This window comes from Callionymus lyra, chromosome 10 (assembly GCF_982586985.1).
Source record: "Callionymus lyra chromosome 10, fCalLyr1.hap1.1, whole genome shotgun sequence".
NCBI lineage: Eukaryota > Metazoa > Chordata > Actinopteri > Syngnathiformes > Callionymidae > Callionymus > Callionymus lyra.
The window spans coordinates 7,641,022-7,701,969 of NC_141827.1; the positions used below are offsets into that span (position 1 = coordinate 7,641,022).

The window sequence follows — 60,948 nt, forward strand, 5'->3', positions numbered from 1 at the left end:
ACACACACACACACGCACACACACACACACAAACATACACACACACACACACACACATACACACACACACACACACATAAACATACACACACACATACACACACATAAACATACACACACACACACACACATAAACATACACACACACACACATACACACACACACGCACACACACACACACATACACACCAAAGACTTGGCTGAACTTTTGACCCGAGGTGAGGATGATGAGGATGAAGGTCAATATCTGGAGGCTAAAGGACTAAACCTGCAGAGCTCTGGGTCCAACTGATCTTCCGTGAAATGAAGCGAATTGGAAGACTGACGGATTAGACCCGAAATCCTCCTAGAGCGGACCAGTCGAACTGGGACTGAACTCTCCTGGTTTTACCTCTGAGTCTCGAACTCCATGGACTTCCTGCTGGACTCTCCACTGGTGGTCTTTCAGTTTTAGAACACTGTCCTTATGGTGTCACAGTTTTACCTCAGAAGACCCGTGAGGACCTGGACCTACACAGGAGCTGTCAATGGAGCTACACAAACCACATGATGGTCCCGTCCTCTGTCCTCCAGGTGTCGCTCTCAAAGGTCATCTTCTACTGTGAGAACAGGAACAAAGACCATAAAGAGTTTTCAACTTCACAACATTATGAAATGTGATCAGACACGAGTAATCAATCTGAGATGATGAATCTGAAATAAATAATTCCAGTTACAAAAGCACTGAGCTCTGGTTCTGTTGTCAGGTGTGAACACACCTAAATTCCTCGGGCTATTAAATTGTACAATTCTGAGTTCGGGGGCAGGAGTGGAGTAAAAGTATCTTGACATTCTGTTCCATGTTAATCTTTGTATCCTTTGTCTTTGTTAGTTTTCTTTGATCTATGTTCTTTATCTTTATCTTAAGACTTAGATTGTATCATCTTGTTCTTTCTCTTTATTTCTCTCTGTTCTTGTTCTTCTTTTATTTTGATTATTTTTTATGAAAAACTGCTGTATTTGCTGTGGATAATTTGGAAAAAAAAAAAACAGTTTCCCGAAGGAAACCTCCTGAGGGATCAATAAAGTTCTAACTAACCTAATCTAACAAACGCCAGAGCAGTCGAAATAAAGGTCAATAAAAGTACTTGTTGTTGAAAATGATCTTGTCTGTTGAACTGTCATGATTTGTGTATTAAAACAATTACATTGATGTTTTGTTTTGTTTTAATCATTTTAAGAGACATGTTTTAATTTATTTTTTTACCTTGTAAAAAATAACAGATGTTGTCCTGATGGTTGTTCACAACCAACTTGACTTTTGTGTGTTACTGTGTCAGTGATGTGTGTGTTACTCTGTCAGTGATGTGTGTGTTACTGTGTCAGTGATGTGTGTTACTGTGTCGGTGATGTGTGTGTTACTGTGTCAGTGATGTGTGTGTTACTGTGTCAGTGATGTGTGTTACTGTGTCAGTGATGTGTGTGTTACTGTGTCAGTGATGTGTGTTACTGTGTCGGTGATGTGTGTGTTACTGTGTCAGTGATGTGTGTTACTGTGTCGGTGATGTGTGTGTTACTGTGTCAGTGATGTGTCTGTTACTGTGACAATGATGTGTGTTACTGTGTCAGTGATGTGTGTTACTGTGTCAGTGATGTGTGTTACTGTGTCAGTGATGTGTGTTACTGTGTCGGTGATGTGTGTGTTACTGTGTCAGTGATGTGTGTGTTAATGTGTCAGTGATGTATGTGTTATTGTATCAGTGATGTGTGTTACTGTGTCAGTGATGCGTGTCTTACTGTTGTCAGTAATGTGTATGTGTTACCTGTGTCAGTGATGTGTGTGTGTTACCTGTGTCAGTGATGTGTGTGTTACTGTGTCAGTGATGTGTGTGGTACTGTGTCAGTGATGTGTGTTAATGTGTCAGTGTTGTGTGTTACTGTGTCAGTGATGTGTGTGTTACTGTGTCAGTGATGTGTGTTACTGTGTCAGTGATGTGTGTGTTACTGTGTCAGTGATGTGTGTGTTACTGTGTCAGTGATGTGTGTGTTAATGTGTCAGTGATGTATGTGTTATTGTATCAGTGATGTGTGTTACTGTGTCAGTGATGCGTGTCTTACTGTTGTCAGTAATGTGTATGTGTTACCTGTGTCAGTGATGTGTGTGTGTTACCTGTGTCAGTGATGTGTGTGTTACTGTGTCAGTGATGTGTGTTACTGTGTCAGTGATGTGTGTGTTACTGTGTCAGTGATGTGTGTTACTGTGTCAGTGATGTGTGTGTTACTGTGTCAGTGATGTGTGTGTTACTGTGTCAGTGATGTGTGTGTTAATGTGTCAGTGATGTATGTGTTATTGTATCAGTGATGTGTGTTACTGTGTCAGTGATGCGTGTCTTACTGTTGTCAGTAATGTGTATGTGTTACCTGTGTCAGTGATGTGTGTGTGTTACCTGTGTCAGTGATGTGTGTGTTACTGTGTCAGTGATGTGTGTTACTGTGTCAGTGATGTGTGTGTTACTGTGTCAGTGATGTGTGTCTGTTACCTGTGTCAGTGATGTGTGTGTTACTGTGTCAGTGATGTGTGTGTTACTGTGTCAGTGATGTGCGTTACTGTGTCAGTGATGTATGTGTCAGTTACCTGTTGTCTTCTCTCCACCTGAGTCCCAGTCACTTCCTGTCTGCTCGTGTTCATCTGCATCACTTCCTGTGTCTCTGATTTTAGGTCAAAAGTAGGATCTACTCACACACTTCTGTATCATCATCACATTGTTTTACTTCAATTCTTAGAGTTTTCTGGACATGGCGTGTTGGACCTGGTGTGGAGACTCATGAGGTGATGTGAGGAAGAACATGTCATTCTTCTCCAAGGAAAAAAACTCTGAAGTGACTTCGCTGTGAAATCTGCAGCTCACAACATGGACAGGAAGTGAGGAGGACGAGCAGCGGCGTCGGATCTTCAAAGAGCCAGAGATCCGATAGGATTCTGGTGATGAGCTGCTTCGGATTTCAGCCCATGTTTGTCTTCGGGCCGTCACTGCAATTGGACCCACTGGAGCAGAGCTGAGCCAAACCTCGTTCAAGTGTTGTGTACGAGATATTTTAGTGAGTCTGTGTGCGTCTGTGTGCGTCTGCTTCAGAGCTGAAGTTTGTGTTGCAGATGAGAACATCAACAGACGGACAACAGCGTTCTCTCCGTCAGGATCGTGAGCTCCGTGGGTTCGTGGCTCCCAGGGTTCTGCTCAGATTGCTGCCAGTCCTTCCACCGTGGCCGGGCGCTCGCGGGTCAAAGGTCGACAGCTGGCACAGATTCACGTCTCACTCAGGCGAGGGAAGATGAAAGTAGCGCGTGCTAGCATGCTAACCGTCTCCAGCTGTCCGCCGCGTCGATGACGACGACTCTTCTTCGTCGTCATCGTCGGTTCGTGTGCGCGACAGATTCACGAACCTGCTCAGGGTTAGTCCTGATGAACGCTGAAGACTCGTGTCACTCTTGTGTCACTCTTGTGTCACTCTTGTGTCACTCTCGTCGTCTGCATTTAATCCTTTACTTCTGTTCAACGCTCTGATCTGAAATAAAATATCTGAACCATGACGAGTGACAACTGCGAGTCACTGAGAGTGACAAAAAGAGTGAAAGGAAAACTATAGGGTGAACAATAAAATAGCCTAATAAAGAGTGGAGAAGTAAGTGAGAAGTACAGCGTAAATATAAGAGTTTACTAGAGTGAACTAAAAAGTGAACCAAATACTGAACTAAAAGGTCTATTGAGGAATGACACTCGAGTAAAGTATCTGTAAGTAAGTAAGTAATGGCTACTTCTAAAGCGCCTTCTAGACCAGGGTCACAAAGCGCTTTAATAATAAGGTCAACAAAAGAGTGAACCAAAGAGTGAACTACTGTAAATACCTAGAAAAGAGTGACACAAAAGAGTGATCTAAGAAAGCTTAATGTTGAATTGAACGTCAAAAATGCAACACAAAGAGTGGATTTAAGATGGAAGTCTAAGGAGTCACACTCTAGTGCGTTGTACAGTCTACAAAAGAGTGAACAAAATAGTTAATGAAAGAGTGAATTCAGAAGTGAAGATAGTAGACCTTTGCTGAAAATGATGAAAACAAGAGTGAACTGAAGAAATAATTACATGACTAAAAAGGTGAATCAAAGTTTGAACTAAAGTGAATGTAAGAGTCAAGGTAAGATTAGAGTAAAGAGTGGATTCAAGAGGGAATAAACTGGAGAGACACACTTGAATAAAGTTATTGCTAATGACCAGAAAAGAGTGAACCAAAAAGTGAACTGAATAATGAATTAGAGTCAAGAAAAATGGGGGAAATTGTGATTGAAACTAATGAGAGTGACATTAAGAGAACAGAGAAGTAAGCTATAGCAGAAACTGAAAGAGTGAACTTAAAAGTGAACTGAAGAATGAAGTAAGGGCCAAGAAAAGAGTGAACCAAAGAGTGAACTTAAAGGTGAACTGAAGAATAAATTAAGGGCCAAGAAAAGAGTGAACCAAAGAGTGAACTTTAAAGTGAACTGTAGAATGAAGTAAGGGTCAAGAAAAGAGTGAACCAAAGAGTGAACTTAAAGGTGAACTGAAGAATGAAGTAAGGGTCAAGAAAAGAGTGAACCAAAGAGTGAACTTAAAGGTGAACTGAAGAATGAATTAAGGGTCAAGAAAGTGGATTTAAGATGGGAAAGCAAGTCTTCTGATGTTTAAAGTGACTCTGACCCTCACAAGGACTTCACCAGTTATATCTTGGACATCTTCTCACTGACTCGCTCACTCTTCAAGTCTGGAGACCAAAGGAACTGAAGGACGTGAGAGAGACGACCCGGAGTGTCAGAGTGAGACACTGAAGTCATCCATTGAAGACAAACATCTGTCGTGTCACAGCAGCAGAAGCAGAAATCCGACTAAAAAAATCTAAATTGACTCATTTATTTCCTCGTTCACTCAGACTCACTAAATCAATGGGATATTTCCAGTTTAACTTTTTATATCACGAGAATATCTTTTTATCGTAAAATGTCTTTTATGAGACGTGGAGCGGCGCAGAAGGACCCTCACCTCTTCCCCGAATCGTTTGAACGTCCACTTTTACGATAGTCGAGGAGCCGTAAACGATTCATCGGGATTTCGTTTAGCCGGCGTGCGTCGAGCGGCGCAGTAAAGAACGTCCGCGGCGAGCGGCGGCGTAGCCATGAAAGGCGGCGGACGCGGCGAGCGTTTGTTCGGTGGGTGAATTGCTTGATTTGTTGTGCTGGCCTGTGCAGCACTTTGGGATCGTTGCCATTGGCTTCAAAGTCTCCCGTGAAGTCCAATCAAACTGCCACTCAATTTATGGAGGCCGTAAAAAAGGCCGAATCAGAACCGCCAGTCACTTTATGGCGCCCCGTAAAATATAATCTGAACTGTCATTTGCTTTACGGCGTCCATAAAAATCAAATGTGAACTGTCGACATCAAGAGAAACGCCGGCCTCTGATGAAGGCTCCGGCCCGTGACGTGGACGAGCGGCGGAGAGTCCTGCTGCACCGACCGGACCGGGACCTCCGGGCCGGGGCCTCTCTGTGGCGACACCTGAAGCAGGTCAGGTCGATCGGGGAGCTCCTGGAGATCGGACTCTGGTGCCGAGACTTGGACTTCCTCAGGCGGGCGATGATGGAAGAGAGAACACGAGACTCCTCGTATAAAAGCGGTGAACCATGAAAATGTGGCCAGAGAAGGTTATGGCTGTGATTGATGAAGCTCTGGATGCTGATGAACGATCAGGTGCTGCTGGCCGTCGTCTGAGCAGCAGATGTGGATGTAAAGAAGATGAAGTGTCAGTAAATAACTCACATCTCAGCCGCCTGATGCTGCTGCTGTTGGGAAGGACGAGGCTGTTTCGCCTCAACACAGCGACTGGCAAAGGTTCTGAACCAGAGGCCGTCTTGACACCTGAGCATGGAACATGACAGGACTGTGGCTAACAACACATGACTGTGGCTAACATCATATAACTGTAGCTAACATCATATAACTGTAGCTAACATCATATGACTGTAGCTAACATCATATGACTGTGGCTAACATCATATAACTGTGGCTAACATCATATGACTGTAGCTAACATCATATGACGGTGGCTAACATCATATGACTGTGGCTAACATCATATGACTGTAGCTAACATCATATGACTGTGGCTAACATCATATGACTGTGGCTAACATCATATGACTGTGGCTAACATCATATGACTGTAGCTAACATCATATGACTGTGGCTAACATCATATGACTGTGGCTAACATCATATGACTGTAGCTAACATCATATGACTGTAGCTAACATCATATGACTGTAGCTAACATCACATGACTGTAGCTAACATCACATGACTGTAGCTAACATCATATGACTGTAGCTAACATCATATGACTGTAGCTTACGTCACATGACTGTAGCTAACATCATATGACTGTGGCTAACATCACATGACTGTAGCTAACATCATATGACTGTAGCTAACATCACATGACTGTAGCTAACATCATATGACTGTGGCTAACGTCATATGACTGTAGCTTACATCATATGACTGTGACTAACATCATATGACTGTGGCTAACATCACATGACTGTGGCTAACATCTGTTAGATTAAAAATTATTATACACTATACGTATATGCCATACTTAAATGAACGCTAAAGAATCATCAAAATATAAAGTATAAATTACTCGCTTCATCTAAGAGCTTAAATGTTTGAATACACATTCACAATCAACATTCCACTCAGACTGATTCACTGTCTCAAGACAAGCTTGGAACAGAATTAGAGACATGACACCGGTTATTTAAAACGTCTGTTTGTCTGCCCTTTCACACCGTGGGTCGTGGATCAAAGAACGAAACGGGACACATCCGTGAGGGGGGGACTAGGAGACAGAACCCCCATCCAAGAACATTTGAATTATTAGAAAAAGGAAATACAAATTAGGAAGGACTCTCCACAGGGGATCGTGGCACAGGAAGCTTGAAGGAACCAATATGGCGATAGGGAGAGAACCTCTCGGCCCGGAAATTTGCCTTAAATATAGCGATGTTTCTACAGTTCGAGACCTTTTCTCCCGGGGTTATTGACCTGTAAAGTTGCCGGGAGAAAGTGCGTCCAATCGATCGTAAAGCTTGTATTTTGTTTGACTTGTAGTGGCGAATAAGCGACCCGTGACACTCTGCATTGACCATTTTTCCCCACAAAGGAAGAATTAAGACCCGGGAGCAGGAACTGCCAGCGTGTTAGAGCGACCGGAACGGACTCCTGTTTTGACCGTTTTACATCACATGACTGTAGCTAACATCACATGACAGTAGCTACCATCACATGACTGTAGCTAACATCACATGACAGTAGCTACCATCACATGACTGTAGCTAACATCACATGACTGTAGCTAACATCATATGACTGCAGCTAACAACACATGACTGTAGCTAACATAACAGGACTGTAGCTAACATAACATGACTGTAGCTAACATAACAGGACTGTAGCTAACATCACATGACAGTAGCTACCATCACATGACTGTAGCTAACATCACAGGACTGTAGCTAACAACACATGACTGTAGCTAACATAACAGGACTGTAGCTAACATCACAGGACTGTAGCTAACATAACAGGACTGTAGCTAACATCACATGACAGTAGCTACCATCACATGACTGTAGCTAACATCACAGGACTGTAGCTAACAACACATGACTGTAGCTAACATAACAGGACTGTAGCTAACATCACAGGACTGTAGCTAACATAACATGACTGTAGCTAACATAACAGGACTGTAGCTAACATAACATGACTGTAGCTAACATAACAGGACTGTAGCTAACATAACATGACTGTAGCTAACATAACATGACTGTAGCTAACATAACGGGACTGTAGCTAACATAACATGACTGTAGCTAACATAACATGACTGTAGCTAACATAACGGGACTGTAGCTAACATAACATGACTGTAGCTAATGATACAAGACTCTGAATACATGAGTCTGACCACACGAACTGCCAGGTGGTCATAATGATTTAAAACCAGACCTGGTGCGTCTGTGTCTGAGTGTAACGTGTTCACCAAGGAGATGTTGACAACTCTGGCGCAGCAGTCTCACGTCTGGTCCAACCACAGACTCATTAAGACCTGCAGGTCTGGTATTTCCTTTCGTCTGGACCCACATGCTAATGTGAAAACTCTCACTTCATCAATGTGACTGAAGTTCTGACCTGGTCAGAACCACTTTGGAAACACCATCGATCCACCTGGAAAACTGAGAGAGAAAAAGGAACCGCACAGAACCAGGAATGGAAGATCCTCAGAGGTTCAGTGGGGAACTGAGTCCTGATGGAACACGACAAAACATCTGTCGGAACATCTGACTGTGGGAACACAAATATTGCGAAAAAAAGGCACGATGTCCCAGGTCTGGTAATGATTGTCAAATTTAGAAGGCAGATTCAATTACGGTGCTGAAATCTAATAATGTGTGAGTGGAAGTAACATCAACAGCAGAGAAGAACAATCACTGAAATTCAAGATGACAGTTTTGTTTATGAATGTTCTTCTCCACCAGAACAACCTGAACTTCAGGCCAACGGTTCTTCCGAATGCTCAGAAGAGAAGAGGGTCTCCACAACCAGAACCAACGACGCTCTCTGGGTCCAGCTGAGAGTTGGCGAGCAGCTCCGGAGCTGGAATGTGACCACGAACACTTAAAGACTCTCTGACGCTCAACTGCAAAGTCTCTGCTCTCTGGATCTGATGCGGCGTGACAGCAGATCTGGGAGCTGTGAAACTCAAGCTCTTGAGCAAAACGTTCGCCAGCTGACGGAGGAGGATTGTGGGTAGAAAGATTAGGACTAACAACTTTCTCATCTGCAGCCGCGAACAAATCGATGTTCGCCACAATGACATCACTGACAACCACACACACGTACTGGAACCTCAGCTTCACTGAACCTGGTCCAGAGCGGATGATTGAAAAAAAAAAAAGAGTCCACGAACCACAACATTTTATCCTGTCGTGGCGTAGACAGGATTTCATCATGATGATGTCGGAGGAGATAAGGGAGCAGTGGAAGGCAGCCAAGCAGCCTCTCAGCAGGGAAGGAAAACGGCAGTTGTTACAAAATATCAAGTTGAGTCCTAGTTTCAGTATGAAAGACGTACTAGTTTTCTAGAGCGTTTTCTGAGAGTCATCACCTCACAACAATGTTGTGGGTCGACCGGTGTAGCAGAGACATAACGAATCTGCTTCAAGAAGTCGACAAAGATGACCAGGAGACAAAAGAAGGTACCATTGTTGTCAGAACGACAACGTTGTCGTCTTCACACCAGTGCAGTTTATTTTGGCGACATCTTTCTTTCTCGGCGCCGCACACGGGCCTGACAAGTGTAAACTTGTCTATAGTCAGCATGAGGCAAATGTTTGTGTGTTGGCGGACGGACACCGGCTGGAACCCGGGTCGACTCCCGTGGCCCCCTGCAGGCACGTGTTGGTGGTGAACAGAGCAAACGCGTCTAATCTGGGATGAACTCGAGGACTAGTTGAGATTTTAATATCGCGGCGTGATTGGAAACGTGTGTGGAGCGGCGTAACCGACACGGAATCAACGGTTTCATTTCATCAGGGATCATCTGGATGCTTCGTGACTGATGTGTGGCAGCTGCTGCTCCCCCAGCAGGAAAAACCTTACGTCCGCTCAACCGGGCACGTTCAGGCTTCAAAGCAGAAGAAAATGTCATGAAAATAACTTCGGACGTTCTCGAGGATCTCTGGGAAACTGGTGACGTCCGGGATTGGTTTCACCTGTGGACCAGACCAGATGCTCCTCACAAGACTTTGTGAGATGTTAAAAGAGACATTTTCATTCAACCCGATCGTCTCTTGAAGCCAAATGTCCCGCTGAGTTTCTCGCTGGACCACAAGGGGGCGCAGGGCGGCAGGTCGGGGTCAAGAGGGTTGCCGAATAGAATCCGTAACGAAGGGCCACGGACGGCTAGAACGTTTGTCTGCATTCGTCCAGCTCGGACCTGATGACATCAGAACACACTCTCAGAACCATCCAGTTTGTTCACATCCTGCTGAGTTGGCAAAAAAAAAAAACATGAGCCGAGTTTTCCTTGAGAGAAAAACCTCTGAAAAGATGGAAACATCTTCAAGGTTGAACAGGAGGACTATTGTTTTGAAGGTGAGTTTCATAAAGTAGAATAAAAGTTGAAAACACATGGAGTATTTGAACACAAAACATGAAAATAAAAGTTGATTCTATTGTATTCTTTATCATCATCATCATCATCATCACCATCTTCTTCATCATCATCATCATCATCATGTTTATCATCATCATCGTCTTCATCATCATCATCCTCATGTTTATCATCATCATCATCTTCTTCATCATCATCACCATCTTCTTCATCATCATCATCATGTTTATCATCATCATCGTCTTCATCATCATCATCATGTTTATCATCATCGTCTTCATCATCATCATCATCATGTTTATCATCATCATCGTCTTCTTCATCATCATCATGTTTATCATCATCAGCGTCTTCTTCATCATCATCATGTTTATCATCATCATCGTCTTCATCATCATCATCATCATGTTTATCATCATCTTCTTCATCATCATCACCATCTTCTTCATCATCATCATCATGTTTATCATCATCATCGTCTTCATCATCATCATCATGTTTATCATCATCATCGTCTTCTTCATCATCATCCTCGTCTTCTTCATCATCATCACCATCTTCTTCATCATCATCATCATGTTTATCATCATCAGCGTCTTCTTCATCATCATCATGTTTATCATCATCATCGTCTTCTTCATCATCATCATCATCATCATGTTTATCATCATCATCGTCTTCTTCATCATCATCCTCGTCTTCTTCATCATCATCACCCTCTTCTTCATCATCATCATCATCATCATCATGTTTATCATCATCATCGTCTTCATCATCATCATGTTTATCATCATCATCGTCTTCTTCATCATCATCATCGTCTTCTTCATCATCATCACTATCTTCTTCATCATCATCATCATGTTTATCATCATCATCGTCTTCTTCATCATCATCATGTTTATCATCATCATCGTCTTCTTCATCATCATCATCGTCTTCTTCATCATCATCACTATCTTCTTCATCATCATCATCATGTTTATCATCATCATCGTCTTCTTCATCATCATCATCATCATGTTTATTATCATCATCGTCTTCTTCATCATCATCATCATCATGTTTATCATCATCATGGTCTTCTTCATCATCATCACCATCTTCTTCATCATCATCATGTTTATCATCATCATCGTCTTCTTGAGAGATAAATGGAGTTGATAAATGGAAATAAACTAACATTCCGTCTCGCGTTATTCTCACCTGAACACAGAGACACTGCAGGACTCTGCAGGTCTCTCCACTCTAGTCCACCTCGTCTCTCCCGCCATGTTAACGTCGATGGAGGCCCGGAGTGTATTTTCCTGAAGGGCCACGGCAACAATTGAAGAGACGGTGAACGTGTGAAACATGCAACAGGTGAGTTAACGCCGCGGTTTGGCGCTCGAAGACGTCAACAAGTGAGATTCATTCGCTGGTTGGAAGACGGACGCGGCAGCTCAGCCTCAGCACAGACACGCGGCACATCTGCCGAGAGGCGGGAGATCCACGTCCAGCCAAAGGGGCCTCCATCCGTCTTCAGCCGCCAGCTGGAGACGATCAATTACGCCAACAAACAGATCGATAGTCACTGAGAAGACTCATTCATCTACTTCCACTCATCTCAGCAGAACACCTCACACACACTCCACTCCTGTCTCAGCAGGTTCTGCTCAGCAGAGGGCAGCACTGAGCGCCTCACCGAGAGACAACGCCGGGGCCTCTGGCTTCACTCATGATCCACCTCGAGTCTCGAGTTGATTGATTTCTCTTCCGTCCTTGATGACCTATAATGACCGTAGACTTCCTGTCGTGACCTGTGCCCGCCCGGATCCGTCGCGAGCTGACCCCGTAACGAGGGGTAACAACCTGAGATCTCCTGACACAACCACAGTCAGATGTGTTGTGAACTGTAAACACCCGAAATAACCTGGACAAGCTGCGTGTGATGACTTGAAAACCACCTGTGAAGACTTAGACCGACTGTTTGATTGCCTATAACAACCCTGCAATGAGAAGTAACAACCCGCGGTGACCCTGCAACGATCCGGACCAGCTGTGTGATGTCGGTGTGAGTCATGACGGTTTGTCGTCACTCAGTCATCGCCGGGAAACATCAATCCGACACGACGAGCCGGGGAGAGGCGAACACGCTGAGAGCTGCTTCGCGGTCGTCCACGTGTCTTTGAAGAACTTCTTCTTCTTCCGCGCCGTCCTGCGTTTGATGGACGAGCGCTTCTGCCTTTCATCTCCTGCTGGCCTCGGAGATCCGTCATGTCACACGTCCATCGCTCGGTGTTCACGTCGCGTCGTGTCTCCATAAATCTGCGAGCGGAATTCGATTCCACCGTGGAAACGATGGACTCCCCGGTGCGGCGGCGGCGTCCATCCTTCTTCCTTTAGCGCGAATCCTCGGAGTGCTGATGTGATCATGTGATTTACAGCCAAACACAAACGTCAGCGGGACAATCAGAAGGTCTGATGGATCTGATGCTGGAGCAGGAAGCCAAGACTCCATCTCTGCTCCACTCGGCTGTAGAACGTTCGTCTGCAGTCGTCCGGCTCGGACCTGATGAGATCAGAACACACTCTCAGAACCATCGAGTTTGTTCACATCCTGATGAGATCAGAACACACTCTCAGAACCATCGAGTTTGTTCACATCCTGATGAGATCAGAACACACTCTCAGAACCATCGAGTTTGTTCACATCCTGATGAGATCAGAACACACACTCAGAACCATCGAGTTTGTTCACATCCTGATGAGATAAGAACACACTCTCAGAACCATCGAGTTTGTTCACATCCCGCTGAGTTGACAAAAAAAACCATGAGCCGAGTTTTCCATGAGAGAAAAACCTCTCAAGCGATGGAAACATCTTCAAGGTTGACAAGGAGGACTATTTTTTTGAAGCTGGGTTTCATAAAATAGAATAAAAGTTGAAAATAAACTCTTGAGTATTTGAACACAAAACAGGAAAATAAAAGTTGATTCTATTGTATTCTGTATCATCATCGTCTTCTCATCATCTTCTTCATCATCATCATCATCATCATCATCATCATCGTCTTCTTAATCATCATCAACATCTTCTTCATCATCATCATCTTCATCATCATCATCATCGTCCTCCTCATCTTCATTTCATGGTACATAGTACGTATGACAACAAACTATTATAACTAAATATTGATCAAAGAGAAAATCTCTCCCCTTTGTTTGGAACCCCTACTGTCTCTGAGCCCCTCTCCTCCTCTTGGTCCTCCTTCACTGCTGTATCTTTTGGTGATATTTCGGCACTAGTGAACAAGATGAATCCCTCCTCTTGCTCAGATGACGTCCTTCCTTGTAGGCTTTTTATCAAAGTATTTGATGTTATTGGCCCCTGGGTTACCAATATGGTGAACCTCTCCCTTTCCACAGGGGTTTTTCCCAATGCATTTAAACATGCGATGTAGAGGCTCTGCTCAAAAAAACAGGCTTAGACCCAACTGACCTCAGTAATTTCAGGCCTATTTCTAAGCTCCCTTTCTTGTCCAAGATCTTGGAGAAGGTGGTGTCTGAGCATCTGTCTTTGTTCCTGGATCAGAGCGACATCCATGAGAAGTTTCTGTCTGGCTTCCGTAAACATCACTCTACGGAGACGGCTTTATTGAAAGTGTCCAGTGACATCATGATGTCGGCTGACTCGGGTAAATCCACTGTTCTGGTTCTCTTGGATCTGTCCTCAGCCTTGGACACAGTTGATCACCAGATCCTGCTAAGTAGTCTGAGGGATGAAGTGGGACTGTCTGGGTCTGTGTTAGAATGGTTCTCATCTTACCTTTCTGGATGCAGTTTTAGTGTATCTGCCAATCAAATGAGGTCTGAATCGGCAGATCTGTTGTGTGGAGTCCCTCAAGGTTCTGTTCTGGGTCCTTTATTGTTTTTGCTGTACTTGATTCCCCTCGGTAAAATCATTCAGAGATCTCCTGTTTCTTATCACATTTTTGCTGAAGGACATCAAGCTCTACTGCTCTTTTGATCCAACTGAGCCCCAGAGGCTGAACAGCTTAGTCAATTGTTTGATAGAAATCAAACAATGAGTGAAAACACTCTACAGCTAAATGTGGACACAACTGAAACTCTGGTGATTGCTCCTGATGATAAGGTTCCAGGGTTAAGTCCTCCTTACATCACTGATCTGATCCAACCTTACACCCCAGCTCGGGCTCTGAGGTCTGTGGATCAGAATCTACTTATGGTTCCACGCACACGGTTCAGGACCAGAGGAGAGAAATCTTTTCAGGCTGTTGCTCCTAAGCTTTGGAACGATCTTCTCTCTCTTTGCGCTTGATGGATCTACTGACTCCTTTAAGAAACATCTTAAGACGTTTTTATTTTTTCAGGCTTTTCCTTGATTTTCTGGAACTCCTGTTGTGTTATCAGTTTTATCTCGACCTTGAAGTATATACTTTATTGAATATTGTTTTGATTGTTTAAGCGCTTTGTGACCCTGATCTGGAAAAGCGCTATACAAATAAAAATTACTTACTTAAACGCTTTGAATCTTGAATCTTGACTACCCATAACCCACTGGGTGAGAGACCACACCCCCATGTACCCGCTACAAGATATGGTTAAAAAATCCACCTCCTCAATGCTGAGGCATCTTTTCGAGGAGAAATGATTTAAAAAAAATAAACTTAATTTAAAACTCTGAAAAACCTTTTTTTTATATAAAAAAAATCTCAGTCCACAAGGATCGTCATTCATAAAACATTCACTTACATGATCACATTATGCTACATGTTAACATCTTTATTGAATGTATAAAATATCTGTAATATTTTAAATATCCATTAAAACATGAAATAATTATAATAATTATAATACATTTTTGTAGTGAACTTTATATTCTTAGTAAAAATCCCAAAGTGCTACAGAATCAGAGGGTTTAAAAAACAACAGCAACAATCACAGTTGAGAGATACAGTAATAACAAAAATACAACGATTTGTTTCTATAACTAGGTCATAAAATCAGTGTCTGTTGAGCAGGTCAACTAGGGTGCATGTAGTGATTTCTTAGGTCCAGCAGGTGTCAGTATTGAGGGACACAGTATCAATACTGACACCTGCTGTTTGTGTTGAAACGATTCAACAACAATAACAAACTAGAAAGAGTGCATTTCAGGAAGATAATGCAGTGTGAATGCTGAGCCTGCTGTGCTGTGGAAGTAGTAGTAAAAGTAGAATAAGTGGAATTAGTAGTAAAAGTAGAACAAGTGGAAGTAGTAGTAAAAGTAGAACAAGTGGAATTAGTAGTACAACTAGAACAAGTGTAATAAGCATATTGAGTAGGAGAAATAAAATTATTAGTAAAAATAGAAGTAGTAGAAAAGTAAAAGTAGCAGTAGAATTAGTAGTAGTCGTAGTATTAGTAGTGGAAGCATTAGTAGAATAAGTAGTTGAAGTAGATGAAGTGGAATTAGTAGTAAGATTAGAAGTAGAAGAAAATTAAAAGTAGCAGTAGAATTAGTAGTTAAAGTAGAAGTAGTAGTAGTATTAGTAGTGGAAGCATTAGTGGAATAAGTAGTTTAAGTAGATGAAGTGGAATTAGTAGCAAAATTAGAAGTAGAAGAAAAGTAAAAGTAGCAGTAGAATTAGTAGTTCAAGTATAAGTAGTAGTAGTATAAGTAGTAGTGGAAGTATTAGTGGAATTAGTGGTTAAAGTAGATTAATTTGAATTATTAGTTAAAGTTGAGGTAGTAGAACATTTAAAGTATAAGTAGAATTAGTAGTAAAAGTAGAAATAGTAGTAGTATTAGTAATAGAACAGTAGTGGTATTAGTAGTAAAATTATAAATTGTTGGTCAAAGTGGAAGGAGTTGAAACATGAGTTGAAGATTGGAAATGAATGGGGTAGAAAAAGAGGAATACAATAATGAGTGGGAGGGATAAAAGAAAATAGCTTCCCAGCATTCACACAATAAACCCAACACGTAAAAAAGACGTTTATAGTCTTTAAAATCTCTGATGACGTCAACACGTCTCTCAAAGATCACTTAGACATCTAACAATTCCTTAATGATCTCTGTGCAAACACGCTCCCTGGTGGTCTAGTGGTTAGGATTCGGCGCTCTCACCGCCGCGGCCCGGGTTCGATTCCCGGTCAGGGAACTACTCTTTTTGATGAAAGATGAATTGGATCTTTACTCGTTCTTTGAGCTTTGACCTTGATTCACATGCGTTCATCCTATTCCTCTCTTTTGTGTTTCACGTGATCAAGTATCTAAACCAGCAACAAAAAGGGTTTGGATTATAATGGCGTGTTCTGGCGCCTCCAAGTGGACATGTTGTGGAACAACACTCGTGAAAAGGTGGAAAGATGAGATCATCACTACGTCACAGCAGCTTTGTTGAAGAAGACACGTTAACGTTGAACCTGGTGGACACGAAACACGAGCTTCTTCACCTGCACGCAAACGTGAAACATGAGCCTCAGACACACACACACACACACACACACACACACACACAGACTCACACTGACTGCACCGATGGAAGATCCACTGAGGTCTTCAGAGAAGATCAACTTTGTCCATCAGGATGAAATCTGGTAAAAATGTTTCAGTGACTCACGTGACTCTTGACAAAGTTGGTATCAACTTCCATCACAGTTGAGTTTGACACAGAGAGTGTGTCTGACTGTCTGTCTGTGTGTGTGTGTGTGTGTGTGTTTCTGTGTTTCTGTGTGTCTCACTGTCGGTCTGCCTGTCAGTCGTTTTGTGTGTGTGTGTCTGTTTGTCTCTGCGTGTGTGTTTCTGTGTGTGTCTCTGTCTGTCTGTCTGTCTGTCATTTTGTGTGTGTGTCATTCTGTGTGTCTGTCTGTCTGTCTCTGTGTGTGTGTTTCTGTGTGTGTCTGTCTGTCTGTCATTTTGTGTGTGTGTCCCTCTACCTGCCTGTGTGTGTGTCTCTGCCTGTCTGTATGTCATTTTGTGTGTGTGTCATTCTGTGTGTCTGTCTGTCTCTGCGTGTGTGTTTCTGTGTGTGTCTCTGTCTGTCTTTCTGTCATTTTGTGTGTGTCCCTCTGCCTGTGTGTGTGTCTCTCTGTCCGTCTGTCTCTCTGTCTGTCATTTTGTGTGTGTGTCCCTCTGCCTGCTTGTGTGTGTGTCTCTGCCTGTCTGTATGTCATTTTGTGTGCGTGTCATTCTGTGTGTGTCTCTGTCCGTCTGTCTGTCATTTATGTGTGTGTCCCTCTGCCTGTGTGTGTATCTCTCTGTCCGTCTGTCTGTCATTTTGTGTGTGTCCCTCTACCTGTGTGTGTATCTCTCTGTCCGTCTGTCATTTTGTGTGTGTCCCTCTACCTGTGTGTGTGTGTGTGTGTATATCTCTCTGTCCGTCTGTCTGTCATTTTGTGTGTGTGTCCCTCTGCCTGTATGTGTGTCTCTCTGCGTTTGTGTTTATGAGTGCTGCTCTGTCTGCGTGCATGTCCTTCCACCTGTGTGTGTTTCATTAAGTTGCTGTGTGTGTTCTTCTACCTGTGTGTGTGAGTCTCTCTGTCCGTCTGTCTGTGTGTGCTTGTACCTGTGTTTGTGTCATTCTGTCTCCTCGTGTGTTCTTACACCTGTGTGTGTGTCATTCTGTCACTGTGTGTTGTTACACCTGTGTGTGTGTCATTCTGCCTATATGTATGTGTTTGTCTGTCCTTCTTCATGTGTGTGTCTGTCCGTCTGTGTGTGTAAATCTCCCAATCATCCATTTTTGTGCAAGTGTGTAAGTAAGAAGGTAGACCAGTCTCACAAATGATGTGTGTGTCCATCAACCTGTCTGTGTGTGTCTGTCTGCCCTTGTGTGTGTCTGTGTGTCTAGGAAGGCACATGTGGGTCTTGAGAAGAATTCAGCGGACGTTTGGCCAAACAAGTGGGGGTTCCTGACTGAGGTCTACACAGAGGTACACACTAATACACACACACACACACACACACACACACACACACACACACACACACACACACACACACACACACACACACACACACACACACACACACTGGTAAACTGTCACATGTCTTCAGTTCGAGAGAGACAGCCTGAAGTTAAAGACGTCTTCGGTGGAATCTTCTGGTTCTGCTCCCGAGAAGCTTCATGTGAGTCATGTGACCCGAGTGTCTACTGTTGACCTTTGAACTCCTCTACAACACCAACAAAAGGTGTGTCTGATCTCGTCCCTCAGGTCAGCGCCTCACCTCCGGTCCCTCCGACGTCTCAGGCTCTGATTGGCTGGCGCTCGTCGCGCCCGGACCTGACCCTGGAGAGGTTCACGACGACTCGTCGCGGTCGACGCAGCTTCCTGCGAGATCTCGGCTGGACGCTGGAGTCGTGCGTGTGAGCGCCTCAGTGTCGCCACCAGTTTGAGGTGGAAATCATTAAAAAAACGAAATCTTCCTCCGTTTTTGACTTAGAAATCAGATGAGTCTCTCTGGCCTTGACCGGGTTTAACTTCCTCCTCGACAGTTCGTCTTCAGTTTCAGTTTGATTTAGCCGTTTCAATTTTTTAAAATTAAAAATAAAATAAAATAATCCATAGTTTTCTTTTCTCTACGCAGACATTAAATTTTTTTTATTTTTTTTAATTATTACTATCATTTTTATTGTATTAACTTTGTGGTTTTAATATGAATAACATGTTGTATTTGTTACAATATTACCTTTTCTTATTTGAAAATCTATTATGGAAGTAAATGTGTGTCATCAGATTTCTAATATTAATTTCTTACACTGAAATATTACAGCATCGAAATCAAGACTTTGTACTATCAAAACCCTCAAGTTTCCGCTACTTAGGAAAAAAAAAACGTAGGAATAAATTCAGAGTAAAATTCAATGTTAAAAAAATATCCTCGATGTAAAGAAACTCAATATAAAACATTAAATGTCCAAAAAATTCGAAAAAGATAATAAATAAAAATAAAGGCTTTAATGGTTTTTAAAATTATTATGTATTAATTTATTAATTATTTATTAAATTTAATATACTATGAAAACACTGCATTTTATTGACATTTAATTATTTTTTTACGCTGAATTTATATTTTACATTAGATTGTACACATATTCTTTTTTAAACATTGAATCTTTATGCACATTAAATCTTTACATTGAATAAACAAAATAGAAAGTGGAAAAATAACAGTTCTTGAAATTTCTTGGTTTTTAAAATCCAAAGCTCAGATTTTAATGCTGTTAAAATCCAGTGTTAGAAATTCAAATGTAATCTTTTGTCTCATATTTACTTCCATAATCAGTATTTTCTTATTTATCTTATGAGGTTCTACAAATATAACAATCTATTTAAAGGAAAAGAGATAATGGCGATAATAAAACTCATCACACACAATAACTGAAGACAAATCATTTGTTATATTTTGTAAATATGTGCACCAGTAGAAAAATAACTTTTGTGGATGTGAAAATAATTTAAACGTGAAGCTGCAGGTTTCAAAACTTCTGCTCGTCATCTGTGACACGGGCTGTTGACAGAGAGGATGAAAATCAATATAAAATAAAAGAAAGTTCTGATTAAAACGTGTCAAGATCAACACGGTTCAAAACACAGGCAAGAAAAGGGAGAAACAGACTGGGAAGTGAACCCACAACCTGCTACTCTCCTGCTGGCTAGTGAGCTCGCCAGCACAACACACACACACACACACACACACACACACACACACACACACACACACACACACACACATACACACACATACACACACACACACACACACACACACACACACACACACACACACACACACATACACACACACACACACCCAAGTGTCAGAACATGTCCTCACCATCGGTGACAGGTCTTCAGGTTGACCCTCCTGGACCTCAGGTTCATGCCCAGGTTCTGCGCCAGACTCTGCTGGGAGCCACACTTGGAGACGTGAGGCTTCTTGTTGCGTCGACCCTTGTGGTCCTGGTTGGTTCTGGAACACACGAGAGTCAGAACCTGCTGCTCCGGGAGCTCCGGCCCGACTGGACACTTACAGGTGCGACGAGGACACGAGCGAAGAACAGTCGCAGGTCACGACCACGGCCTCGTCCTTCTCCGAGTCGTCCTGGAGCAACAAGTCACTTTAGCAACTTTTTCTTATTTGTATCTTCACACTTTTATTATGGTTTATATTTCAATAAATTGTGTGTAAAATAAAAATAATATATAAGTAACAAGCAAATATTTACAGTTTTTTCATTTCTCAAATATACACTACATTTCTATTATTATTTAATTAGATTGAAAGTATTTTTTGTGTGAATTATTCATTACTTATATGTGTTTTTAGGGTAATATGTCTTATTCTATTTTTATTGATTCTGTTTTTATTTCATTCAAAAGTATATTACATTTTTATCATTATTCAATTACATATAATGATTTTTGTTTTGTTAATTATTCATTATTTATATGTTATTACTATGGTCATATCTTTTTTTTTATTTTACTTTATCATTTTTTATTAATCTCTTTTAATTTAATTCAAAAATATATTATTTTTAAATCAGTATTTAATTAAATTTAACTGGCGTTTTGTTAAGTATGTCTTTTTTATGTTATTTTATGATAATGTCTATTATTTTATTTAGATTTATCATATTTTATTAATCTCATTTTGTTTAATCAAAAATATTAATTTATTTAATATTATTTAATTAAATATAATGTATTTAATGTTTTGGTTAATTATTCATCATTTATATTTTATTTTATGTCACTAATTTATTTTATTTATAGTTTAATTTTAGTAAAGAAATATTATATTATCATTTTATTTCTTATTTTTTAGTTAATAAGTCATTATACATGTTTTTTATGATAATGTCTCTTCTTGTACTTTATGAATCTCTTTTAATTTCATACGTATTATTTCATTCTTTTATTTTGCACCGACACCACAAAAAAAAAAAGTGTTCTGTTAACAATGCTCGCAAATAAAACGTCTACAGCTTTGTCACTCTACTCAAAAGGTCAAAGGTCAGACCCCCCCAGCGGTCTCCTCACCAGGTCCTGGTCCGCGTGGTCTCGAGGCGTCGCGAAGGCGTAGTTGTGATCCGACATGATGACCTCCACCTGAGCGCTGAGGTCCGGGATCCTACTCTCTCGCCCCGACCCGACCTCCGTGGTCCGGGCGGGGGCGGGACCCGAGGACGAGCCGGGCCGTGCGAGTCCTACGGGCCCGGCTGGTTCCTGGTCGGGGGCGTCGTGGTCGCACCACAGCTCCTTCAGGAGCGACGAGTACAAGTCTCTCCAGCTGATGCCCTTCTTGGCCCAGTAGGTTTTCTCCTTCATGGTGTCCCGAGCTGACCGGGTCAAGTGTTCAAGTTTCGAGGTCAAACAAACGATCCAAACCTTTTTACATCTGCTCGTTAATAACAAAGGTACGAATAAAGTTGCGACACAAACCCAGCGTGGAGCTGCGATGATGTCCTGAGTGACAGTGTGAGGAGGAGACCAGACCCGGGTTATTAATCAATGGCATCAAGGGAGTCCACGATGACACACAGGACTCAGGGCGGCACTGATCCACAAAGACACTCTGGCTGTGGTGTCACAAGGAGCCGTCGAGTTCTCGGAGACTAAAGAACAAGGATTAAAGGAGTTAACAAAAATAAAAGGATACAAAGAAATAATAGAATATGTGTAAAAACATTAATATTGGACACATTCAATCAAGTTAAAAATTAAATTCTCAGTATAGAAATGAAGGAATTAAATTATATTTATTTCATTCAAAGCTCAAAATTAGAAAGTTACATCATTTTAAATGTAATATTGTGATGGCACTCATATACTTCCATAACTGTGTACACAAATGTATATCATAACATAAGATAATAATTTGATGTAAAGTTTTCTGATTTTTACTGCAAAAGAGTCTATTTTAATTTTAATATCATAAACATTGTTGTTCAATGTGTTGAGCCTAATATTCTATGTACGTAAGTCATTTATATTTCCAGACCAGGGTCACAAAGCGCTTAACAATCAAAACAATGTCCAAAACAAACCCTACGTATAAATATATTTATAAATAATATAAATCTAATAATATTATTTTAAAAATTACAATTAACATTCAAATATTCACAGCATGTGTTCATATTTGTGTTGCGATTAAACTTCAGGCCTCTAGATGGCAGCAGTCATGACGTCCTCGGCAGCTAAAGCAACAATAAAATACTGCGAAATCCCGACTTCATCAAGAGTCATGTGGTCTGTAAATTCTGTAACACCTGGAAATTGTTTTTTTTTCCAATTAGCCACAGCAAATACAGCAATTTTTCATAAAAAGAAAATGAGAACAAGAACAAAGAGAAATAAAGAGAAAGAACAAGTTGATACAATCTAAGTCTAAGTCTAAAGATAAAGAACATAGATCAAAGAAAAATTACAAAGACAAAGGATACAAAGACTAACATAGAACAGAACATCCAGATACTTTTACTCCACTCCTGCCCCCGAACTCAGAATTGTACAATTTAAAAACTCCAGGAATGAATGAGTCACTGAGTCTATTAGTGTTGCATCATGGGAGGCAGCTATGACTTCGGACGAGAGGATACAATATTCAATAAAGTATATACTTTAAAGGTCAAGATAAAACTGATAACACAACAGGAGTTCCAGAAAATCAAGGAACGAGGAAACCTTCATAAGATTCCTGGATCCAGATGGTGGTTCAGAACGACACCAGATTGCAAAACTGTTTATTTTACCAATGTTAACATTTTCAAGAACATTTAATCAAAATCCATTTTGAAAATAAAAACGTTTAAAAGACAAATAAACGCGGATGATCACGTGACCTATTTAGCTAACGTAGTTAGCTTGTTAGCTCTCGCCCGAGTTTCTGTGTTAACCTCGTTATACTGGAATGAAGTAAATGCGCAAACGAGAGGTTCCACGTCCTTATGAAGTGGTTTCCATGGTGACTCAGCGGCGAATTCCCCGCCGCGGCTGTGTTACGCAAGAACGCTGACGTAATGACATCACGAGGCCTGCCTTTGGAAAGCGGAAGTAGGTTTTGTGGACAACAGGGCAGCAGAAGAAGGACCCGAAGCTTCTTTAGAAACTCGATTTAAAAACCAACAACCACTAGATCGCGGACGTTCTTCAGGAGCCGCGACTGTTCACGTCAGGATGTCGTTCTTCACCAAGTTGCTGGGCAGCTCCGGCAAGGGAGGGAAGGCGCCCTCAACTCAGGAGGCGATCCAGAAACTCCGAGAGACCGAGGAGATGATGATGAAGAAGCAGGATTTCCTGGAGAAGAAGATCGATGAGGAGAAGGCCGCGGCCATCAAACACGGCACGAAAAACAAGCGAGGTGAGTTTTTTTCAGCTCCGGAAGTTGTTGTTTTTTTCAGACCCGCAGACGCCGCTGCGCCGCCGCGTTAGCATCGATGCTAACGACGGTGAAGTTGGCAGTTGACAGCAACACGGACCGGCCATGTTTAAATGACTTTAGTGAACACACACCGTGTTTAAATGACTTTAGTGAACACACACCATGTTTAAATCACTTTAGTGAACACACACCGTGTTTAAATCACTTTAGTGAACACACACTTTCGACACAAGTGTCGACACTGTCGCAAAGTGTGTGTCAGATTTAGATTTGTTGACGGAAAACAAACGACAACAACACAATGTTAGCGGCTGTGAGTTTATATGTATATAACTCGGTTTGTTTTGCTTCTGTGTTAAATAAAACTAGTTAATTATTGTTTCCAAACATGTCAAACTTGGTCTAGAGAAAACAAAACAACTTTTTATCTGAAACATTTGTCCCTGAAACAGCTTTTTTTTCCCCTTTTTAACAAATAAATGTTTGTAATACCAATAATATACGTGTGTGTCAAGAAAGGTAAGTAAGTAAGTAATATATATATTTATATAGCGCTTTTCGAGACCAGGGTCACAAAGCGCTTTAACAATCAAAACAATACTCAAAAGTGTTATGTAAACCGGTAGTTTCTAGTTTTAATCTCTTTTTAAACAAAGTCAATACCGTTCAATATTTAAGGTGTGACTTTTTTGTTAAATCCCACTTTTAAAATGTCAGTTGTTTAACATTTACCCCATTTTAAAAAGTACATGGAAAACATTGCCAAACAAGGAAACAGAAAAAGAAGATTCATCATCAATTAATTAAAGTTGTATTCGTCTCAAAATATGTAAAGAAACGTAAATTTAAATCCAAAATTGAACAAACGTGCTATAAGTTGTTTGAATATACAGCAATGGAAACGTAAATTATGGTGTATTTTTAATTGATCAATTCATGAAGTTTCTGTTGGAAAAAGATGTGCAAATCGTTCAACTTAAAATATATTTGATAAATCATAAATACATGTATAACTTATATTATTGTAGGGATTCCAACGGATTTCTACTTGCCTTGGATGTTTTGTCGAGTAAACCTTGTTTTCGGATGAGTTTTCTCTATCTATTTGTGGTGCGTGTACTTGATCGCTCCGAAAATTTGGATATTCTGGATTAACTAGTACATGTGCTCTACATCAGTGTTTTTGTTTATTGGTGACGAAAAACAACGCAAACGAAGTTGAACGGGGGGAGTACAGCGGCCGATCAAACATGAAACATGAAACATCCAGGAAGTGGCAAATACACACATACCTACTACACGTTCAAAAAAAAAGAAAAGATAATTTGAGCAGAAAGACAGGCCACACAAGTTCGTAGACCTCTTGTGAAGTCAACGTTAATACAGTTTTGTTGTGTTCAATACTTGTATACAATAGCTTCAATAGTTGCCATGCATCATGGGATTCCGTCTAAGTGGCAAGTGTGCTTTTAACCACTAATAATAGGCTCCGAGATCATGTTTCAGGCCATACACGGGGGCCAGAGGTGTCTTCAGTTTAACAAGCCGGCTCCAGATTTCACTAGAAAGTGTCGCCGTCAGCCATGGGAGAAAACAATGGACCAAGTTAGAGTCGAGCCTGGAGCACCATCACAACATCCAACCAAATCAATCCATCAAGAACTCTTCAGTCACGCTTGATAGAGTGACCTCAAATAATCTCTGCAGGAATTGGTTTTCTCTGGTGTGAGGAGCTCGGTCGGCCCCTATCGGTGGAAGAATTTCTTTTTAGGATACATGTCACACTGGGTGGAGGCCTCAGGACAAACCCAGGAGACAGTCTCTCAATTGACCAGGGAAGCAGAGCTGAGGAGTTTTATCGTTGTTGTGTTAGCAAACACACTTGATTCAGACTTTCCCTTTATTCATGTTGTGTATTTCTTATCTACTTCAGCAGACTCTTCAGTTCCCACAGCTCAGGCGATGATCTGTGGTTTAAACGCGTTGTTGTCGTGTGACGTGGGAACGGAATATTAAATCTGGATGAGTTCACGATTCAAAGTGACAAGTGGATGGTTACGCAACATGTCATTGACTCATCGTGACTGGACAGATGACACTCAGTCTTGGATTAGGAGCTTGAAATAGAAACCAATAACCTGTTGGCACATCATTTTTTTCTATTATTTGTCAGCGTTTATTTGCTAAATGGATGGATAGGTTTTAATTTTTGTTTTAGTTTTAAACCCAGGATCACCAGGTGTGGATTCAAAAAGTTGGTAACATTATTATTTATTACCTACTCATTGTTAATTATTCACAACAGAGATTATAAAGCATTGACGACCTGGTTTTGTGTCACAAATTTCTTTGAGATGAAAACATCTTGTTAAGAACAAACTGGATTTGGATGGATCAGTGTTCTGCTGGTTCAGTTCAATGATGGACATTCGCACCGTTTTTCAAGATGTATTTTTAAAAACACTGGACGTGAAGAAACGGGTGAGGCAGGAAGAACCGTGTTAGTCCTTCCTAGTTCTGTGGTGTGTTCCAACGCCTTGAGCTAACATAACAATGTAATGTATTACTGAAGTGACAAACAATGAATTAAGTTTTAGGATTTAACCGTTTTCCATTATAAATGTTTTCTTTAAACACAGGAAACTAGGGATTTACTTTGCTATAGTTATGTCGGTGTCTTCCAGTTTTAAATGGATGGAAAAGTATAAATTAATTAATATTAAAGTGTAAATAATGAACTGGTCTGTTATTCAATTCTCCTCACTGTATTTTCAAACACTTGCTTAAAGAACAAACTCTCATGTCGGGTCGTGTCGTTGACGCTCAGTTTGTTCAATCGCTCGCAGTGGTTTGTTTACAAAACAGGTTTCTCTATTAACCCGTGAGTAAAGCATCGGGTTATTTACACTTTTTTTTTGCAACCATGTCGTCCGTAGACTCCTCCCTTCACGACTCACGACAAGATCATTGACTTGGTAAACAAAGAGCAGCTGATTGGCTCCATAAGGTGGCGCTAAAATACAAGCGTCCACCTCTGTTTTGTGAATGATCCGGCTCTAGTCCGAACTCTAGTCTCGGGTAATGAAAGAATGAAACATTAAGTCCTAAAGTTTAAACGTTAACCAAAGCTTTGGACCTACTTTTCCTGAAGACCTGATCTCTTGACATCAGTCTTTAAGTCAAAAACAAGTTAAATGTCGAAGGACGACAAGATGATTGAAGAAAAAAGGATGAATATATGTGAAAAACATGGTCAATAACAAAAGTGCGTTTTGGCCAAAATAGATGAAAATGGAGTTGAAAGAGTTTTATCGATTCCCAGACATGTTACCTGAAGTTAGTAGTTACTTCACACTGACTTGTTGGTAGTTGAAGGTTGTTTGTTTATAAAAGAAGGACCACCGGCCGTCGACTCCTGTGACCACCGGCACCAGAATTAGCAGCAGAGCGAAGGGAGGAGTCGTTCTTTTCCTTCATGGCGGGATTTTACTTTTTGTGAGGAATTGATCTGCATTTCCCCGGAGCTGTCGGATTTAAAGCGAGCCACATGGAGACAGAGCTGCGTTTGTTTTCCTCGTCATTAGTTTAAGTGCTGAGTCATCCTTGAGTCCAGCAGGATGGATGCATTTGTTTGTCTCGGATCCGGTCCAGCGACGCTCAAGTTCACGCTCGTCACTCGACCTCACTCGTCTGATGACGTTCGACCACATAATTGGTCACATGACATGCATGTTTTGACCCAAAGGTAAAACCCCCCCCCCCTGTGGGATTTAAACCACAAGACGTTTCCTGGAAACACTCTGCAGTTATTTGTGGGCTCAGTGTTCTTACAAACCACTCTCGAGTCCAGCATCACTGAAGAAAAAGGAGGAAAGATTTGGTTGAATAATGAACTGTTGACGGCAGTGAAACGAATGTTCGAAGGACTTGTCGCCTGAAACCAGTCTGGACTTGAAAGTGCGTGCATACCTGTGCGCCACAGTTCTGAGAGTATGACGCGATATCGTCTTCATGCCAGTTGGATGCTTGAGATGAAGCTGGAACGTTGGCATTCCTTAGAGCCGTCGGTTCTTTGGCATTGTTCCCCGAGAGAAGAACGTCACGGTTACGCAAAAGTTGTCGGTAATTAAGACGTTTGGGATTTTTGGGAGCTTAACATCTGAGGAACCATGGTTTTATTACGGGTATGCATTGGCAAGAATTTCGATTGCAATGATACAATCTATTGTAATATATTGCGATACTGTAGTATCAAGGATATATTTGTAGTATTGTCGAGTACTTGACTATGGTGTTGTGATACTGTAGTAACGAGGATATATTTGTAGTATTGTCGAGTACTTGACTCTGGTGTTGTGATAGTGTAGTAACAAGAATATATGTGTAATATTGTCAAGTACTTGACTCTGGTGTTGTGATACTGTAGTAACAAGGATGTATTTGTAGTATTGTCGAGTACTTGACTATGGTGTTGTGATACTGTAGTAACAAGGATATATTTGTAGTATTGTCGAGTACTTGTCTCTGGTGTTGTGATAGTGTAGTAACAAGAATATATGTGTAATATTGTCAAGTACTTGACTATGGTGTTGTGATACTGTAGTAACAAGGATATATTTGTAGTATTGTCGAGTACTTGACTATGGTGTTGTGATAGTGTAGTAACAAGGATATATGTGTAGTATTGTCGAGTACTTGACTCTGGTGTTGTGATACTGTAGTAACAAGGATATATTTGTAGTATTGTCGAGTACTTGACTATGGTGTTGTGATACTGTAGTAACAAGGATGTATTTGTAGTATTGTCGAGTACTTGACTATGGTGCTGTGATAGTGTAGTAACAAGGATATATGTGTAGTATTGTCGAGTACTTGACTCTGGTGTTGTGATAGTGTAGTAACAAGAATATATGTGTAATATTGTCAAGTACTTGACTATGGTGTTGTGATACTGTAGTAACAAGGATATATGTGTAGTATTGTCAGAATTTACAGACCACTTGATGAAGTCGTAACTAATTTTATTTGTTTTGAAACCAAAATATGTCCAAACATCAACTTTAAGCTGCTGGGAGCGACTGTATCCTCTCATCCTCAGTCATCACCGGGATCTTGTAGATATTCACAGCTTTTGTTCGCAGCTAAAGCAACAATGAAATCCTGCAACAGAATTATTGTGTTTTCTACACAATTTATGAAATAAAAGCCACAAAAGAACTATGATGAAATTAAAATGTGATTCAGAAACGCACAAAAAAAAATTCTTAGTCTGCACTGTTCTGTTAAATATGTAGACAGTATTATGAAAATATATATATCGATAACTTCTTACCTACATAAGGTCATCTTTACTTAAAACATTTCTCCTTTAATTAAACCAAATAAAAGGTACAATTATAGAAAATGTCAAATAAAACAAAAAGGCTCAGGGAAGGCAAAGGTTTCTAAAGTTAAGTAAACACCATTTCTTCGACATACTTACAGTGTAGTGTAGGTGTGTTCCTTCGACAGTGTTATCTCTGACCTTTGACCTCACTGGACGACATCATGACACGGATGCAGGCTGTGACGTTGCTGAGTGTCATGATGTTGATCAGATCAACTCTGGAACCAGAGACGTCGTCTGTTCAGAGAAGATCCGTCTGCGGGTTTGATCGGATCTGATCCGATCCTGCTGGAGACAGAAACTCGATCACCGGGTCATTACTGCCAGATATGATGTCACACACAGTACTTTGAGTTATTTTTATCCAGTTCAATTGATCAACATTTTCGGGGTAAACCATTGTCAAAAAAGGGAATAAAATAAAGGCCTAATATAAATGTTAAGTTGCTTCATTGAGTTTGGTCATTGTATAACAAATACACAAAAATTGTCATATTTGCAATATAAATTAATGTATATGTAAAGAGTTTCTTATCAGTAGGAATTATCTGGTTGAAATGTAAAAAGAAAAAGGTCTTTTGATAATAATTTATTTTTCTATTGAATAAAAAAGTATTATTAAATTATTATTATATATTCATTTTATTATTAAGCTAATGAACACTTTTAATTTTCCCCCGAATCTACGGGGAACACATTAATGCTAGTGTAAGAAAATATTGTCAGTATATTGTATTATTCTTAAATATTGCATTATTCTTTTCTAATACTGGCTGTCAAATCATATTGTATTTCTATCATGGTATCTATGGATTCTATTTCAAGTAATTTTGTGAATAATAAAATAATAGCATTTTAAATTTACAGTTAACTTTCAAATATTCACAGCGTTTGTTCATTTTTGTGTCACAATTAAACTTCCTGCCTGTAGATGGCAGCAGTCAGTACATCCTACATAGCCAAGGAAATCCTGCGAGATACCGGCGATAACTGAGGACGAGAGGATACAATGACTCCAGCAGCTTTTAAAGCTGATGTTTGGACATATTTTGGTTTGAAAAAAAATGAAAGTAGTTACGACTTCATCAAGAGTCATGTGGTCTGTAAATTCTGCAACACCAGAGTCAAGTACTGGACAATACTACACATATATCCTTGTTACTACACAATCACAACACCAGAGTCAAGTACTGGACAACACTACACATATAATAATAATAATAATAATCTCTATTTATATAGCGCCTTTCTAGACCAGGGTCACAAATATACTTGTTACTACAGTATCATGTACATCATTAAGTCAGTACTGTTTCCTCTCGATCTCTGACCAACTCTCTGTGCAGCTGCTCTGCTGGCGTTGAAGAGGAAAAGACGTTACATGAAGCAACTGGACCAGATCGACGGGACGTTGTCCACCATCGAGCTCCAGCGAGAGATGCTGGAGAACGCCACGGCCAACACTGAGGTGCTCAAGAACATCGGCTACGCCTCCAAGGCCATGAAGGCTGCACACAAAGACATGTAAGAGAGGAAACCCCGAGTTTTAAACACTGTATTTGTCCTTAACTTGACCTCTAACCTCTGACTCTCCTCCGGTGACCCAGGGACGTCGACAAGGTGCACGACCTGTTTGACGAAATCGCAGATCAAAACGAAATCGCGCAGGAAATCACAGACGCCATCTCGACGCCCATGGGCATGGCCGACGACTTCGACGAGGTAAGAGCGGCGTGTACACGTAACCATGGCGATACAAGGGACAGTGTCACATGTTACCTTTACGAACTTTTATTTTGAGCATTTTGAATGTTTTCATCGTTAAGACGTGATGAGACGATGAACTAATTGTTAGCAGTGAAGTTACCATCTGGATCCACAAACCATCGTATGGAAGTACATGCAGTCAGGATATTGAACGTTTGAATTCAACATTTTAAATCAATAAACTTAAAAAATATATATATATTGAAATGTTGTTTTTCAGCATTTTTTCAATTAATTGAATTTTATAAGTTCTTTGTATAAATGTGGAATTCGTTTTTATTGAGTATCTAAATTTAATTAATTATATTGAAAAGTTGACTTTGTTTTTTTAATGAGAAAACAATAATATGATAAATAATTAACAAAGTATTTTCCTTAAATCCATTGAAAGTTTTTGTTTTACATGTAGAGTGATATTATAACTTAACTTAAAATTATTTTTCTAAAATCAATATATTTTTTTAACATAGTAGCCTTTTAAATTCAATATAAAAAAGCTGCCGCATGATTGGCTGTAAGATCTATCGAGTAGCTCGGTGCTCTATTGCTTTTGTCTGGTGGCACTAAACCTTTATATCATGAGTTTAAAATGCTACACATTAACAAAAAAATGTATTTAAAAAAACGTTTTTTAATTATTTGAATAAATATATCAAACTATGTGTAAAAAATCGATATTAATTTAGAAAATGTTCAATAAAAACTAATTCAACCTTTCAATATCCAAATTTTTGAATTAAATTATTATTAAAAAACAACAGTTTAATGCTTTTAAAAAACTATATTTAAAAACATAAAGTCAGATCTTCTATCACTTGCCGTCTCAACGTGCAAATTACACTCATAAGATCAGACAAAGGTTAAGAATACTGTTTGAAAGAAATCTCAATATGAGTAGAAAAATCCGTCCGGTCCGGTGCAGGACGTGACTGTGGTTCTGGTCCACTAACCGTGGTTCTGGTCCACTAACCGTGGTTCTGGTCCACTAACCGTGGTTCTGGTCCACTAACCGTGGTTCTGGTCCACTAACCGTGGTTCTGGTCCACTAACCGTGGTGCTGGTCCACTAACCGTGGTTCTGGTCCACTAACCGTGGTTCTGGTCCACTAACAGTAGTGCTGGTCCACTAACCGTGGTTCTGGTCCACTAACAGTAGTGCTGGTCCACTAACCGTGGTTCTGGTCCACTAACCGTGGTTCTGGTCCACTAACAGTAGTGCTGGTCCACTAACCGTGGTGCTGGTCCACTAACCGTGGTTCTGGTCCACTAACCGCGGTTCTGGTCCACTAACCGCGGTTCTGGTCCACTAACCGCGGTTCTGGTCCACTAACCGTGGTTCTGGTCCACTAACCGTGGTGCTGGTCCACTAACCGCGGTTCTGGTCCACTAACCGCTCTCTGTTGTCCAGGATGACCTCATGGCTGAGCTGGAGGAGCTGGGTCAGGAGGAGGTGGACAAGAAACTCCTGGAGATCCGGGGCAGCGAGGACGTGCCGCTCCCCAACGTCCCCACAGCATCACTACCATCAACATCAGGTGAGGTCGCATCACGACACCCCCCCGTCCTCACCTGTCGTCCTCACCTGTCGTTCTCTCACGCAGTCAAGAAGAAGGAGGAGGAGGACCTGGACGGCATGGAGGAGCTCGCCTCCTGGGCGACCAGCTAAGTGAGCCGCACCCCCCCGGCGACCAGGTGTCCTTCTGCCGTCTGTCTCTGCTACACCGCGAGCGACAGGGACTCTGAGCTGCTGAGCTTGTCGTCGCTCGAAACCTCAAAGCCCACCTAATCCTACCCCCGACGCTCCGGGACGCACCCCCTGGTTCTCGTCATTTAAAAAAAAAAAAAAAACGGCGCCCCTCGTGCGCCCCCTGAGCGTCGGACGTCTGGGATTAGAGTCGACGGATTCCGGCGGGGAAGGACGGCGCGATGACATCACACGACCAACTTCTGCTTCTTGCATTGTAACCTCTGACGTGCGACGACGACGGCGACCGGTTCCTCCGCCTTCTTTTCTACGTCTCCACGGCGAGCTCGGGAAACACCGCCGGTCGTTTAAAAAAAAAAAAAAAAAATGTACGACTTTTTCTCAGCGAAGTGTCACCGCGGACGTCGCCCCAAAATTTTAAAAAACGCACACAAAAAAAAACAACAAAAAAAACAATGGAGCTCCAAAGCCAATCGGTTACTATAGCAACACACTCCGAATAAACCGGCGACTATCAAAAAATCATGGCTGACATTTTGTTTCTCTGAGATTAAACTCTTCACAAACAAGATGTTTGCAAACGTCTTCCTTTTTTTTTTTTAATGAAAAGAATGATTTTTATTTGACGTTCTCGTGGTCGGTGACGTTCGCTGAGGGACTCGTACCTTCTGGAGTTTGTGTGTGTGCGTGTGCATGGGTTTTTACTTTTCACCTGGTGACACCTCTCGTGTAGTGGACTTCTCTAGAACCACGTCTCATATCAACAGTTGTAGAAAACAAGCCGAGAGACGCCGCCGTCGCTCCGCTTCACTAAACTTCGGACACGTTTATGCATGAAGGCGTCGCTGGACGGGAAGTCGTTTTCCACGGAGCTTCCTGCCTCAGCGGCGCCGCCCTCCTGGTATATAGTACAAAATAAAGTCTATTTTCCTCCTTTTTTTCTCTTCCTGTTGACTCGAGTGTCGCCTGAGTTTTCTCTGCAGCCGCACAGACGCCTCGGGATGTACCTTCTGAATAAAGTTGGGACTTAAGCTCCGGTGTCGTCGCTACAAACACCATCATCGCTGGAGACCAAACTCTTGGTCTCACTTTAATAAACGAGGATAATAAGTAAAGGTTATTTGTAAAGATGTTTCCAGACCAGGGTCACAAGGCGCTCTAACAATCAAAAACAATACACAGTTAAAGCTCAGGAGCAACAGTCTGGAAGGATTTCTCTCCTCTGGTCCTGAACCGTGTTCAGGAACCATCAGTAGATTCTGATCCACAGACCTCAGAGCCCGAGCTGGGGTGTAAGTCTGGATCAGATCACTGATGGAAGGTCTGACCATGAATAGATCTGAAAGTAAGAACCAGAATTTTAAAGTTGATCCTGAAAGAAACTGGCAGCCAGTGAAGAGTTTTAAGGGTCGAGGCAAATGTGAGTTCTTCTACTAGAGCTGCTCAGAATCCTGGAGTCGAACCTTCCGTCTTTAACCTTTTAGTCCCAGTGTGATCCGGAGATAAATTTATTGATGGAAGTTTCCAGATTAATTATTGACAATTATTATCTCGACTATAAAATCTTCCGCCAAACTGTATCCTCATAGGAGGTTTAAGAAACTATCAAAACAAACTTTTTTTCACCATACCATATTGACATTCAATAGCATTAACTTTTTTTTTAATTTAACTTCCGTCCGCTAGATGGCAGCAGTTCCTTTATTGTTTTGTTTTCTAATGCATTAAAACTATTTTTCAATGATTGCAAGTAAGTAAGTTATTAATATGTTTAGAGCACTTTTCCAGACCAGGGTCACATCAATATATTTTTCTTCAATACATTTAATTTAAAATATTGAAACTTTTTTTAAATTAATTATTTTTACACAAAGGGTTTAATATTGTTATTTTAAAAAGAAATGTAAATTATTTTTGTAATGTAATTTTGTAATTTTTTAATGTGTAGCCATTTAAATTCAATATAAAAATATTGTTATAATTTATATTTATATATTATATTTTAATAGGCTACGAAAATAATGAAATGGTTAAAAAATAGAACCTCTGTATACTTTCTCGAGGGTATAGAGATGTTGGACTCTTTAGAAACGCGAACAGGTCCAGGATGAAGTTGAAGCTCTGTGATCCTGACGCGTCACCGATGAAGTACTGATGTGTCGATGAAGCTTCATGAAACAGTGTCATGTTGTTCAGAGGTCAGTAGGTGGCGCCATCAGTTTAAAAATGTGACGTTTTATGAAACAAGTTGTTGCAAACAGATTAAAACCGTGCAGACGCCATCTAGTGGACTCTGAAGATATTGACACTGCTTCATGAAGCTTCACCAACACATGACTAGGATGAGGGTTTGAATCAAGAACACCAGCAGCCAGGAGTGTATTTATAAAACTTTTATTTCTTAAACAAGGCTATGTCTGATTTGTGACGGGAAAAAAAAGAAACTTGTCAACAAGACGAAACAACAGAACATTCAGTATAAATAAAAAAAGAAAACAGAAGCGACAGCAGGAAATATCGATGAGTCATGCAGGTCACCAGAGACGCTGGACTCTGATGATGAAAGTCCAACACGGATGCTACCAGAGAGTCTGTGATGTTTCCTCATGCAGCACTGATTCAAAGAGTCCAGCAGAACCGAGTCCACTCTTCAGCTCCACAAACAAACAACCAAAGACGAACACAATCTGTCCAGAGACGGGAAGCGCGTTCGTGCCAAGAGACATCGTGTCGGGCCTCGAACTGTAGCCATTAGCTCAGTGGTCATGTTCTTTCGGGGGGAAAAATCCGTGTTTTAAAATTGAGGAATAATGTCGCGGGAACATAACGTCAGTTGTTGCAGAAGTAAGAGCTGAATAAATAGAAAATTGAAATGAAAAAAGCTGTGTTGATGACATACATTAGTGTTTGTTTTGATAGTGTGTCCGACACGATGCCGGCACGAGCGGCTTCCGTACGACATCATCACGTTAGCGAGAAAAAACGAGCATTGATTTGACTGATCCAGACAAAAGAAGGCACACAATAGAAGTTCTGTCTGGACAGTCGATGACCGTCGACCCGTACAAAAAAAAAAAGAATCTCATCGCTTCGCTCTCCGACTCTTTAAAGGACACTTGAAAGCTGAAAACAGTTTCTGGTATTTACAAGTTGTCGGTGTGTGTGTGTGTGTGTATGTGTGTGTGTGTTTTAGGTAGTTTCACACTCATAAGTTGGTTTTGTTTATGCAAGTAAAGACGCTAAGAATACAAACACAACAAAAAAAAAAACTACTAAAGAACTATGGTTATCAAAAAGGCAGATCAAAGGTGTATTGCAACGCTCTATTAAAACAACATCATCTTCATCACTCTCACAATCTCATCATCATCATCATCACATTATCGACGGGGAAGAGGCGGGACTTGGGATGATTGACAGCCCATTCCTGCCGCTCGTTCGCCCGTCTCAGCGCAGGCACACTCGAACGACAAAACAAACAACATAGAAAAAGGGAGACCGGTGGCAGCAACGAGCGTCTGTGATTGGACGACAGGCATCTCTATGAAACAGGAAGTGCTTTCAATTTATTTTCTCCTTTTCTTTTTTTAAACGCACTCGGGATGATTCAAAACAGGAAGTCTGGGATCGTGACCCAGAACTGGGGGAAGGCAAAAGTTTCTCTTGATCATTTTAAGGAAACCAGTGCCTTTAGAAGAAATGATAACTTTAGTCAGAAGTGAATGAATAAACTTGCAGTAAAATCGTATTAATAGATTTATGAATGACATGGAAAAGTCATTTGTTTACAAGAGAAAATGGCACCAATTTCAATGTCAGCCGTCACCGTATCATCAGAAGGAAAAAAACTGACAACCGCCCAGAACCCCCAACCAGAACCGGTCCAGAATTCTGATACCCGCTGCAAACCCTCAGGAGCCGTTGGAACCAGAGATCGAGTCTTGGGTTCGAGTCTAAGTGCTCTTTAATCTCCTTAAAGAGCCAGAATAAAAAAAAGGACCGAAGGTGGCGCTAACATTCACTCTGATGATTGTCCACCTCCAGAGATCCGTTACTAGTCATGATGAACTAAAACTACATTTTCTGGCGCGACTCTGTCGTCTCGCTCCCTCCATCAGGAGGATAAATAAAGACTTTTAAGAAACATTTTCTATTCTCTCTCTCTTTACACGACCCGGTTTTGGCTTCAGTTCGGTTCGGCCCCTGCAGAGGGCGCTGTTGCATAAAGTCTGGAATGAAGTCGGTTCTGGATTCGTCAGGGTTTTTGTTGCAGTGAAAGTTTTTCCCTCAAAAACACACTTTGACTTAAACGACACGTCGATGCAGACACTCGTGTCACTTTTCAACACTTCAGCGTGTCTTTTTCTTGCAACGACGTGTCCAAAGTTCTGACCCAAAACTGACTCGTCGAGAGACAGTGCTCGGGTCAATAACCACTAAAAAAAAGTCAAAATACACATAAACCTCCTCATTTCTGATGAACACCAAATACTTTAGGATTATTTAAAGAACATGTTGCTTTTCTTGTGTGTTTTGATCAAACAATGAAGAATTAAAATGTAATTTTATTATCTCAAGACGATGCTAGCAGATGCTAGTTAGTGAGCTCAATATCTCCTTAATCTAACAAACATAACTTGTTTTTTTTCCAGTTTATCAAAACATAAACCTTTGTTTCTTAGTTAACTAACCTACAGTTATTTGCTCAAACTGGAATGTAAGTTGTTGTTTTTTTAAATGTGAAAATAAGGTTACTGCAGCTAGGTGAGGCTAGCTAGCATCTGCTAAGAAAGCTAGCTAGCTAGTTTATACCTTCATGTTTCTGGTTAAAACTTTGTTTATTTTGTCATTTTTAAACCTGTTCTTGATAAAGAATTGATTAATCTTTTCAGTGTTTGGATCAGAACTGACAAAAAAACCAACAACATAAGCGATCGTAGCGCATCAAAATGGAGGAGGTTCATGTGCGAGTGTGTTCGTGGACTGACGCGAGGATACGGTGATGGCCGACACCATCGTTTCAGTAAAGTGCTCCGAGATGCCTGTGAGGAGAGAAACCCACCAGGAACGAGGTTTAAATCCGTGGCGTCCGACGAGGCGGCCTTCGCTCGCCTTCCCGAGTCGAACGCTCGACGCCTCGGCGTCACGACAGGAAACGAACATCGACCACAAAAAAACTGAAGGAAGCGACACCGGACGTGATTAGAAGTTTTTGTCGGACGTGACAAAGTCTGATTAAACTGTGCTTGACTCGCTCGGGTTGGAGGTAGTGAGAGCCTGCTCTGGGATTTGAGGCCAAAAGTAGGACAAAAAAAAAGAAAATGGCTACATGCAGTTTCTGATTGGACCCTCGGGTTCGAACGCCGCCTCGGGGTTCGTCGGCGGAACCTCGGACATTTGCATAAATCTGGGATTATCGTTTGAATTCAACGGTTTCGGTGACGATATGTTGTCGTGGTAACTTGCTCTGCTGCCCCCCCTAGTGGTCTCTCTCCTCCAAAAATAAGTGACTCGCACGTCTGCGCATTCTTACAAAATAGTGCAATTCTTTTTTTCGGCCGTTTCATAAATAACTCTTAAGGTTCTCTCCCGGCGGACTTCGACACGACACTTGAGAAAGAAACTGCTTAGAAAAATACAACCTGTTAGCGCAAGAGAACAGTCGTGAACTTTGTGCAAACCTTCGAGAGAAAACTTTTCAATCTGGCAACTCCCACACGTGTTTTTTTTTTGTTTTTGTTTTTGTTTTTTGCCTCTCAGCTGGAGGTCGTGTGCTAACAAGCTAAATGTAAAGGCTAAGCTAATCTATCTAACACGGTCCAGCGATGGCGCTCGAGGCAGGAGTCGCCGCCGCCGCCGCCGCCGCGGCGAAGGATCATCATCATCCGATTGGAACCGATTGCGACGAAAGCGACGAGGATGTAAACAAACTTGGTGAATCCGTCGAAGTCCGGATCCAACCGGCGGTCGTTCTCCCGCTCGCCCTCGGGTGGGCGTCACACCTGCTTCTCGGGAGCGTTCATCTTCTTCACGTGGCGGCCGTCCGCTGTGCGAGCGAGTTGTTGCTGCTGCTGGCGCGCCGGAGGCTGCAGGAGTCCGTGGATGAGCACCTGCGAGGACGTGAGCGTCGACGGGTGGTAGAAGTGACCGATCACCTCGCTGTAGGTCGGCGGCGCCGAGTCTTCGCCGTGTTTGTGTTGCCGCGACGACGCCTGCTGAGCCTCCAGCACGCTGGCGCCGGCGTGGACGCTCGGCGGAGGAACCTGCAGGCTGAGGAGAGGAAGACGACGGGAATTGAACCAGAACCTTTTTATTGACAACAACAAGGGCTGTATAAAAGTATCGTGATGTTTTTTCATGATACTGTATCAATATCTAACACAAGTTTTCTTTATCTAAATTAAATATATATATATATATTTTTTTAATGGCTTTCAAAACGTATTTTATTTTCATCATAGTTCATATTACATTGAAATTTTCGTAAAATAAACAATATTCGATTCGACATACAGGTGTAAGACAATATCACGAAAATATTGCAGTATTCTTTTCACAATACGTATCTATATTCAACAGTATTTATCTTTATTTTAAAAAAATTCTGTAGTACTACATTATTAATACAAAAAAAATTGATGTCTTTCAAATAATACAGTACACTGTATCTAATATTGTTATTGGTCATTTGTGGTTTTTATTTCACTACGTTTTGTCCCAAAAATAATTAGAATCTTTAATATAATTAAAATGCAAATATTCACGGCGTTTGTTAATTTTTTTGTTGCAATTAAACTTCCGTTTGACAGCAGCAGTCATTATGTTCTCAAAAGCAACAATTAAATCTTGTGATGACTGAGGACGAGAGGATACAGTCGACTCCAGCAGCTTCTAAAGCAAAACATACCCTGCGTATAAATATATGTATAAATAATATAAATCTAATAATATTATTCTAAAAATAACAGTTAACATTTAAATATTCACAGCATATGTTCGTTTGTGTGTTGCAGTTAAACTTCAGGCCTCTAGATGGCAGCAGTCATTAGGCCTATTGTGAAATACCAGCGATGACTGAGAACGAGAGGATACAGTCGTCTCCAGCAGCATCTAAAGTAAGTAAGTAAGTGTGTAATTTTTATTTGTATAGCGCTTTTCCAGACCAGCAAAACAAACCCTTCGTATAAATTTATGTATAAATAATATAAATCTAATAATATTAACATTCAAATATTCACAGCATATGTTCGTTTTTGTATTGCGGTAAAACTTCAGGCCTCTAGATGGCAGCAGTCATTACGTCCTCCGCCGCTAAAGCAACAATTAAATACTGCGAAACACCCAGCGATGACTGAGGACGAGAGGATACAGTCGACTCCAGCAGCTTTTAAAGCTGATGTTTGGACATATTTTGGTTTGTAAACGAGTTACGACTTCGTCAAGAGTCATGTGGTCTGTACATTTTGCAACACAAGAGTCAAGTACTCGTCAATACTGCACATATATTCTTGGTACTACAGTATCACAATATATATCGTATGATATTCTCACACTGTTGACTGTGAGGTTACCTGGCCTGCAGGCAGGAATTGGACGGGTCGAGCGGGTGGGAGTCGAACACGGTCCGGTTGGGCGGGGCTCGGACCGACTCCCGGTTCAGCTCCATCTGTTGCTCGGGGTCCCGGAGCTGCAGCGTGCAGGGGCCCTGGTACGGCGGCGGCTCCTCGCCGTCCGAGAGCGAGATGGTGGGCGGCAGGTCGATGAGGCTCTGGGGCAGGTACGGGTAGGTCGGCTGGAAGCGACTCGGAGCGTAGCTCGGCTGGAAGCGCTGCGGCTGGACCGGCGTGTGCGAGTGGACGTGGTGACACGGCTCCCTCTGCAGGCAGGAGGCCAGCGCCTCGCGCTCCGGCGGACGTGGGTTGTAGACCTGGAGTCGAGGAACGCGTCAGTTTTTACTGTTCGCAAAGGAGTTCACGGTGTCGTGACATACCTCAGTCAGAGTGGAGCTGGTTCCATCGGAGCACCACAGCGTCCCCTCCTGGAGAGACGAGGACAGTGTTCAGAATCCTTGTCGAATCGTTATGAGATTTAAACAAAATGAATTCTAGGACGAGACTCACGTTGGCGAGCGGCAGGTGGCGCCGGCTCGCGGGCGAGTGGCGTGCGAGCAGCGAGCGCGCCGACAGACGGTAGTGGTTCAGCAGGCAGGTGATGACGACCACCATCACCATCATCACCACCATGATCACCAGAATCTGGACGAACTCCAGTTGAGCTGCAGACCAGAGAGCAACACAAAAACGTTAACGCGACGACAACACGGAGAGAGATGACGACAACATCTTAGAGGAACACGATAGAACACAAACATAACACAACAGCATAGAAAACAAGACAAATAAAAAAACACAAATCAACACACAAACATGTAATAAATCAAATAACAAATAGCAACAGAAACATGAGACTGACGACAAAACATGATGACACACAACTGCAACACAAATGAACACAAAGCAACATGACGTGACAAACTGGGGAAATGACAACAACACACAAATAAACATGTCACAACACAAACAAATGAATGAGTAACAACAACACAAACAAACAAAATATGAAGTGATGACAAAACAAATAAACACGGCACAGCAACACAATCAAGTAAACAAGAACAAAAACAAATTAACACGACACAACACAAAAAACATAAGCATGACATGACATTAACAGAAACGTGACACTACAACAACACAAACAAATGAATGAGTAACAACAACACAAACAAAAAACTATGACGTGATGACAAAACAAATAAACACGGCACAACAACACAATCAAGTAAACACGAACAAAAACAAATTAACACAACACAACACAAAAGAAATAAGCATGACATGACAACACAACAAGTGTAGTCGTGGAGTAAGAACTGCGGAATAACTAGCAGATGTGCAGTATAGTGTGGTTGGATGAAAAAAGCAACACAACACCGACTGTGTCAACACACCGACATTAGCGAACACACACAAACACAAAAGTCAGTCTAGACTCTGCAGCAGACAGACACGGCTTTGTTCACCACAGTCTGCTGCTCCCCCCACCGCACACACACACACACACACACACACACACACACACACACACACACACACACACACACACACACACACACAGTTTCTCACACTTCGCTTCACAAGGAGCAGGCAGAGGTCAGAGCCAAGTCAGACACCAGACCCCCCCCCCCACACACACACACACACACACATCTCCAGACAGTCGTTCTCACAGTCGTTACTCGCCGTCAGCTGACGACCATGAATCATTCAGCAGCTCCGCTCCACACACACGGCGGCGCTCAGACCCCGAGGTCACGACAGGTCATCCAGTGATTCGCGTTTCAAAGCGTCGCCACAAATACGACTTCTTCGAGTCGGACAGGAAGTCCCGCGAAAAATACACTGCACCGGGTGGGTTGCCAGGTTGGAGTTATGACTCCTTTGGGTTGCTTGAGTTACACATGTTGCTAAAAGAACAACAACAACAACAACAACAGCCAGACAGGAAGTGGAAACTCGAGCACAGACCGCCAGTGTGTTGCAGACACAGACGTCCTTCTAAACAAGACCCCACAAGTGTGAGCACGATGTCAGAAGGAGGTCAAATGATGAGTCATGATGTTTCTTTTTTTCATAAGTGATTAGAGAATTTTTTTTTTTTAAAGCAACAACATTCCTTATTTTTTTGTTTCTTGAAATAACAACGTTGGGTGACAAAACAATTCCAAGGCTGTCGATAAAGTCAAACTATTTCAGTGTCTGAAGTGAAACGAAAGTGTTTTTTGTCTCCAGACTGTCTGCGGTTTTCTTTAGTTTGTGACGACGACAAAAAAAGACTTTTCAAGAGTTTTCAACAACAAAATATATATGTTTTTTTTATTCCTATTTCTTTAGGTTGTAACACAACAAGTATGGATGTCAAAACATTCAAGGCTGTCGATAAAGTTTGAATTCAAACTATTTCAATGTCGCGTCTGAGGAAAAAAAATGTGTTTGTCATTATGTTTGTGGTGAGATTTTGTATTAAACAAACAAAATCCTTCTTTCATTTCTATATTTTTGTTTTAAAAACTTCAAAAACATGTTCAAAGCTGTCGATAAAGTTTGAATTCAAACTATTTCAGTGTCAATCTGTGTTGAAAGTGTGTATAAAAAATGTATTTTGATTAAATAATGATGTTGGATCAGAAAATATGTGCAAAGCTGTCGATAAGAAACTATAAAAATATGATTTTTTTTAAACTTTAACTTTAATAAAAGAATGACTATGGATGACAAAGCGTATTTGAGGCTGTCGATAAAATTTGAATTCAAAGAATTTCAGGGTCAATCTGTGTTAAGATACAAATTATATGAAAGAAATACTTTCGACTATCGTTTTTTTATTGTAAAACAACATTTTTTTTTGTTTTTTAAACACACTTTATCTTTTTTTCTTTCATTTAATAACAACGTTGGATTACAAAACATAATCAAGACTGTCGATAAAGTTTGAATTCAAACTATGTGAATCAAAATAAAAGCGTCATTACTTTTCTTCAGTTTGTGAAAAGAAAAAGACTTTAAATAATCTTGTTTTTTTTTTAAAGATAAAGAAAATCAGAAGGAATCAGGTTTTTGTGACGAAACTTTGTGACTATGACTCAGAATTTAACACAATAACAACACAACAATCATTTACAACAACTTGTAGCTGAATACACTTTTCACTCAGTTGTGCGATTGTCCAACAACACAAAAAAGTGCCACACAGACATGCTAGTGTGTGTCGACACGAGACACACAGTTTCCTCTCAAAACTGGACCGGAGCTGCCGCTCTCCTCCGAGTACTCCCCTCCGAGTACTCCCCTCGTGAAGCCTCATCAGAGCCGAAGAGCCTGAACTCACCGCACAGCTGCGTCTGCACACAGTCCTCGTGGTCGTGACTCCCGGGCGTCGGCGAATGCATAGTCCCTGAACAAGATCTACTCCGGGTACTCCGGGTACTTGATTATGGATCTGAAGAAGCTCCAGCCTTCATGTCCCTGCGGCCCCGAGTGTGTCCTCGCCGGCCGCCACACTCGCTCTGACTCTCACACACATTCCCACACAGTCCAGACAGACCTGGACAACCCCCCCCCCCACGCACACCCCCCCCTCTCTGTATCGACCAACCAAAGAGCTGGAACAAAAGGGGGTCAACGTGTCTGGGGGGGACAGATGGGTCAGAGAGACGGCGGAATAATGATGGGGAGAAAGTCGGGGGTTGGGGCCAATCTCAGTCTGGAGGCCCCAAAATTCTCGACATGTCAACGAGTGGAGAAAGTTGTAGGTTCGAATCCCACTTTTTCTTCTCCTGAGTCAAATCAAGAGAATCTAACAAACATTTTTAAAGACTCGGAGGCGAAATCTGTCCTGTCAGGTCGTGTTGGCGCCCGAGGATCTGAGATTTAAGTCGTAGATAACTTTCCAGGAACTCCCTGAAGAAGACGAAAGACGGTAGAAGATGTTCGAGAGTCTTTGAGTTCGACTCGGTCGTTACTTTGCTTAAGTTGGGTTTAAAAAGTTTGGTGACAATCGTCTTCTGAGGTGATTTACAACCTGACACTTGAACGCATCACCAGAGATGCGTTCAAGGAACGATGGGAAATTCAGCAGTTTTTCTTCTGCTGCTCATGAGTGGAGTTGGATTTGTTTCTTGTTATTCAATAAAACAAATGTTTAGATCAATAGAAATATTTTCAAGCAAAATACAAATATTTTCAAGCAAAATAAAAGTTATTTCCATAAAGAAAAATCAATCAAAAAAATATTTTCAAGCAGAAAAAAACAAAAGAGGAAAAGCTGCTTTAGTAAACAAAAAAGTTGCCCCAATAACAAAAAAAAATCAATAAAAGAAAAGTTTCTTAAGTCTAAAAATAAATATTTAAAAAAGTTGCTTCCTTTAAAAAATTACTTTTTTTTTAAGATTCAGTGAAAACAAATCTAAATTAAAAACATTGAGTAAAAATAAAGTTGCTTCAATCAAAAAACTGTTTCCAAAAAAAAAAAAAGACAGAAAAATACTTAATTAATTGAAACTGTTTTGTTTGATTGAAGTCGGCCAAATATTGTACAAAATATTTTTGTCTGAATTATTTTAATCCCCAAAAAATATGCTTGAATCAAAAATAATATAATGAAAATATATATATATTTTAATAACAATAATAAGAAAAAAATCCACCTCTATAGCAAGACTCACACGAGACACATTTGCTCCAACTTTGTTTCTAGTTCAAGGGTCAGAGACGTGACAGCAGGTCTCGGGGTCAGAGGTCAAGAGCTTCACCACCAGCCTCGGAAGATCCGACTCGCTCCTGGTGGACGAATCGTGCATGTCGGCGCGGGAGTTCCCTGGATTAGCGCGCTAAGTTTGGACGTCCGTCGTCTGCTCGAGTTACAACTCTCGGTTGTTTCCTCCGCAACCGTGCGCCTTGCTCAAGGGTCCCGGTGCAGAACCCTGCGCCTTGCTCAAGGGTCACGGTGCAGAACCCTGCGCCTTGCTCAAGGGTCACGGTGCAGAACCCTGCGCCTTGCTCAAGGGTCACGGTGCAGAACCCCAGAGTCGTCGGGGAAACGTTTGCTGCAGACGATGATGATGGAAAATCCAGAATAATAAATAAACGAGAAGAAAGAGAGACCAGAGTTACATAACACACACATGCACACACACACACACACACATGCACACACTAACACACAGAGACTCACACTAACACACACAGACTCACACTGCCCCCCCCCAACCTTCCCACAGTGGAGACCAATAGTGGGAGTTTTGGGGACCAAAGTTCCCACACTTGTTGGCCACACCATGACTGTGGCTCTTAGAGTCAGTGTGTGTGTGTGTGTGTGTGTGTGTGTGTGTGTGTGTGTGTGTTTAAAACCCCCCAGAGTCTTTCTCATGGAAATGGCTAAAGCTAGTTGTGCACCTATGACCTCCCAACGTCCCCCTTCCTTACGCAGTCTGTCTCTCTCCCTCTCTGTCTCACTCTCTCTCTCTCGCTGTCTGTCTCACTCTCTCTCTCTCCCTCTCTGTCTCTCTCTCTCTCTCTCTCTCTCTCCGTCTCACACTCACACACTCAGCTGTCTGGGCTATTTTTGACTCTGCAGACTGTCGAGTCATCTGAGGACGGAGGGAGGAGGAGGAAGAATTAGCTTCTCTTTCTTCCTTCTTTCTTCAGGCTTCAACATTTCTCTTCCCTCCTTCAACTTTTCTGCTCACTCTTTAACACGTTCTGTTCACCCTTTCACTCCTTTGACTTCTCCGTTCACTCTTTTAAACTTTTGTTCACTTTTTAAACTCCCTTGACTTTTCTGTTCACCCTTCAAAACTTTTTGTTCACTCTTTCACTCATTCTGACTTTGCTGTTCACTCTTTTACACCTTTTTGTTGAGTCTTCCCATTGTTTGACTTTTCTGTTCACTCTTTTGACATTTTGGTTCTTTTTTCATACTTTTCTGTTCACCTTTTCACTCCTTTAAGTTTTCTGATCACTCATCTGACCTGTACATTCACTGTTGCACTGCTTAAACATTTATGTTCACTCTTTTACTACTTTAATGTTCACTCTATCACCCCTTCAACATTTATGATCACTCTTTTACTACTTTGATGTTCACTCTATCACCCCTCCATCATTTATGTTCACTCTTTTACTACTTTGATGTTCACTCTATCACCCCTCCATCATTTATGTTCACTCTTTTACTACTTTGATGTTCACTCTATCACCCCTCAATCATTTATGTTCACTCTTTTACTACTTTGATGTTCACTGTATCACCCCTTCAACATTTATGATCACTCTTTTACTACTTTGATGTTCACTCTATCACCCCTCCATCATTTATGTTCACTCTTTTACTACTTTGATGTTCATTCTATCACCCCTTCAACATCTATGTTCACTCTTTTACTACTTTGATGTTCAAATATCACCCCTTCAACATTTATGATCACTCTTTTACTACTTTGATGTTCACTCTATCACCCCTTCAACATTTATGTTCACTCTTTTACTACCTTGATGTTCACTCTATCACCCCTTCAAAATTTATGATCACTCTTTTACTACTTTGATGTTCACTCTATCACCCCTTCAACATTTATGTTCACTCTTTTACTACTTTGATGTTCACTCTATCACCCCTTCAACATTTATGTTCACTCTTTTAGTACTTTGATGTTCACTCTATCACCCCTTCAACATTTATGTTCACTCTTTTAGTACTTTGATGTTCATTCTATCACCCCTTTAACATATATGTTCACTCTTTTACTACTTTGATGTTCATTCTATCACCCCTTCAACATCTTTGTTCACCCTTTTAGTACTTTGATGTTCACTCTATCACCCCTTCAACATTTATGTTCACTCTTTTACTACTTTGATGTTCATTCTATCACCCCTTCAACATTTATGTTCACTCTTGTACTACTTTGATGCTCACTCTATCACCCCTCCATCATTTATGTTCACTCTTTTACTACTTTGATGTTCATTCTATCACCCCTTCAACATCTATGTTCACTCTTTTAGTACTTTGATGTTCATTCTATCACCCCTTCAACATTTATGTTCACTCTTTTACTACTTTGATGTTCACCCTATCACCCCTTCAACATTTATGTTCACTATTGTAATACTTTGATGTTCATTCTATCACCCCTTCAACATCTATGTTCACTCTTTTACTACTTTGATGTTCAAATATCACCCCTTCAACATTTATGTTCACTCTTTTACTACCTTGATGTTCACTCTATCACCCCTTCAAAATTTATGATCACTCTTTTACTACTTTGATGTTCACTCTATCACCCCTTCAACATTTATGTTCACTCTTTTACTACTTTGATGTTCACTCTATCACCCCTTCAACATTTATGTTCACTCTTTTACTACTTTGATGTTCACTCTACCACCCCTTCAACATTTATGTTCACTCTTTTAGTACTTTGATGTTCATTCTATCACCCCTTTAACATCTATGTTCACTCTTTTACTACTTTGATGTTCACTCTATCACCCCTTTAACATCTATGTTCACTCTTTTACTACTTTGATGTTCATTCTATCACCCCTTCAACATCTATGTTCACTCTTTTAGTACTTTGATGTTCAATCTATCACCCCTTCAACATTTATGTTCACTCTTTTACTACTTTGATGTTCATTCTATCACCCCTTCAACATTTATGATCACTCTTTTACTACTTTGATGTTCACTCTATCACCCCTTCAACATCTATGTTCACTCTTTTACTACTTTGATGTTCACTCTATCACCCCTTCAACATTTATGTTCACTATTGTAATACTTTGATGTTCACTCTATCACCCCTTCAACATCTATGTTCACTATTGTAATACTTTGATGTTCATTCTATCACCCCTTCAACATCTATGTTCACTCTTTTACTACTTTGATGTTCATTCTATCACTCCATCATTTATTTTAACTCTTTCTTTCCTCTAAAATGTGTCCATCTGGATGTTTGTCCACATGAGGCTCTGACTCTTGAGACTAGAGTCGTTGCTTCTTCACCTCCTCAAACTCACACACTCATGTATGGACTCACAACAGCAACACAACCGTACACACGCACACACAGGCGCACACACACACACCCACACACACCCACACACACACACACACACACACACAGAGAGCACAGTCAGATGGAAAAGTGCGAGTCAGAGTTATGTAACCATGTTGGATCTTTCTGGGAAGACGTGGACGACGAGCAAAACATCTGGACGGAAACGAGCCGTTGATGATGTTGACGTCAGAGAACGATGTCTTCGAACAAAGTTATGAAGCAGGAGGACGAGAAAAACACTGGAAACCTTCAGAGCCGATCACTGACTTGAGTTTTTCCTTCTAAGAGTCACAAGATTGTTCTTCGGTCATTGGCCAACACACACAAACACATCTTTTGGTTCTGAGTCGACACAGTAGCTATCAGTATATATTTTTTTTAAGGTAACGGCTAGCAGCGTTAGCACAGTTATGTGAACTAAACCTGGATGATCAAAAATAAGGTTGTTTAGTATTTATTTTTTCAGAAGATGAGAAATAAATCAGGAAGAAAAAAAAGCAACAGCGTGACAAAGAAAGATGGCCGACAAATAATGATCTCCAGTCGTCTGCAGAGACTCAACAACATAAACAGTGATTAAATCTACACTTTAGCTCTTTGACAAACGCTCTTTATTTGTCTCATGTCATCAGTCAAATGTCTTCGCAGTGTGTGTGTGTGTGTGTGTGTGTGTGTGTGTGTGTGAGTGTGTGTGTGTGTGTGTGTGAGTGTGTGTGAGTGAGTCTGTGTGTGTGTGTGTGTGTCTGCCAGTGACCTGCCAAAGCATTCTGTCTGAAACATATGAAAATCAAACCTCATTATCAGCTGCTTGTCTGAGTCTGAGAGTGTGTGTCTGCATGTGTGTGTGTGTGTGTGTGTGTGTGTGTCTGAGAGAGCGGAGGGAGGGATGCTCATTACAATTCTAGCCTGAAGGTTTTGAGACAACCACTGCTGTTGTCTCAAGCCTCTGACACAAACAGGGATAAACTCACAAACACACACACACACACAAACTGTAGCCAGGTCACTCACAAAGTTGTGTGTCATGAAAATCAATGTAATCATTAACTACCTGGCTGGTACACACACACACACACACACACACACACACACACACACACACACACCGGGCTAAACTTGTTTTTGTATGTCACTTTAATGACTTTAAATGAATGTGTAATTAGGCAACTCGTTATCTTTGTGTGCACCAGACAGATTTTTCACACACAAAATCAAACACACAACTGTGTTTGGTGGAGGTGTGTGTGTGTGTGTGTATGTGTGTGTGTGTGTGTGAGTGTTTGCACGTTAATAAATCATCTTAATAGATCCACGTCATTTTGGCTCGAGTGCACAGAAACAGTTCCGATGGTAAAAAACTTGTGTGTTGCCACAACAGGCCAAAACATTACGACTGCCTGAATAATATGTGAACAACACAGAGGTTTACGTGCCTCGGTCGGAGCTTTACGAGGTGTTACTCAGCCAGAGGGGGTTTGGATTAAACAAGTCTGGAAACTTTCACTGGAGAAAATCTCTTTGTGGCTTTTGTTGACCCTTGTGTTATTCCAGGGTCAAGGTGACCCAAAGGCCATGAGACAACACAAGGGATACCTCAAACACATTTGTTGTCGGGCCTACGGGTCACCTTGACCCAGAGACAACACAGGGGATACCACAAACACAATTGTTGTTGCGCCTACGGGTCACCTTGACCCAGAGACAGCACAAGGATACCACAAACAGATTTGTTTTTTGGACCTTTCGGGTCACCTTGACCCAGAGACAACACGAGGGATACCACAAACACATTTGTTGTTGTGCCTATGGGTCACCTTGACCCAGAGACAACACAAGAATACCACAGACACATTTTTTTTTGTTGGGTCTTTCAGGTCACCTTGACCCAGAGACAACATGAGGGATACCACAAACACATTTGTTGTTGTGCCTATGGGTCACCTTGACCCAGAGACAACATAAGGGATACCACAAACACATTTGTTGTCGGGCCTACGGGTCACCTTGACCCAGAGACAGCACAAGGATACCACAAACACATTTGTTTTTTGGACCTTTCGGGTCACCTTGACCCAGAGACAACACAAGGGATACCACAAACACGTTTGTTTTTCGGGCCTTTCGTGTCACCTTGACTCAGAGACAACACAAGGGATACCACAAACACGTTTGTTTTTCGGGCCTTTCAGGTCACCTTGACCCAGAGACAACACAAAGGGTTTCCAAAAACACATTTGTTGTCGGGCTTACGGGTCATCTTGACCCTGAGATGAGACAAGGGTAAAGTGAGTTGAAGGGTCAAACGTTAAAATCAAGAAGAGAAGGATTTTTCTTTTCCTCCTCACAAGAAAGTTGTTAAAAATATCAAGTTTATAATCATCTGACAAAAACTAAATCACTTTTCTTTTTTCACCTCTTGCTTGTTTTTCGCTCCCGTCGTCTCACACCCTGTCAGTGAACTCATCAACGCACCTGTGCGTGTGTTTTCGGCATCATTTTCACGCGATACATCCGTTGAAATCTCTCGGTCATACTTTGAGTAATCGTTTACTCGCCTGAAACTTTAAAAAAAAAACAACCAAAAAACTCACAAAACATCTCTTGTCTCTTTGCTCGACTGACTTTTATTTATTTGCAGATTCGTTTGAAGAAAAGTTACACAACAAGCGTCAAAGTGTTGCTTCCATGTCGACAAGAACAACAGCTTCTGCTCCGGAGACTGAACTGCATCAGACAAAATATCCAAATGTTTGCGGCACAAAAGGACGACATGTCAGCACGACCAGCAGCTGCCAAAACAAAACCCCTAGAAAAAAAAAAAAAACCCTCTTCTTCTGAAGCTCTAGTGTCGACTTAAAACCATCATGAAAAAATACTTAAGAGAAGAAAATATCAACAGATCAGAAAATAATGATCTACAAAAAAAATGAAACCAGGAAGAGAATTTCGGTGAGAATTCAAAGTATTTCTAAAAAGAATTTTCCCTGAGAAAGAAAACAAACGAGGACGTCTGTGTGAAGTTCTGAGAACCTGCGTCTGTGACCCTCGGTCGGGCCGACACCTGGTCCCGACAAGATCTGGGGCCTGCATGACTGCGCTCGTGTGTGTGTGTGTGTGTGTGCGTGCCAGACTAAGAACCCTCCTTCAGACCAAACAAACGTGCGCTCAGACGTAAACACGCGACAACAGAGGCTGAAGTCGGGCGTGAAGAAGGAAAGTAGGCGAGAGGGCAGAGTTACCGTCGGGACCCGGAGCGAACACAGCGGCGTCTTTGTTTTCCGCGCTTCCTGTTGCAGATTTACGACTTCTGCAAGATAATACAGATCCCCCGGAATGACACCCGGGTCTCAGGTTCAAAACCCCGAGTCTGGAAGGAAAGAGATCCATGTGATCCAAGTCCAGGCCGGTGACTCAGACAGTGGCGCAATAACGACAACCAAGAAAGCGAGAACAAAAGTTTAACAAACAAAACGAGTACAAATAAGAAAAGAAGCTCCGGCTGCTGCTGTGGTGGAGAAATCAAGCTCCTCCGAGGTCCACCGAGAGACGTCATCTGGCTTCTGTGTCTACTCCGAGTCTCTCCTGGGTGACACGACTGATACACACTTGTCGTCTTTCAAAACAACTTCATTTCTCGAAGTAGCTCATTCTAACGGGGGCAGGTCTATTGTTAGTGGAGAGTCAAAAATGGATGGATCAAGAGATTCCAAGAGGGTCCGGGGAACCTTTTGAAAAGCGTACCTCACGTGGGGGGTCACGCTGGTTCGACTTCGCCGCTCAGTTGAAACTCTCCAGTTCCAGGGAGGTCGAAGGTCATGTGTTGTTATGGTCTAAAGCCAGGTATGCGTCGGTCACTTCCTGCCGCTCCGATGACATCACAGGACGAGGAGGTGCGAGCGAGTCTGGACCAGAAGGGTCTTCGTCTCTCCGCCAGGAATTATTCGACATCAACATTCAAATATTCAGATTCCATGCAAATGTTTTGGACTCTTGTTTGCATGTGAACGCAGGAAGGTCGAGGGGTCACCAGGCTGCACGTCTGCGTCTCAGGCTGAGGTCGGAGGTCAGCAGGGCTGCATTGTTAGTCTGCGAGTGTGTGTGTCTGAGTGTGTTTCTAAGGGTTTTTCGAGTTGAAAATTTAAATCTATTAATTATTTATTTGTATAATTGGATTAAAACATGTATATATTGAAATCTTGTTTAGTTCCTTTTTTTTTAAATATTTTTCTACACATAGAGTTTGATATTCTAATTCCAATAATTAAAAAATAAATGTTCTGTATTCAATATATATTATTTCACAGCCTTTCCTATTCAATGTTAAATAGAGCCACCAGACAAAAGCAAAAGAGCACAGAGCGACTCGATCGAACTCTCATATGATCACAGTAGGATTTTCCGATATTCTCTAACCATGATGATAGTTTAACAGTTTGGTGTGAATTAAAAAAGTTAGAGCGAGAGGCTCAGGGCTCGATTGGTCTGGTCTGGTACGATGCCACTATTATACCAACGTTTTTATACTGAATTCAAACGACCATGAATGAAAAAATATTGAATTTAGAAAATTGATTTTTTTTATTATTGGAATTACAACATTAAATGATATAATAAATTAACTTATTTAAAAATCAAAGTAAATGCAACCTTTTAAAGAATGAAATGAACTCATTTTCAACATTTCACAGTTTTACTTCAGTATTCTGATGATATACTTCCATGAGTCAACACACGTACTCGTCCAGAGAAACACAAAAACTGTGTGAACTTTGTGAATCTCCTGCTAACATCTCTAATCCTCCACCTGCACAGACTCGACTCTTTCATGGCGTCGAACAATCGGAGCGTCCCGGACTGATGATGTCATCACTTCCCTGCGCTTCAGTCACCGAGTGATTCACCTGACCGTGTGAGTCGACAAGTCAGCAGGTCAGCTGGTCCGGTCCGCCCGGGAGACCCAGTCTAGACGGCTGTCTGCTAGCGCTCACCCACCCCCTCTGATTTGCAAACACACATGACACCGACTGTGAACTTGACGCACACACACACACACACACACACACACACACACACACACACACACACACACACACACACACACTATTAGGGGACATGTGTGTTCGCTTCTCGCTCTCTCGCCAACAGGAAACAGCTGAGACCACAACAACCCCCCCGCACCCTCCTCTCTGTTCACATGACTATTATGATAATGTATTCATGTAGTCAACAACAACACAATAATAACACAAAACAAGTCTGACACACACAGACACACACTGCATACTCGACGGACATTCATTCTCGTTTCCTTCATTTCAATTAAAATATCTTTCTTTATTTAATTTATCATTTCAAATGTTAAACTTTGATATTTTTTTCATTTTCTTTATAATTTAACTGAATACTTTCTATATTGTTTTAAAGGCTGAATTTATTTTTTGTTAAATAATATTCAATAATTGTTTTAACGAAAGGTTTAATGGTTTATACATTTATTTCTAATAATTGTATTAAAACATTTGGAAAATGAATACATTTTATTTTACACTTAAAGTTTCATATTCTGATCCTAATAATAAAAAATATATACATTTCATGAATTCAATATTTTTTCATTCATAGCCTTCTTACTTCAATATATATATATATTTATTTTTTTTGGTAAAAGTGCAAACATTGAATAATTGAAACCAAAAGATAAATTAAATTATGTTCAATGTTCAATTTTAATATAGAAATTTCAGTAAATGATTTTTTTTAAATGAACCGCTTAAAAGAACAACATTTTAATTTAATAATTCAGCAATTTCATCATTTTAAATTCATTAATTTAATATTCTCTATTAAATATACTCACAGGCATGTTTCTCTCAATCTTTTATGTATATTCAACCATTTCTGAAGTTAAAAAAAAACAACTGTTGAGTGTTTTTTCTCCTCATATGTTTCTCTGTAAAAACATCCATAACATCAGTGTTTCTGTCGAGCCTCAGCATGTTTCTCTGCAGGTCTCGCGAGCCGAGGATATGGATTCGAGAGCTGGATCATCAGAAGTGACCTTTGCTCGGTAATCTTCGCAAACGTCTGCGGATAATTAAGACGACTGGAAGTCAGAGCAGCTGAACGTGAACAATCTCATTAAACCGGCTTCAATAAGTCTCGCCGGAGCAGCCGCAGACTTCTCACCGGAGAAACAAGAGACAGTTTTGTTCATCAGTCAGACGTCGCGCCGGACTAATTGACGGCTCGATAGAGCGCCGGCGTGCATCGGAGAACCCCCCAAAAAAAGCGAGGACGGCCTTGACCCCCCGGACACCCCGGCTGCATCAATTTACATACATGCATGATGATGTCGGGAGTCTAGACCGGCAACAAAGGAGCAGCTCGGAGCAGCTGAAGAGACGACGAGCGGAGACGCTGAGGAACATTGTCTGGAAGATCAACTCGTCCTGCTCGACTGTTGATGTCTGCGGACGATATCAATTAGTGCTGAGCCTTCGTCAGCAGACCTTCTTCGTCACGGTCATCCAACTTGGCTGTTGTAGATCGAATATTAGCAACTTGGCACAGCTAGCTAGTGTAAATTAAATATTAGCAACTTGGCACAGCCAGCTAGTGTAGATCAACTGTTAGCAACTTGGCTAAGCTAGCTATTTTAGAGTGACTATTAGCAATTTGGCACAGCTAGCTAGTGTAGATCCAATATTAGCAACTTGGCACAGCTAGCTATTTTAGAGTGACTATTAGCAATTTGGCACAGCTAGCTAGTGTAGATCCAATATTAGCAACATGGCACAGCTAGCTATTTTAGAGTGACTATTAGCAATTTGGCACAGCTAGCTAGTGTAGATCCAATATTAGCAACTTGGCACAGCTAGCTATTTTAGAGTGACTATTAGCAATTTGGCACAGCTAGCTAGTGTAGATCCAATATTACCAATTTGGCACTGCTAGCTTGTGTAGATCCAATATTAGCAACTTGGCACAGCTAGCTAGTGTAGATCCAATATTAGCAACTTGGCACAGCCAGCTATTTTAGAGTGACTATTAGCAATTTGGCACAGCTAGCTAGTGTAGATCCAATATTACCAACTTGGCACGGCTAGCTAGTGTAGATCCAATATTAGCAACTTGGCACAGCTAGCTAGTGTAGATCCAATATTAGCAACTTGGCACAGCTAGCTATTTTAGAGTGACTATTAGCAATTTGGCACAGCTAGCTAGTGTAGATCCAATATTACCAACTTGGCACGGCTAGCTAGTGTAGATCCAATATTAGCAACTTGGCACAGCTAGCTAGTGTAGATCCAATATTAGCAACTTGGCACAGCTAGCTATTTTAGAGTGACTATTAGCAATTTGGCACAGCTAGCTAGTGTAGATCCAATATTAGCAACTTGGCACAGCTAGCTATTTTAGAGTGACTATTAGCAATTTGGCACAGCAAACTGGTGTAGCTCGGGTATTAGCAACTTGGCAGAACTAGCTAGTGTTGATGGAATATTAGCAACTTTGCACAGCTAGATAGTGTAGATCAAATATTACCAATTTAGCACAGTTAGCTAGTGTAGATTGAATATTAGCAACTTGGCATAGCTAGCTTTTGTAGAGTGACTGTTAGCATCTTGGCACAGCTAGCTAGTGTAGATTGAATATTAGAAACTTGGCACAGCGAGCTAGTCTTGATTGAATATTTGCATCTTGGCACAGCTAGCTATTGTAGATTGCATATTAGCAACTCAGCACAGCTAGCTAGTGTAGATTGAATATTAGCAACTTGGCACAGCTAGCTCGTGTTGATTAAATTGAAGCAACTTGGCACAGCTAGCTAGTATATAGTGACTATTAGCAACTTGGCACAGCTAGCTAGTGTAGATTGACTGTTAGCAACTTGGCACAGCTAGCTAGTGTAGATCGAATAGCAGCAACTTGGCACAGCTAGCTAGTGTAGACTGACCGTTAGCAAACTGTGACCGTTGTCAAAACTAGCTTATGTAGAGAAAATACTAGCAACATTTAAATATAACTTGCAAGACTAGCTTGTGTGACGCAGAATGAGTGTTAGCTCTTAGCATCAGAAGTTAGTTTGAAATTGTGTCCGACAATAAAAGTCGCTGAACATTGTGTTTATTATGCAGGTTTGTGAACGTAAAACCAGTGAGGAGACACACCAGCGTTGTAAGGGTTGAAGGTTCAACTCTGACTTAACGTTGTCACGGGAGATCAAGGAAGAGAAACAAAAACCTGCTGCCGTTCCAACAATCTGTCCGCACACAGATACACAACTAAGACACACACACTCAGACAGCCAGACAGAGGTTTACATAACAAGTCTAGGAGGTCGGCCGGAGCAGGAATTTAATTTCTCTGATTCACAGAGCGAGAGAGGGAACGGGAGGAAAGAAGGGAGGAAAGGAAGTGAGAATTACGAAGGAATAAAAGACAAAGGGAGGAAGAAAGAAAGTTACAGTGAATAACGATCGATCGACAGCTTTGAATATCGCCGTCAGAAACTACAGATGTTAAACTTCCGATGACGTCGTCTGCTCCACTTGTGACTCTTTTAAAACGGTTCAGCTGCTACACAACTGAGCTGCAGCTGAACACACAGACGCACACAGACACACACAGACACACACAGACGCACACGTGAGCAGGTTGACCACAGCAGTGTCGTTTGAGATGACGTGTAGAAACAGACGGACCCTTCGGAAGTGACTCGCACAATCTGATCCTCAAAGACCACACACACACACACACACACACACACACACACACACACACACACACTCAAAGTTTTGTGAGTAATGCTGATGTCATGTGCTTTGACTAGCAACAGAGCAGATGTGTTTCAGCAACGACCAGTGTGTGTGAGTCTGTGTGTGTCTGTTTAAGTAGGTCTGTGTGTGCGTCTTTGTGTGTGTCTTTTTATGTTTTTGTGTGAGTGAGTCGCTGTGTATGTAAGGTAAGGTAAAACTTTATGTGTAGGTGTCTGTTTGTGTGTGTGTGTGTGTGTTTGTGTATGTGTGTGTAAGTGTTTGAGTCAGTGTGTGTAATTGGGTTTGTGTGTGCGTAACAGTGTTTGTGTGTCTGTGTGTGTAACAGTGTTGGTGTGTCTTAGTGTATCTGTGTCTGTTTGAGCAAATGTGTCTATTTGTGTACATGTGTGTATGTGGGTGTGTCTGTTTAAGTATTTGTGTGACTGATGCTCTGTGTGTGTGTTTATTTAAGTAGGTGTCTTATTTGTATGTGTGTGTACTTGTGTGTGTATATGTGTGTGTCTGTTTCAGTAAGAGTGTGTCTGTTTAACTCAGCGTGTGTAACGGCGTTTGTGTATGTGAGTGTGTAACAGTGTTTGTCTGTCTTTGTGTATCTGTGTCTGTTTAAGTCAGTGTGTATTTGTGTACATGTGTGTATTTGAGTGTGTGTGTGTCTGTTTAAGTAGATGTGTGTGTTTGTGCGTGCATGTGTGAGTGTGTACGTGTGTCTGTTTAAGTAGGTGTGTGTGTGTACGTGAGTGTGTATGTTTAAGTTAAGTGTGTGTGTGTGTGTGTGTGTGTGTAGCCCTCAATTACAGGAGCACAGAAGGTTGTCGGGGGTGACTCAGCATCACTCCTGTGTTCTTATTCTCTTTTCCCTGTAATTCCCAAACTTCCTGCTGGCAGACAGGAAGTGACTGGAGTTGAAAGAGTTTGTGTTGCAGCTGCTCCGCGTTCACCTGGAGTGAACTGCGAGAAACTCAAGTGATCCGAGTGACGCAGCCGACTCCAAGACACTCGTTCGAACTGGACCCGCTGTGGCCCGGCGCGTCGTCTCCTCTCTTGAACTCCGACTCACGATGGGTTCTGATCCGTCTGAAGTCCAGATCTGGGTCTTTGATCAGCACATCTTTCCTGCTGCTTTCATCTCGGCCCGGCACACTCGCCCGGCGGCGCAGAAACATTGTCTCGACAAACTTCAGAGTCTGCCTGACCGCACCGTCCAGTTCGTGGGATACATGCTCCCCCGAGTCTGTTGCCGTGACGACGGGCAGATTGACAGACGCCACCACTGCTGAGGGATCGCGTAAGTGACGGGACTCGAACTCGCGACCTCGCACTTCCTGTCCGCACAGAGACGCAGCTTTTCTACGTCAAATACGTTTGAATGCAGTTCATATGCCAGGCCTGTAGGTGGTGCCGCAACCGCCTCAAAGAAAGAAGACAACACAGTAGAGGAAGAAGCTTGTACTACAAATAGTATATCAGAGCAAATCAGTTGAAATTAACATTTAAAACATTGAAGCTGAATTTTTTGCTCTTTTGAATTATTGTTTTCTGACTAATTTAATTAAAAATGTCTTTATCTTTATATATATAAAAGTTTGAATTGCATTGAATTTCATTATTAAATTAAAAGAAAAGAGCAAACTTTGAATAAAGGCATTTTTAATTCAATTATTGTAAAGATAATTTTATGCTAAAAACAACTTTTGAATAAAAAAACTGAAACATTTCCACATTTAAAAAGTTAAATTCAACCATTCAATATTTTGACGTCACTGATTACTTTTACAGTTTAGAAAACATAGATTTTACAACAAACATAGTCATCGTCTGTTTTGACTTCTTTGCTATTAGTTTATTTGTTTTTATTTATTATTATTATTATTTATTTATTAGTCAATTGTTTAAAAATACTGTCTGAGGTTGTGTGTTTTTTCATCCTGTATTAAGACAAAATGATTGTATTCACATTTTAATGTTGGATTAATGTGACTCAACTCTAAAGTTTTGAGTCATTTTTAATGTCCGTGAATCTTTACAAACACTATTTAAGACATATTTAAGTCTTTTAATTAAGTAATTTGTGGCCCTTAGGCAGACTTCACGAGGCCCTTCTCTCTGTTCTTTCATGTCAAAATATACAAAAATCTTAAAGTCGTGACTTAAAACTAAACTAACTAAAACGACAAGAGACGATAAGAAAATCCAGACCAAAGTTGTGCGACATTTATTTCTGTCAAAAAAATCATTGGTTTTAATAACAATATTACACAAACCTACTTTATAACATTGGTGTCGTTGTGTTTTAAGGTTGCAGTGGTCAGTGGACACTAGAGGGTGAAGGTGGGTTTGAGTTAGTTTCCTCTATGCACTCCGGTTTCCTCCCACAGAGGTTCACAGAGTGGTTTGTCTGTGACCCGGAAGGAACTTTTCCAGGGTTCATTCATTTTATCATGAAAGAAAAGAACACGAATAAAGGTTTGTCGTGTTTTTTGAAGGAACTGGAGATGAAATCTGGATCCATCTTAAGACAAACTCTGTTCTGTTCTGACCCGTGTTTGTTCCTGTACCAGCCTTTAAACGTTTCCTGTCGGAGCCAACTCTGGTGACCTCAGCTGGACACACACACACACACACTCACACACACTCACACACACACACACACTGAGAACATCCGCAGCACGACGGGTCTCAGACAAAATGTTTCCAAGGATCTCCAAGGCGAAAAGACAAACCTAACAAGACGAGGCGATGAAGAACGACATCCTACTGACACTCTTGGACAAAAGTACACCAATCGATACACAACTCAACAAACCAGCTGCCGATTCAACACAACTCTTAACTTAACTCACAAATATTACATGATTCATATTTGAAGACAAAATATAAGATGAATATCAATGTTGATTTAACTTTAAATCATTTAACTTTATGATTGTTAAATTATATCGAAAGGAAATGTATTAAAATATATTAAATATATGTATAATATGTTTCCAATAATAATTCAAATTATATGTCATACATTTTTCATACATTTCTGCTCGGTATAATTTAACAATCATAATTTTAATCAAAATATTTATTAATATAACTTGAGATTTTATTACGAAATTATCATTTATTATGTTTACAATAACGCATTTTTGTTCACTTTTTAAACGTTATAATAAACCACTTATTGACGCGCGACAAACGTCATCAAAAACGATAATAAAACTAACATTTCACAAGTTTTATAATAATAACAATATTAAACTTATGATAATAATAACATTTTAAAGTCATAAACGTGCCAGACGCAGGAGAACAACAGCGTCCAACGGTGCGTCTGGTCTCCACGTCATGACTCCGAACCAGAACCACTTTTTAAAAACTGCTGGTGCGGTTCGACCGGGGAGACGCGAAAAGTTGCGGGTTCGGTTCCGACAGAGAGAAGGACGGACTTACTGATCTCCATGCTCTGGATGGACGAGAGTCGCTGGCAGTTGCAAGTGCAGGAGACATTTGCGGTGGTTTGGTTGAGTTCACCCATCAAGTTCAACATCCACGGGCTCCGGGAGGCCCGGCCAGCCAGGGCAGCATCCGGGAGACCCTCCTCCTCTCCAGCCTCCGGGCTCTCGGCGCTCCTCTTCTTCTGAGACACAACAGAGTCAAAGTGTCGCGCAGAACATTGTGGAATGCGAAGAGTCTGCGCTCGGTTCCGGGTCCGGACGTGAAGGTCCGACGGCTGTGTTCCTGCCGTGTGACCGGCGACTGAGGCGGCGAGCGGACCGTCTGTCTGGTCCCGTCTGGTTCTGTCTCCCCCCCTCCCCCTTCCCTCTCTGCAGGGCCGCTCCTCCGCCGCTCAGGGCCCACACCGCCCCCCCGCGTCACTCTGGAGTTCTGGCCCTCACGACAAAAAAGTTTCATATTTTTATTAACATTTTTATTCATTTCAGCTCCAGTTTTTCCGATGAAAACAAGTCAAAAATAAATAAATAAAACCTCTCACTATATGAAGCATTATTTATTT

General features: G+C 41.3%; 4 protein-coding genes and 1 non-coding gene across 5 annotated transcripts; 3 read left to right on the plus strand and 2 right to left on the minus strand.

Annotated features, from left to right (window-relative positions):
- The first annotated feature begins 16,316 nt into the window (after window positions 1-16,316).
- trnae-cuc (transfer RNA glutamic acid (anticodon CUC)) lies at window positions 16,317-16,388 on the plus strand. Its single transcript has one exon. It is a non-coding gene; the product is annotated as a tRNA-Glu (tRNA).
- Window positions 16,389-16,768: 380 nt separating this feature from the next.
- LOC148070116 (ciliary microtubule inner protein 1-like) lies at window positions 16,769-18,600 on the plus strand. Its single transcript, XM_087801842.1, has 4 exons — window positions 16,769-16,827; window positions 18,081-18,162; window positions 18,287-18,358; window positions 18,445-18,600. The coding sequence occupies exons 1-4, from the start codon at window positions 16,769-16,771 to the stop codon at window positions 18,598-18,600; spliced, it is 369 nt and encodes a 122-aa protein (XP_087657968.1).
- Window positions 18,601-19,612: 1,012 nt separating this feature from the next.
- LOC148070117 (uncharacterized) lies at window positions 19,613-21,833 on the minus strand. The gene is made up of 4 exons (XM_087801350.1): window positions 21,277-21,833; window positions 20,265-20,335; window positions 20,069-20,203; window positions 19,613-19,741 (listed from the first exon to the last, which is right to left on the minus strand). Exons 1-4 carry the CDS (start codon window positions 21,562-21,564, stop codon window positions 19,726-19,728), a joined length of 510 nt encoding a protein of 169 aa, XP_087657476.1. The 5' UTR covers window positions 21,565-21,833; the 3' UTR covers window positions 19,613-19,725.
- Window positions 21,834-23,268: 1,435 nt separating this feature from the next.
- On the plus strand, window positions 23,269-33,414 carry LOC148070118 (charged multivesicular body protein 4b-like). The gene is made up of 5 exons (XM_087801034.1): window positions 23,269-23,599; window positions 30,353-30,530; window positions 30,614-30,728; window positions 32,181-32,307; window positions 32,374-33,414. Exons 1-5 carry the CDS (start codon window positions 23,416-23,418, stop codon window positions 32,436-32,438), a joined length of 669 nt encoding a protein of 222 aa, XP_087657160.1. The 5' UTR covers window positions 23,269-23,415; the 3' UTR covers window positions 32,439-33,414.
- Window positions 33,415-34,855: 1,441 nt separating this feature from the next.
- On the minus strand, window positions 34,856-60,729 carry pmepa1 (prostate transmembrane protein, androgen induced 1). The gene is made up of 5 exons (XM_087801207.1): window positions 60,384-60,729; window positions 40,598-40,752; window positions 40,468-40,515; window positions 40,049-40,404; window positions 34,856-38,747 (listed from the first exon to the last, which is right to left on the minus strand). The coding sequence occupies exons 1-5, from the start codon at window positions 60,478-60,480 to the stop codon at window positions 38,474-38,476; spliced, it is 930 nt and encodes a 309-aa protein (XP_087657333.1). The 5' UTR covers window positions 60,481-60,729; the 3' UTR covers window positions 34,856-38,473.
- Window positions 60,730-60,948: the final 219 nt, after the last annotated feature.

Excerpts from the sequence above, each read along its gene's own strand:
- LOC148070116 (XM_087801842.1), top strand. The coding sequence starts at position 16,769 with ATGGAAGATCCACTGAGGTCTTCAGAGAAGATCAACTTTGTCCATCAG. Across the intron at positions 16,828-18,080 it reads GTCCATCAGGATGAAATCTG|GAAGGCACATGTGGGTCTTG; the intron begins GTAAAAATGTTT and ends CTGTGTGTCTAG. Across the intron at positions 18,359-18,444 it reads CTGCTCCCGAGAAGCTTCAT|GTCAGCGCCTCACCTCCGGT; the intron begins GTGAGTCATGTG and ends CTCGTCCCTCAG.
- LOC148070117 (XM_087801350.1), bottom strand. The coding sequence starts at position 21,564 with ATGAAGGAGAAAACCTACTGGGCCAAGAAGGGCATCAGCTGGAGAGAC. Across the intron at positions 20,336-21,276 it reads ACCACGCGGACCAGGACCTG|GACGACTCGGAGAAGGACGA; the intron begins GTGAGGAGACCG and ends TTGTTGCTCCAG. Across the intron at positions 20,204-20,264 it reads CTCGTGTCCTCGTCGCACCT|AACCAACCAGGACCACAAGG; the intron begins GTAAGTGTCCAG and ends CGTGTGTTCCAG.
- pmepa1 (XM_087801207.1), bottom strand. The coding sequence starts at position 60,480 with ATGTTGAACTTGATGGGTGAACTCAACCAAACCACCGCAAATGTCTCC. Across the intron at positions 40,753-60,383 it reads CATCCAGAGCATGGAGATCA|CTCAACTGGAGTTCGTCCAG; the intron begins GTAAGTCCGTCC and ends TCTGGTCTGCAG. Across the intron at positions 38,748-40,048 it reads AATTCCTGCCTGCAGGCCAG|CCTGCAGGTTCCTCCGCCGA; the intron begins GTAACCTCACAG and ends TCCTCTCCTCAG.
- LOC148070118 (XM_087801034.1), top strand. The coding sequence starts at position 23,416 with ATGTCGTTCTTCACCAAGTTGCTGGGCAGCTCCGGCAAGGGAGGGAAG. Across the intron at positions 30,531-30,613 it reads AAGGCTGCACACAAAGACAT|GGACGTCGACAAGGTGCACG; the intron begins GTAAGAGAGGAA and ends CCGGTGACCCAG. Across the intron at positions 32,308-32,373 it reads ATCACTACCATCAACATCAG|TCAAGAAGAAGGAGGAGGAG; the intron begins GTGAGGTCGCAT and ends TCTCTCACGCAG.